The sequence below is a fragment of the Odontesthes bonariensis genome, chromosome 2 (assembly GCF_027942865.1).
Source record: "Odontesthes bonariensis isolate fOdoBon6 chromosome 2, fOdoBon6.hap1, whole genome shotgun sequence".
NCBI lineage: Eukaryota > Metazoa > Chordata > Actinopteri > Atheriniformes > Atherinopsidae > Odontesthes > Odontesthes bonariensis.
Genome location: NC_134507.1, coordinates 36,395,232 through 36,467,320, shown reverse-complemented (window position 1 = coordinate 36,467,320; position 72,089 = coordinate 36,395,232). Strand labels below are relative to the sequence as shown.

The window sequence follows — 72,089 nt, the reverse complement described above, 5'->3', positions numbered from 1 at the left end:
AAATATGTTCTGTTTGTTTGTTCTTTAGTTTTTTGTCATGGTGTATTGTCTGTATATTTTTATGATACCTGCCTGAGGACAACATATAAAATTTAGCAACTGTGCTAACTCCGGCATATTTACATAGATGCTTTGCTGATATGTTGATTAATGTGCAGTGTCCTAACCAAATAAATAAGAAATAAAATAAAAACCTCCTCCACACTGACCTGTGGCCCGGTGGACCCAGAGGATGAGCCGGCACTGTTCCTGGTGGAGGGCTTCAGCTCCTTCTTCAGCTCCTGCTTCAGCTCCTGCTTCAGCTCCTGCTTCAGCTCCTGGTTCTGCTCCTGGTTCTGCTCCTGGTTCTGCTCCTGGTTCAGCTCCTGGTTCAGCTCCTGGTTCTGTTCCTGCTTCAGCTCCTGCTTCACCTCCTGGTTCTGTTCCTGCTTCAGCTCCTGGTTCTGTTCCTGGTTCTGCTCCTGTTTCGGCTCCTGATTCTGCTGCTCCATTCTGGTCTGACTGATGGTCTCTGTCTGTAACAGTCAGCACATACGATAAGATCCAGCTGTGGCGTGCAGCGTGTTAAACCACACCCACTTTTCTTCTTCTCTTGATAACCTTTCTGCACAGTTTTTAACCATCCAGTCACATTCCATTAAACTCATTACTGTGCTTTTTATTGAAATCCCTGTGAACTTTAAAATGCTTCTTTAAAGACCCACTAAGGTCAAGGTTCAAAATATTTGTAGCTTTTTGATCAAATTCAGAAAAAAATGTAATAATATACTCTGTAAACTGACACCCACTGTGTGCAATATCCCATAAATCTCATCTGAGTCAGTGGAACACCATCAACTTAAAACATTTTACTACATTAAGACAATGATCCTGTTTGAGGAAAGGGTCCCAATATCATCCCAAAGACTGAGGTTCAGATTCTCTCCGTTTCTAAACCTGTTCTCATTTCCAGAACCTTTTTATCATGTGCTCAGTCCTTGTTGATTCGTGGATAAAAGAAAATATTGGATATGTAAAGGAAACTGAATAATGAAGCTTTCATGAGACACTTCTGAAGAGGACAGCCAGACTGTCTTTTAATGGGCTTCTGAGTGTAAATCTGAGAAATCAGACACTGATACTGAGGAGAACTGGATTTCTACTGCTCCTGTTATACTTTCCTGGATCACCCACAAGTCTTTATAATAATGCTATGACTCCTCTTCACACAACTTAAACTCTTCATGTAATTAAAGGATTTATATTGACCATAATTAAGTCCTATTTTAAGATCTAATCATGAAATATGGCATATTGTGTACGTTAAACACATCGCTGCACACTTCTATCAAAAAGCCAAATGATACTCAGATAAATCTGGAAAGAACCATTCTAAATTTGACATTGATCATCAAACTTTTTAAATCGCAAAAGATTTCAGCAAAACTACAGAAAGAAGTCAAGAAAACTGCTGCTTTAGTGGAAAATGTGACAGGATGGTCAAAAACTGCCCCAAAAGGTTAGAAAAGAGGAAGAAAAGAGCCCAGAAGTATGTTTCACACACAGCTAAAAGGATAAAGCTCCATCTTATTTGGCCATCTGGCCGGCTTATTGAAATCTTGCTGAGGTTGTGTGTCTGGGATCGTTTAAAGCAGGGGTCGGCAACCTGCGGCTCTTTAGCACCGCCCTAGTGGCTCCCTGGAGCTTTGGCAAAAATGTGAAAAAAATGGAAAAAGATATTTTTTTATTTTTTTTATTTTTTTCAATATGGTTTCTTAGGGGGTAAACATGACACAAATATTCTTATGCTGTAAAAATGTATGTAACTTTAAATATATTTAAAAAAAACGAATTTCAGAATGGCGCCAAATAGCAAAACTGCGTCAGCCGGAGAAACAGCACAGGCGAGTTGTAAACGGGTGTGTGAGTGAGTGAGTGATGAGCCATGGATTCAAAAGGCAAAAAGAGAAAGATTGCTGATGAGAACAGAGGGTTTAAGGAAGAATGGACTGAACTCTTTGCTTTCATTGCCAATGCTGAAGGATTGCCTGCATGTTTGATTTGCAATGAGAAGTTGTCAAATAAGAAGAAGAGCAACTTGGAACGACATTTCCAGCTAAATCATGCTAAATTTGCTGCCGATCACCCAGTTGGAACTGAGAGGAAAGGTGCAATTGCAGTACTGGTGGAGAAATTTGAGGGCCGAAAAAACAGTTTGAAGAAGTGGATTGCATCTACAAACTCTAGGCTACTACTGCTGCAAGTTATGTTGCAGCCCGGGAGATAATAAAGCGAGAAAAACCATTCACCGATGGCGAGTACATGAAGGACTCATTCATTAAAATATCAGAGTGCCTATTTTCGGACTTCAAAAACAAAACCGAGATCATTCAGAAAATTAAAGACATGCCTCTCTCCGCAAAAACAGTGAAGGAAAGCGTAATTAAAATGGCAAACAATATCACAGATCAGCAAATCAAGGACATCAATTCAACTCCAGCTTTCTCAATTGCCTGTGATGAGTCGTGTGACGTGACCGATATCGAACAGACAGCTCTGCTATGCAGGTACGTGAACTCTGATGGGCCGCAAGAAGAAATGATCGAATTGATACCACTAAAAGGCCAAACACGGGGGGAGGACATCTGTGAGGCTGTGCTGCAGTGTTTAAATGACAAAGGAATACACACTGGCCACCTGATTTCAGTCGCTACAGACGGTGCACCGAGAATGAGAGGGTCGCAAAAGGGGGTTGTGACTTTACTACAGAAAGCATTGGATCGGAATCTGCTTGCATTCCATTGCATATTGCACCAAGAGGCGCTGTGCGCGCAAACATTCCCACCGGAGTGTATGGAGGTGATGAACCTTGTCATCCAGATTGTGAACAAAATAATCGCAAAAGCATTAAACCACCGCCAGTTCCGTGAATTGCTAGATGAAGTTGACAGCGAATATGCGGATCTCTGCTGCACAACAAAGTCCGCTGGCTATCCAGGGGCGAAGTTTTGCGTCGCTTTGTTGCGTGTTTAGAACACGTGAAAACATTCCTGAAAAGCAAAGACATGAACTACCCTGGTTGGATCGAGTAATGGCACCAAGTGGCTTGAAAAACTGCACTACATGGTTGACATGACACATCACCTAAACACGCTCAATAAAAGTCTCCAGGAGCGGGGAAACACTGCGCTTCAAATGCTGGAAGCCGTTTTGTCATTCGAGCGCAAGCTGACAGTATTCGCCAGGGATGTAGAGCGAGGCACGCTCTCCCACTTCTCATCCCTGAGAGAGTTCAAAGACGCCCATCACGATCACACACTCAACAGTGATTATTTGCAAGGTGCAATCGTTGACATGCAAGCTGCATTTGGGAGAAGATTTAGTGAGTTCCGAAAGGAAAAAGTGACCCTGTCTTTCCCCGTCGCACCCCTGGAAATTGACCCTTCCTTGCTGAAAACATTCCCAGGAGTAAATCAAGCTGACCTCGAAATGGAAATGGCCGATATAGCTGACAAAGATTTGTGGGTTGCCAAATTCAAAAGTCTGACAGCAGAGCTTGAAGACGTCAGCCGCCAGAAAGCCCATGCTGCCCAAAGCCACAAATGGAGCGAAATGGAAAGCCTCCAAACACCAGAGAAACTTGTGTTTGAAACATGGAAGGCTCTTCCCGACACTTATAGTAACATGAAGAAATACGCATTTGCAGCATTATCCATGTTTGGATCAACATATATGTGCGAGCAGATCTTCTCAAACATGAACTATATCAAATCCAAATACCGCACCCGCCTCACAGATGACAGCTTGCAGTCCTGCGTCAAGATTAAAGTTACATCTTACATGCCCGATGTTGAGAAGCTGTCCAGTGATGTCCGAAAACAGAAGTCGCATTGAACAGGTGAGAACACAATCCCGTCAGGGCACATATTTAGGCCTAACAAAGGGGCTGTTTTTATGAATGGGTTTCTGATTTTGTCAGTAGGCCTATATGTATTTGGAATGACACAATTATTGTGTTTTGTCACTCAGGTCCGATGACGTAGCCTATTTGTGCTGAGGGGGGAAGAGAAGGATGCAGTTTGACAGTTGCACTGACTGCGTGGCATTTGCGAACTAAAGAAAAGAGGATAATGCACAGAAATCAAAGTTTATCCGTCTCATTTTGATTTTGTTAATTTCGACTGACTGTTGAATTTTTAAGCAAGCTGCCTTTTAATTGCAGGCTGCGCTACTCCTTTGCGATTGTAACCAATTTATTTAATGTATGACGCTGAGTAAGGGGGAGAATTAAAAGATTGTTTTATTTATTTTACTCATTTGCACTGACTCAGGCTACTTAACTTGGCACTTACCTTTTCAAAAGGCTGCCGTTTTATTTTTATAGTTGCAAACTGCATTTTAACGACAGGCTGCGTGTTTTTTGCGCTCTGTTGATTGTTATTGAACAGTGAGTTCTATTGTTATTGACGTTTGAAGAGAACATTTCATTTCCACAAGGTCCGAAAATAGCCTGAGGCTATGTACTTGTTTGTTCTGGAGACCTCAAAATAAAAAAAGATGGCACCAAAAATATGTATTTCTTCTTGTATATCTATTGCTGCGGGGGTGTTGCCGCATTGCATTGTGGGTGCTCTCTGTTCCCCGTTTGTGTGCTGTGTTTGGGGCTGTGGTGGAGTTTGTGTGTTTATGTTGTGTTCTGTACGCAGTGACGGTGTGGTACATGGTTTTTGTTTGTGTTCCATTTTGACTAAATTTGCACCATGACTATAAGTGGTGAGACGGAGGGTTAGACCCACTTGTTTGAGTAGTGTGATGTGAACGTAATTCACTGTTGTTTCCTGCGAATTGCCTGTCAAAATAAAAGTGCTGGTTGCACAATAAAGTCTGGACTGAGACTTATACTATCTACGCCTCTATAGTTGCTACACTATAATTTAATCAACACAACATAACACATTAATATTGTAATGGAAGCTAGGCTAAACTTGAAGCAGAAATAGGCCTATCGTACATCAGTAGTTACGTGGTGTGTAATTCTCTCCAGGATGCGCTGCAGGGAAAATAAACATTTAATCATGAAAGTTCATTTTGTTTTTGTAGCCTATTTAGTCATTTTAATAGTAGGCATACAGCTTATGTATTGACAGTCTATGTTGCCTTATAAGGCTTTTAGATTTTTGCGGCTCCAGACAGGTATGGTTTTTGTTTTTTTGGGCTAATATGGCTCTTTGAACATTTTGGGTTGCCTACCCCTGGTTTAAAGCTTTAATGGTTTGCAGAACATTAGCATTAGCATCAACAGGACGTGCTAACTGTGACTAGCAGCCAGGTTATCTGACCATTTTACTCTCTGCTGCATGTTCTGACTGCCCGTGTCCAGGAGCAGGAATCAAACCAATGACACAGAGCACTTTGAAGACATTTCTGCTAACGTCTGACCGCTAAATTCATTCTTTTTTGGCCTCACCTGCCTGCAGCTTTCTGTTGCTGTTACCAGATGTTCCGAGATGTACCGAGATGAGCCGAGGCTTCGCAGTGTGTGTGCGGTAACTTCGGATGTATTTTGTGAAGCGGCGCGTGTCGATGACTATGTGGTGACGTCAGAGGCCTTTCGAACCGGCCGTACCATGTGACTGGTTTCGGAAGGGTTTTTTTTCTCAATAAACTTTATTGTTCTATGTAAATGTACAAAAAGCATGGCATACAAAACATTGTACAGATATTTGTGGTGTTGACTGTAGAAATATCAACATAATAAATATGTTATTCTGTGTATGAGTGTTTTATGTCACAACAACCATCTTTTTTCTTTTTTCCCCGTTTGACACGGACGCTTCGGCGTTTGTTTTATCTTCGTGAAGCAGAGTGCTTCGGCAGGGCCGTAACCAGGATTTTTCAAATACCGAGGTCAAATATTGCGATAAATCTTATTTGACAAAAAAAACATCCTAATATGGTGACTTTTTAAAATACAGTTGGGAAATGTGAATAAACAGAGGTAAATCACAAGCCCATCAAGGAGGTGAATATGTAGGTGAACAAGTGTATTATAACAATGTGTTCACAAAAGTAGAGTATTTGAGTGAGTGAGTGAGTGAGTGAGACTCAGTTCTTCCCCTTTCTTCCTCTACTGACTCTCTCTCTTCAACTCCCTCATTCTCATCCTCTCCTGTGTCATCTGTTTTAAAATATCATCATCAGCATCACCATTAATATTATTGTTATTATTAATATTACATTATTATTATTATTATTACTATTGTCACCATCATCACCATGCATGTGCATGACCCACTAAAAGGTCAAATGAATGAGTTGGGTTATAGGTCTAACCGATGTGCAAAATTTTAGACACCATTTGCAATAAAATCCAAATGGTTCATTAGGAAAAATGCAATCATTTTACCTAAGTAACTGGTTGAATCCACCCACTAAATTAACATCGTAGAATGTGCCAAACAGACCACAAGATGTTGGCTGTATTTTAGATGTATAGTCTCAATTCAATCCATTCACTCAACACAGAGAAGACAGAGGTATCATGCTGGGTCTGACAACTAGCTAAATGCTGGTAAAACTTGGCTTCATAATGCACCATGAGCAGCACAACTAACCTCAAGATTGTGTCATATGAGAGTACACGGGGTATTTCATTCTGTTATTTTGCCCCGTGTGCATCATCAATTGTTTTAAGTAAAATGAATAATATAAGTTTCTGACCCAGTTTCTATTAGTCTGCTTTATTTACATGTAGGAAGCCATATAGCACTGAACAAAACTGTAGCTAGTGAGGCTGAATGACCACTAGCCACAGTTGGCACAAAACTGTCAAGCCCTGATTTAAAAAAAAAAAAAAAAAAAGTTAGCTTAACAGCCCAAGCCGTGTCACGACTCCCAACAATTCCATTACAGGTCGCTACTTTCTTTTTTTGGAAAATCGAATTGAGAGAGAGATTTGTGTGCAGTGTGTTTGTGCCGACTGGAAAACGAAATCCTAACCAAGGGGCTTTGTGACTGTTGCTTGAAATGCTGAGAACAACAATCTAGCATCCTCCTATTCCTAGCCGCGCTTTGAACGCATATGAACATTATGAACAGTCACTCATTCTCACTGGCGATTGGCGAAATGAACTCACCTCCTTTTCTCTTTCTTTTCCCCTGGCCAGTTGGCTTTCCAAAGCTGAGTTTAGTTTGTTTAGTAGATTTCTTCATCTTGCTTCCATTTCCCAGCTGACTTTCGCGTCGAAGCTGTGTAATATGATAAACATGTTTCCAATGTCTGGTGGCGGAAAAAAAAAAAAGAAAAAAAAGTCGGGTGGCGTTTTTCCGCTCAGTTTTAAAATATAACGGGATTATGTGGACTTTATTTTCAGAAAAACAAATGAGAATGCATGCTGATCGTTCCACCAATCAAAGTCAGAACGATTTTCATCTCTGAATAAAAAAAATAAATAAATAAAAAAATTTAAAAAAACACCGGGGAAAATACCGAGGTCGTGACCTCTGTGTCCTCAATGCTGGTTACGGCACTGTCGCCACTGACTCTGTCCAGCCATAGATGTGCCTCTTCCCATTCACGCCTGTACTTTTGCGTCGGGTGTAGTGGGCATTATTAAAAATGCGCAGGTTTTGTGCCGCGCTGGTGTGTGTCTCTAAGCAACTGTGAGTGACAGCACCGCGTGCAGAGAACCAGACTCACAGAAGAGCGCAGCTGGGGAGGCGGGGCTTTGTGTGGATGCGTGTGGGACAGACAAGTGTATTGGACATTTGTGAAAATACGGAACAAATCAACATTTTGTTGCCAAATAAAGGACGATTCCGTATTTCAAGGGACGGGTGGCAACCCTGAAGGTAGGCGTCCACTATTCCGGCACGTCAAGCCGTATCCAACGCATTCAATTCATTTTCAATGAAATCCGGCCGATCGTTGTCGCCGTGCTCGCAAAGCATGCTGGGATTCCGGCACGGCGAGCGGCGGACCTGCGGCACGTCAAAAAGTTGGGCTCGGCCAAACTTTATGCAAATTTGCCACGGCAGACGGAGTGCGTTATCCAATGGCAGTAGATCATGTGTTCTCCTGTGTCGCAGCAGCAGCAGCAGCAGCACAGCAGCTCTCCTCGCTCGCAGATCCGGATCCATGGTACAATATGAAATAATGTTCCATTGCTGACGATTTATACACATTCATTTCCCTCCAAAACTCAAATTTTTAGAGGGAGAAACTTCGGTTGGTTAAAATTACAAGTTATTTACTTTCCCCCGGAGCCATTTCACACGCCCCTCTGTACACACCCACTGTAGTAGCAACACGGCGACAACTAGGCATCCAATCCGGCGAGTTACGTTGACGTGCCGGAATAGTGGACGCCTACCCTTAGCCTGGCGACGCCATCCTACGTACTTCCGCCCAGAGATTTTGGCTCCGCACATAGTCTGGCCAAATCCTCCTACCTCGGTTCGCTCAGTGTTTTGCCAATCAGCAAACAGTTGCGAGTGGTGACGCAGAACTCACGCGCGGAGTCCATTGTAGTCCATATAATTGTAGTTCAACCGCAGCGGAAATAAACATGGCGACGGAAGAACGCTAGAAGCTATCCATGAAGTTGTCTCAACTCTGGAGAGCATTACACAATTAAAACGAGAGCAAGAGGAATGCCTCGTCAATTTTGTTAGTGGCAAGGATGTCGAAGCTCTCCTTCCAACTGGCTTTGGGAAAAGTTTGATTTATCAAATGGTACCGGTATAATGAAAGCGGATGTGGGAAGCGTGATTCGCGAGCTAGAGCCTCGCGAGAGTAAGCATGAACCTCGGCGCATAACCAACGTCATTTCTAAACATTATGATTGGTTAAGGGAACTCCGTTACTCCAATGAATTTAAGTTGCTGGGTAAGGTCCCGCCCTCCATGGAAACGGATTCCTCTTGGGTTTTCCCAGACTGTTTGACAGAGTCAACAGTCGGCTTTCGCCCAGGCTAGGCAACCCTACCCATGTGCCTAGTCAGGAGCTAGCTTGCTTGCTAACGTGAGTGAACATGTGTAACAGAGTAGATTTGTGCCTATTAAATGATGGCAAAAGAGGTGCAACACCGCAGCATCGATTGGCGTAGTGGTTGGTTTGGGTACTGCAAAGTGGAAAGAGGACTTTACTGTGGTAAGACGTCCTCTTATGGTCCAGGATAATTAATTATTTTATATTACGTTTCAGATGTTTATTCTTTATAATTTATTGTGTCATGTACTAACTGGGACCTTTCTTAAATTTTCTGAGAGTTTACTGAGAGTTATTAGACCATAAAAGTATGTTTAGAGTTGTTAATATTGCTAACTACCTTAAATATTTTCCCTCGTGTCAGGTGTTATTGATTGTCCCGAGACGCTAACTTTCCCACACCACTGCGGTGCTATATGCTGTGTTACAGGTAATACTTTGTGTACTGTTGTGTAAGTTTTTATGACGTTTTATTTTGTATATCAGCCCATGTGAGCAACCTTTTTATTTGTCCGGATAAATAGCTCACCTTTGTTCATTTAATCTTGAATTTAATGTAAGATGTTGAATGTGTTCCTAAAAGATATTTCATGTGACATAAAGATTGAGGGATTATTCATTTAGGATATATGGAGTAACAAATGCACTATACGATCACATTAGAATTGGTTTCTTTATTTTACTTATGTTTATTAGGCACAGTGGAAAGAGGACTTTACTGTGGTGTTATTGATTGTCCCGAGACGCTAACTTTCCCACACCACTGCGGTGCTATATGCTGTGTTACAGGAAAAGAGCTGTAATAAACACCCCATAATCCACCTGGTCGTCGTCTGTGATATGTAGAAGCAACGGCAGTGTGGAGCTGCATCTCACAGATAGCTGTGATCCGTAACACATGTACTATCACTGCCGCTTTGCTCATTGTAGCTAGTGCTGACGCTAGCTAATGTTTGGTGAACATGGCGCCAAAGCCCTTTGTTTTGAGTTTGATTAAAGCTAAACGAAGCTACAGTGCCCTAGCTCCCCAAATACAATGCTGTGTACACGTGCTAAGCAGTGTCTGTGCCTGCACGCTAAAACAAAGGGCAGGTCACTACTTTTGTATTGTGACGGTACCAAAGTGAGCTTAAAAGACACTTTATACTATATACTAAATGGTACTTGTGCATTGGTGCTATTCTACACATGTACACTGGAGCATGATCTGTACAATGACCAATTGTTGATTTGCTTTTCGTTTACAGACACAGACAACACAGGACACGGATCCCAGCTGAGCACAGATAAGACCTCTGAGCTCAGCTCTGATCCACCTTCGCCCGCCCGGAGACATTACCTGCACTCTGAGAGCAGAGTAAGTGTATGACATGAGACATGAACTCTCGTACAGCTGTTGGAGTTAAGAAGAGGTAAAAAACCTGCAGAGTTGAGCTGCCTGAAAACTAAATCTGCCTCCTGTTAGATCGATTCGTTCAATGGCAGCTCAATAACAAGCCGGAGGAATCTCAAGTTAAATAGAGTATTTATTGGTAGTCACACGTCAAAGCATATCAGCGCTGGGCTCAGTGGAACAGAGCTCCCACAGGAAATCCGTCAGACTGAGCCCCGATTTCCGGGTATCATTTGCATTTATAGCCTCATAGGTTGGACTCACACTCGACCGAGTACGATTGGACATGAGTAGGTTCACGAACATCAAAACATATGCATGCATTTCTAGTTTATGCACACAAACATTTTTAACAGATATTTTACTCCATAAGCATCTGTCACCAGGCTAGCACGGCACACACTACAGGACAGCTTTCTTACAATCTGCCGCACCACAAACCCTGTGATGTAAACCAGTGCGTTTTCCACCAGGCCACCAAAGCGGGCTGGGAGGTAGCTGTGGTCACATATCAGAGCAGATACGTTCACGAAAGGCGATTGAAGCTCTTCCGTCTCAGAGGCAGAGGACATCTCAATTGCCGACAGGGACAGGGACAGGGACAGGGACAGGGTCTCATCCTGAGGTGCCACGTTTCCTGAAGCGCTCGGAGAGACACCGCATCGGACCATGAGGCGGCGGAAGGTACCCTGCAATTGGCCTGCGGTGGGATTGTTGTTCCAGCCCCCTAAAAAATAAACACACACGACACTTAATACAGATATTTGCTTTTTTCAGACATCAAGGACTTTTTTGGAAAGGCAATTTAATCTAGAAACTTCTGAGATCCTTATCCTTATCCTCGTAAGAGGGATTTTTGTTTCCCAGAGTAAGTTTTGATAAAATAGAACCTGTAAGAGTTACAGTGTTAATTTTGTTTATAGCCTTTTTGTTTTCCCTCCTAGATGGAGTGGCTTTTGTTTATAAATCTTTCATAGTATATTTCCTCCGATTTTTAGGAGAGGCTCTTTGGTTTTTCCTCCTCAGTAGGAGTGACATTTAGTTTAAAGTAAAGTTTCATGGTCTTTTGTTTTCTCCTCCGCTAGTGGAGCGATTTTGAGTTTGATAATTTTTATAGATATACTTCTCCACTTTTGAAAAGTATATTCTTAGATTAATATTTCATAGCCCATTTAGCTTCCCTCACGAGGAACTGGTTGATCTGCTGCCCTCCAATAAAAGTCTTGGAATTAAACCTCCTGCATCTGCGTCCTCCATTCTCTGGGTGTGACAGAATAGGAGGGTTTCACTTGACGTCACTTCCGTATTTTCTAAGTGCGCGAACCTTAGTGGTGGGCAACCTGAGCTGGAGCCCATTGAAAATACTGTGTTTTGTCTGCCACTTTTTTGCCCAAAATGCCTCAGTTTTGTGGATGTAGCAATCGGTAGTGATGGCAAAACAAGGCTTTTTGAAGCATTGAATCATTTTGAACCATTGTGTCATAAAGTGGTTCACTACCCGAAGCTTCCTTCAATTCCCTTGGGTGACATCTACTGGTGTAGCGATTGTTGCACCAAAAGAAGCCCAGCAATAATAACACGTATGTATGTGTGTTGTACATATGGGTTTGTAGTACCTCATTAAAGATTGATTAATTTACCCATGAAATAATAATTTGCCCTCTCCGGGTCAGGAATGAGATCCTTCTCCAAGTGGAGGAGTTCAAGTAACTCGGGATCTTGTTCACGAGTGAGGGACGAATGCAGCAGGAGGTTGACGGGCGGATCAGTGCGCCATCAGACCAGTGCCGTAACCAGCATTGAGGACACAGAGGTCACGACCTCGGTATTTTCCCCGTTTTTTTTTAAATTTTTTTTATTTTTTATTTTTTTTATTCAGAGATGAAAATCGTTCTGACTTTGATTGGTGGAACGATCAGCATGCATTCTCATTTGTTTTTCTGAAAATAAAGTCCACATAATCCCTTTATCATCACGTTATATTTTAAAACTGAGCGGAAAAACGCCACCCGACTTTTTTTTCTTTTTTTTTTTTACGCCACCAGACATTGGAAACATGTTTATCATATTACACAGCTTCGACGCGAAAGTCAGCTGGGAAATGGAAGCAAGATGAGGAAATCTACTAAAACAACTAAACTCAGCTTTGGAAAGCCAACTGGCCAGGGGAAAAGAAAGAGAGAAGGAGGTGAGTTCATTTCGCCAATCGCCAGTGAGAATGAGTGACAGTTCATAATGTTCATATGCGTTCAAAGCGCGGCTAGGAATAGGAGGATGCTAGATCATTGTCCTCAGCATTTCAAGCAACAGTCACAAAGCCCCTTGGTTAGGATTTCGTTTTCCAGTCGGCACAAACACACTGCACACAAATCTCTCTCTCAATTCGATTTTCCAAAAAAAAAAGTAGCGACCTGTAATGGAATTGTTGGGAGTCGTGACACGGCTTGGGCTGTTAAGCTAACTTTTTTTTTTTTTTTTTTTTAAATCAGGGCTTGACAGTTTTGTGCCAACTGTGGCTAGTGGTCATTCAGCCTCACTAGCTACAGTTTTGTTCAGTGCTATATGGCTTCCTACATGTAAATAAAGCAGACTAATAGAAACTGGGTCAGAAACTTATATTATTCATTTTACTTAAAACAATTGATGATGCACACGGGGCAAAATAACAGAATGAAATACCCCGTGTACTCTCTCATATGACACAATCTTGAGGTTAGTTGTGCTGCTCATGGTGCATTATGAAGCCAAGTTTTACCAGCATTTAGCTAGTTGTCAGGCCCAGCATGATACCTCTGTCTTCTCTGTGTTGAGTGAATGGATTGAATTGAGACTATACATCTAAAATACAGCCAACATCTTGTGGTCTGTTTGGCACATTCTACGATGTTAATTTAGTGGGTGGATTCAACCAGTTACTTAGGTAAAATGATTGCATTTTCCCTAATGAACCATTTGGATTTTATTGCAAATGGTGTCTAAAATTTTGCACATCGGTTAGACCAATAACCCAACTCATTCATTTGACCTTTTAGTGGGTCATGCACATGCATGGTGATGATGGTGACAATAGTAATAATAATAATAATGTAATATTAATAATAACAATAATATTAATGGTGATGCTGATGATGATATTTTAAAACAGATGACACAGGAGAGGATGAGAATGAGGGAGTTGAAGAGAGAGAGTCAGTAGAGGAAGAAAGGGGAAGAACTGAGTCTCACTCACTCACTCACTCACATTCATTCTCACTAACTCACTCACTCACTCACTCACTCACTCAAATACTCTACTTTTGTGATCACATTGTTATAATAAACTTGTTCACCTACATATTCACCTCCTTGATGGGCTTGTGATTTACCTCTGTTTATTCACATTTCCAAACTGTATTTTAAAAAGTCACCATGTTAGGATGTTTTTTTGTCAAATAAGATTTATCGCAATATTTGACCTCAGTATTTGAAAAATCCTGGTTACGGCCCTGCATCAGACACGTCCCACTGGGAGGAGACCCCGGGGAAGACCCCGGACACGTTGGATCTCTGGCAGGGGAACGCCTCGGGGTCCCCCCAGAAGAGCTGGAGGAAGTGGCCGGGGACAGGGAAGCCGGGGTTTCTCTGTCTAAGCTGCTGCCCCCGCGACCCGACCCCCGGAGAAGCGGAAGATGATGGATGGATGGATGGAATAATTTAAAAACAATGTGAAATTTTTGGTTTGTCATTCATATTTTCTTTGGGAGTGTGCTTGGTGTAATAAAGAGGGTGCTTGTGTTACTTCAGGTGTTTTTATTAAAGAAAAGTGTGTTTGCACAGTAGAAGGACTCAAACGGTTTCTTTTTTTTTTTTAGTCAATTTCTCCAGCTTTGGAAAATACTCTGTCACAGGGAACAGAGGAGGCTGGTGTGCTGAGGAACTGTTTGGGTCGAAATATTCCCACACTTTAGAACGCTTCCTCGATGGTTGCTCCATGAGAGAATAATCCAAAACTCCGAATGTCAAAAAACGAGAGCTGTTCGTAACGTATTATACGTGTAGAACGGGGACATGAACCGGGGCTTCAGCCATCTTGAATACACTGAATCACAGCAAATGTTCAAAGCTCTGCTATCAACTCGAAGCAGTCAGCTGACTCGGTCTGAATGAAGCAGTGAAGTGGTTCAAACGTCATCAGTGACGTCACATGAAGCAAGCTCCGGCGCACTGCTTCACTATAACTACCCTGTCGAGTTTGAAGCGTGCTTCGGAGCTTCGGGGTTATCGACGGGGTTGGAGGTAACATCACTACCTGTTGGAAACATCACTACCTGTTGGAAACATCATTACAGACAAATACGCACATTGAGAAACGGCCCATTACCTGACACACGCTGCGAAGCCTCGGCTCATCTCGGCTCATCTCGGAACATCTGGTAGTTAGCAACAGAAAGCTGCATGCAGGTGAGTCCAGAAAAGAAAGAATTTAGCGGTCAGACGTTAGCAGAAATGTCTACAAAGTGCTCTGTGTCATTGGTTTGATTCCTGCTCCTGGACACGGGCAGTCAGAACATGCAGCAGAGAGTAAAATGGTCAGATAACCTGGCTGCTATTCACAGTTAGCCCGGCCTGCTAATGCTAACGCTAACCGTTAAAGCGTTAAAGATCCCAGAAACACAACCTTTCAATAAGCCGGCCAGATGGCCAAATAAAATGGAGCTTTATCCATTTAGTTGTGTGTGAAACATACTTCTGGGCCCTTTTCTTCCTCTTTTCTAACCTTTTGGGGCACTTTTTGACCATCCTGACACATTTTCCACTACAGCTGCAGTTTTCTTAACTTCTTTCTGTAGTTTTGCTGAAATCTTTTGTGATTTAAAAAGTTTGATGATCAATGTAAAATGTAGAATGGTTCTTTCCAGACTTATCTGAGTATCATTTGGCTTTTTGATAGAAGTGTGCAGCGATGTGTTTGATGTGTTTAACGTACACAATATGCCATATTTCATGATTAGATCTTAAAATAGGACTTACTTATGGTCAATATAAATACTTTAATTACATTAAGAGTTTAAGTTGTGTGAAGAGGAGTCATAGCATTATTATAAAGACTTGTGGGTGATCCAGGAAAGTGTCACAGGAGCAGTAGAAATACAGTTCTCCTCAGTATCAGTCAGTGTTCGAATTATCCACCAGGCTTGGGGGGGGTCGGACTTTTTGCGGATCAATTGATGACGTCACCCCCCCCCCCCCAAAAAAAAAAAAATCATGATAATATCATGATATGCAAACACAACAATACGTTATCATTTGCAAACTCCCTGCTAGAGCCTCAGATGAATCAAGTGACCACGTTCGCGGGAAGATCACATCAAAGCACTCGTCTCCGTAAACTCTGTGTTGCCAGATTGGGCTGTTTTGACCGTCTGCGGGTAAAAATGGGTATTGGGCGAGTTTTTCTGTATCTGTATATGGCTCTATGGCCATATAAATAAATAGAATTCAGTTTAGACTGGTTTAGTTTAGATTTAGTGCCTCCAGGCGGGGTTTGAGCATGTTTGGAAATCATCTGGCAACCCTGCAAAATCCGCGCTGCGCAGGTGAATTCAGCTCAAATCTGCACGCAGCACTGTCAAGTTCAACCACCTAGCCAAAGTTTGTCTCACACACGTTGCTGCAGCAGGACGTTGCTAACTTTCCAGTTAGCAACAAGCACAGCAGCAGAACCAACACATGCAGAATAATACATAAATATTAAACCTAGCAACGACCCAACTTCAAACAGCTATATGGCTTACCAAAAGCCCACTAGCAAACTAGCAACTAGCCTACATTATGTAGTGCCCATGAGACGCAATCAAGAAATGTCAATCAGCAAAGTGAACCCAATGATGCATACAGAATCAAGCTGTAAATTATCAGACTACAACTACCAAATTCAACATAGCTTGTAATGTCCGCTGTAAAGTGTGCGCTTTTCTTGAGATTGAAAAGTGCTATCAGACAGCCCCGTGGTGCTAGTAGTCATGGTATACTGCTAGCTGCTACATGAAATGGCTTCAAACAGAGTCAAAATTATGATTAATCCTATATTTGTCACGGCGGACATACGGTAAGGAATCCCATTTTTCCTACCTCTTTGTGGCCATGCTAGCCTTTTTGCCTCCTTGCTCGACACAGCTATCCTTGCTTCTTGCTTGGTGGAGTCACACTATCCATTTGCCTTCTTCTTACTTAGTTAAAGGATATTATTCCAATTGTGCTTTAAACACATGATAAGCCTTGTACTTTATTTTCTGACATCATGTATGTTGGTTGGTGTATTCTGGATTAGAGCAGTCCGCCTCTGTCTTTGAACTGAGACTACTTGTGCATGTTGACTCGATGGAATTCCTCTGATGTAGGCCTAGTCCTAGGCGAACTTTTTTCTCATGGGAGAAAGGGAAGGGCGGTCACCTGTCTTGAGTGTTTGTAAGTTCAGTGCTTTAAAGTTGAGATAATATTAGTCTGATTTGTTAGTTTCATTAAACAAATCACGGGAAACCTCCACCTTGACACCTTAAATCCACGCGCTCGCATCTCAAACATCTTTTTAACGGGCAACAAAACCCTGCATCTCAGTGCTGCCGATGTTTTGGACTCTGCGCGAGCTGCCTGCGAACATGCGAAACGCCCGCTGGTGTACAGTCCATTGAAGGGGTGTTCCAAAACGCATTTTATTTGGTTATTCATAGTACACATTGAAAAATACTAAGTAACAGGACATTTTCAACACCTGATTTTAATAATAGATCCATTTTTTCAGTACCCCCCAAAAGTGTAATTTAGTCCCATTTGGGGGGTATCAAGTCTCAATCGGGGGGGTCAGACCCCCCCGGTACCCCCCGTAATTCGAACACTGGTATCAGTGTCTGATTTCTCAGATTTACACTCAGAAGCCCATTAAAAGACAGTCTGACTGTCCTCTTCAGAAGTGTCTCATGAAAGCTTCATTATTCACTTTCCTTTACATATCCAATATTTTCTTTTATCCACAAATCAACAATATATTTTCAGAGAGTAGAGTAGGTCCCAAGGAGAAGAGAAAGCTAGTTGTTGAGCGGATTCGTAGACAGGAGGAAATGTTAAGGGGTGCAAAGGCAGTGGCTCAGGCTAAGCAGGGACGGTGGGTGAATTGGGAAGGTGTAGAAAAGAAAAAGCTTAGTTGGAAAGAACTGTAGAGTATGGAGGAAAGGAGTATTAGATTTTTGATAGGGGCAACATATGATGTATTGCCTACTCCCCAGAACCTAAAACTCTGGGTAAATGGAGACCCATTATGTTCGTTATGTTCAGGTACTGCAACTCTAAAGCATATTTTGTCAGGTTGTAAGGTTAGTCTGTCACAAGGCCGGTATACATGGCGACATGACCAAGTATTAAGAAGTTTAGCTGCAGGTATTGAAGATAAACGAAGGCAGGTAAACTTAGGAGGGTCCAAGGTACAGAGAATTGCAATTCAGTTTGTTCAAGAGGGGGAGAAAGTTAAAAAGACGATAAGGAGGCACGGCAGCTTGGAGGATGCTTGTGATTGGGAGATGCAGGTAGATTTAGGAAATAAGCTTGTTGTTCCCCAGAAAATAGCCTCTACAAACTTAAGGCCTGATATAGTCTTGTGGTCTAGGAGTAGAATGAGAGTCTATTTCATAGAGCTGACTGTTCCTTGGGAGGAATTGGTAGAGGAAGCATATGAAAGGAAAAAGCTTAGATATGTGGAGTTGGGGGCAGAAGCAGAGCAGCGAGGATGGAAGGTTAGAATCTGTCCAGTGGAAGTAGGATGTAGAGGATTTGTTGCAAAGTCTGTTGTCTCATTGTTGAGGGAGCTGGGTGTAACTGGACAGAGTGTGAGAAAAATAGTGCAGGAGGTTTCAGATAAAGCATTACAATCCAGCCAGTGGATTTGGATTAGAAGATGCAATAGCAGCTGGGGGCCCAGCAGGGGGAGCACTTAGGGTAAACAGACTTTTGAAAAAGCAAAGAAGAAGTTCAAGCTATTTAAGTGGAGGGTTTGGCACATGTGATCCTTTTGAAACCAGGCGGCCATTTTGGGTGAGTTGGCTTGGAGTGAGTTGTGTGGATTTGTTTTTGCTGGTATTTTAGTGATTATAGGTAGTGATGGCAAAACGAGGCTTCATGAACCAATGAGGCTTTCCAGCCCAAAGGTTCGCCAAAAGGTTCATTACCCGAAGCCTCATTGAAACGGTCTCTCTAGTGACACCTGCTGTGCAAAAGGAATATATGACAGACTAAATTAACCCTGAGTAAGAGCATCCTGCAATATAAAATAAACAATTGTTGTCACTGTGTCTCAATGAAAATAAACGTGTGAAAACTGCATATATGGAAGTATTATTGAGTGCTATGGTGTTGATCACTCAAATGAAATATATTAATGATGTACACTGACTACAGTGCTTATGGAACTGGGAGTATGAAAGTGCTTATGGGACCGGGAGTCAGGAATAAACTGCAACCGAGCAGCATGGGCAACAAGACAAATATAAGTTATTGTTTTTTATTTAAAAAAATGTGTGTCAATAACGTTGCGGTTTAATATGCCCAGAAGAAAAAACACACCTGCACCGCGGGCTTTAGAAGAAAAAAAACGCTACAGAGCGGAGTCAGGATGCAGCGGCTCAGTCAGAAGAGCAGTGAAATACACGTGAGTCACTATTTGTCCTACTGTACTTTGTATTTTTTTTTTTCATAATCATTTTTCATTTTCTCCCGTTCTAATCCAATGACTCGGGTCGCGGTGGGGCGGTGCTGATCTCCGCAATTTGAAGCCTTCAGTTCGTATTGATGATTCAAATTATTATTTTACAGTACAGTAGTTATTTGTAAAAAAAAAAAAAATAAAGGTTACTACTTCACGGATTTTGCCTATCACGGGTTCTTTGTGGAACTTAACCCCCGCGGAAAACGAGGGTTCATATCCTATATAACTATTCTAACACTATTCTAACCTAATTACGATATATTCAGCAGTATAATAATAATAATAATAATAATAGATGATATGACTGATATAATAACTGAACTTAACCACTAACTCTGATACAACCAACGCAAAACCCTCGAAGTGCCGCAAGGTTCAAACCCTTTTTATGCGATAGTGACGCTCAAAATGAATCAGTGACGTGTACACTGAATTCGAGGCCTCCTTTGTCATCAGTCACGTGATTTTTATGGAAACGATACAAGCCTCGAACCAACGCTTCATCTGGCTCGCCCCTTTTTGCTCGACACATGCTCCGAGGCCTCGCTTCAAACGCCACATCACTAATTATAGGACTATTTAGGTGAGTTTGTCTGCTGAATCTGCTAGTGTGTCTTATCCTTCCTCCACCTCTGGCACCCTCTATATTTTCACTACCCCTACCCGAACCAGGGTTTGAATCCCATTCCTGCTTTTCTTACCTCTTTTATTTCTTCCCCCTACCCGAACCAGGGTTTGCATCCCCACCCCGCTTTAACTGGTGTGCAGTTGGTGAGAGGCTGAGGTAGATTATGGTCGTTGTGGTGTGAGGGGCAGTGTTGGCTGGCATTAGGGGGGTGACTCTGGGACGCCAGTGGTCATTGTCTAGCCTCCTGGAGGTGTCGTGGGCCCAACTAGACGAAACACTGATGAAAGGAGGTTCCCACCTGATGACCCCAATGATATGTTGGTCAGCACTGCTCATTGATCTATATAATACGGAGTGTAGGGAATCATTCACTGAGTCTGGTCCTTTATTTTATTTTATTTTTTATTTTCTTTAGCACAAGTTTCTTGTGTTTATATTGAATCCATATATAAAGCGCACCGGGTTATAAGGCGCATTAAGCGAAACAAAACAGTGTCGTTGCTGTTACTTGGCAGTTCAGTGATGATTCGAAAACGAAACTTATAAAATCGTCTCGGCGCATGGACAAAACCAATTCTCGAGAAGTAGCACAAATCGACTGAACACCGGTCTTCGTGAAAGCTCGGACCACAGTTGAGACTGATACCTTAGCCCAGGCATCCACGATCCATTGGCAGATAGTCAATGGCGATTTTAGGTAGTGGCCAAGGGTGGCCAGGGCCACCACTGAAATGTCATTGGTCACCCCAATGGCCACCCTAGATCTGATAGGTAATTGATCAAGTTCGTCAACACAACAAACAAGAGAAACGCTGTCAGTCAATGGTGATGGCTGGCTGACGGATCAGTTTTACATTTTGAACTAACACAATAATGGTCGGACTGATGCTGCAGAGAGCTGATTTCTGATCAGTTTTTCGAGTGACCATGCAGGTCTGGGCGGCTTTGGTTTATTTTATCGTTCAACATCTGGCAACCCTGCTCAGTAGTCAACGCGAGATGAACACTGCCTGTCACCTGCAGCTCCCGCGAAACAGGATCAGAGAGCCCGCATCCATTAACTGGATTTATCGGATTCATACAATAAGGTATGGTAATATAATGATTTATGTCGTAATTTGCTCTGAGTGTGCAGGGGAACTTTATTCAGCAAACTTTATGTAAGAGGAACAGCTAAAAGACGAGAGGAGGGCACACGTTTTAGCTAAAACCGCAGCCTGCAAACCAGTTAGTCAGTTTCTTTTTTGTTGTTTCTAACAGGATAAATTGAATATGAAACCGTTCAGGACAGGAGCAGCACACGTTTCTCGAAAGTTGGGTACTTTCATGAGTAAGATACAGACAGCAGTAGTACTAATTTATCCTGCTGTATGTCGAAACCTAGCACATGAAGTGAACGTTTGAAGTAAGCCGGACTCTGAAGTTGTGGTGATTTTGACAGTGAGGAGCCTCTTGTCCGTGTCTTCAACCCATTTGAAGAAGTAACAACTAGAGTTTAAGTAAAGTTGGATTGATTCATTGAAGTGAAGTCCAGATCACGGTCACCAGCCCCCTGTAACCCACAGCGCAGGTCTACTTCAGAGTGTGACTTCACCCATCCATAGCTAAACATGCGGTACATATTTGACCACAAATGTATATCGTAATCCTGTTGTTCAAACGCAGCGAAAATAAATTGTCATTCACACAAAATCATGATACATTCATCAAAGTGTAATATGGTTTCGAAACGTTTATAATTCCTCATAGATAGAAGGCGCTGTACAAAATAAAAGTATTGTAACGACCCAGAATTAAGGTAAAAACACACGGACTGGCTTTTTTCCTCCTCTCCCTGTCAATCACTGGACCGCAGGTCATGTCACTCAGGTGTGGGCTGGTGATTGGGGGAGAGGAGTGGGCGTGGGCAGGTCTGGTGCTCTCCTGGGGTTGGTTGCGGAGCAGGACTGAGAGTCACCCGTGTTCTGTGATTGTACTGCTAGTGTAAAACTTAATAAAGAGCAGTTCGGCAACCGCCGGTCTCAGAGCCTCCGTGAAGTCACTACAGTATTGTTATTATTATTATTATTTTCAAGCCAGTTCGGGTCTCATTCATGAAACGGATTTGCACAAGAAAATCTCCAATAACCACAAGCTACGTTTTACCTCATGTCAGGGTTAGCCACAAGATAGCTTTTCAAGCCAGTTCGCAGACATCCCAAGTCTCCCGGAAGGTCCGGGAGTCTCCCTGATATTGATAGTTAATCACGGATGCCCGCGAGTCGGATAAAATATCCCGGATTTTAGACTAGTCGAGTCATCTCCGTGAAATGAGTTTTTGGAACTTGGGATGTCTGAGTTCGGTAACTAGATAGCTGGCGCTACCTAACTGAAAAACGTTGATAACTAGCTAGCCTCTGGCTAGCCTTTGACATATTGAGCTGAAACCAATTGAAGTTGTGGCATTTCATATCATTTTTGTTGTATGAACCGTTCTTAAAAAGTCTGCTAGTTGGCGTTGGCTAATATGCTAGTGGTGGCTAAGGCTAGCAGAATATCCGTTTTTTTGGAACCATACAGGAGTTTTTCAGCTCTTAAACTCAAAAATCAACTGCGTTCAACTACGTCAGAGAACAGACTCACAGGTTTAGCAATTCTCAGTTTGAGATTGAGTCTAAACGTGCAAAAAATTAGATTTGGATGAGTTTGTTAAGAGATTTGCTGCACAGCACAGCAATCGTCACATACAGCTTCTGTAAATTTGATACTGAATAGCAATCAGTTGATATACATATTTTGTTATTGTTAATGGGGGGAAACATTTCTGCTGCTACAATAATCCCAAGGGAAACACTGTTTTAATGTACTAAAAAGTGGAATGCTCATGTATGTAGACCAAATATTGAATTTATCACACTTGGGTGTTGAAAAAAACGGTTGTATATGGGCTCATATAAAGTACAAAGTACGATGGGCTTCCTAAAAAAATTGCCACCCTACAATATATGCCTGCCACCCCTCTACCACCCCATGAATAAATCTCTAGAATCGCCACTGCAGATAGTAGCGAAAGTCGCCCGGCGCTGTCTCCCTCCCTTGGTGAATGTGTGTTCGCCTTCTGTCACCCCCTGCTCCCACGCAGCTCGCAGTTTAACTTTGAACGTCCTGTTGACACTGATATTCATGTCCCGTGCTAACGCTGTTGCCTTCAGTCGAATAGAGACTGTAGAGACGCTTCTACCTGCTGCTCTCTGTTTAATAACCCACTGTTCACTTTTGTTATTATTATGGTGAATCACAATAGATATTACTCCGCTACGCTCATGACTACTGTAGCCGTAATGCTGCGGTGCGGCTTTGTAGTTTACCAAAGTCTTACAAAAACATTTTGACAGAGCGCCGTGTACCACACAAAATCGCTTCGGGGTCCGTAAGCTAACAAGAATAAATCCATATATAAAGCGCTCCGGGTTATAAGGCGCACTTTTGTTTTTTGAGAAAATTATAGGCTTTTAAGTGCGCCTTATGGTGCGGAAAATACAGTAGTAAAATGATTTAAGTTGATGGTGTTCCACTGACTCAGTTGCGATTTATGGGATATTGCACACAGTGGGTGGCGGTCTACAGAGTATATTATTACATTTTTTTCTGAATTTGATCAAAAAGCTACAAATATTTTGAACTGTGAACTTAATGGGTCTTTTAAGAAGCATTTTAAAGTTCACAGGGATTTAAATAAAAAACACAGTAATGAGTTTAAGGTGAGACACTACAGGTGAATAGGGTAATATTTTAAATATCACTATGAAACTTCCTCAGTTGATTACTTATACAAGTATGAAAAAAAAGGTATTACAAGTTTTAGAAATGTGTATGTTTAATTATGCAAATTAGGCATTATCTCATTAAATATGTGCACATTTGCATATATTTCCAGAAGATAGATCTGAACATATGATAAAGCCAGGTGCAAAGGGATTTCGGGATATCTTCTTTGATTTCCTAGGAAATCAAAATACACTGTCCATAGTCTAAAAAACATCGATTTTTGCCTTTTTGTTTTGTATTGTAATGTCATATAAATCAGGCCAGGAATTATTTATCAACAAATCGTTCTGTAAATATCTTCAGAATACTGCTACGTGTATCACTGGAAAATTTGGTGTTAATAGGTGCTCCATAGGCTGAGATATTGATACTGGAAAAATACAAAAAACTGATTTTGAGAAAACGGCATTTAAAGATTTAAATAGGGGGATTCAATGCATTTGTATTTGCTCAAAAACAGAATAAATGCTCAGGCCCTTAGTAATACTAATATTGAATAAAATAATCATAATAAATAATACATGCTCAAAACAATAAAAGATGGCATATCAATTCGTTGAGACGTGCGACATGTATGACTTATGACGGTGCCACTGCTGTGTCGCACAGGCATCGTCATTAACTCCGTCATTTTCTTTTATTGCATCTTGCAAAGCGCAATTGTTGCTTTCTCTTCTTTGAAAGTTGCGGTGTTACCGGACATTTTCAGAGATTCAGCGAAAGCTAAACACAGAAGTGTCAGAGTCGACCACGTGATGCGTCTGAGTAGGGGTGTCACGGTGTGAAATTTTCGGCTCACGGTCATTGTGACCAAAATTACCACGGTTTACGATATTATCTCGGTAATTATTATTATTTTTTTTTTAGTGTTAACATTATAAGGTGACCAGGTACCGATCCGAAAACCTCGAACAACAACGCTGTCTTACATTGCGCAATCATTTATAATACACGTGGTGTAATAAACACAGGTACAGTGCATTTGAAAGCTATGGCAATTAAACCCGCGGGAACATTTAGCGAACGTTCCATGAGCGAGTAAGCAAGAAGCCAGAACTGTATGAGAACCAAGCTGTTTAGCGCCTTAGAATGGCGTTTAGTAGTGCACTAGCTACCAACGAATAGAGCATGGCACCGCAGTAGGATGCATTTTAAAATGCTAGCAGTGGGCGTGCTTCGACACTGACGTTTAATATCAAGGTTTAACATTATAGACAATCGGGTATATCGTTGCATTTTCCCTTGACCCAAAGTCAGAAGTAACTTAATCATTAATGTGTTTCACTGCACTATTTTCACTGTCTCATGGCATATCAAAGTTTAGCTATTCAACTTAGCTTAGAATGGCGTTTAGCGCCCATCTAAGAATGGTGAACACACTGAAGCAGGTGCATTGCTAATGTAATGTAAACGATTATTATCACGATTTAACATTATTGACAGTCGGATATAATTGTTACATTTCCCCTTTACCCGAAGGCAAAAGTTATTTCGAGCATTTCAGCTAAAACTATGTGTTAATATAACAAATATACCTTGCACTGGCTGTGCAGCTGCGGGTGATGGTCTCGTAGGTGAGTGATCAAATTGGATGTGTTGCTCCCTTTCGCGGATACCTTCCGCCGGCATGTCCTACACACGGGGGCACCGTCCTCCACCAGTTGCCCCTCAGAGTTTTTGAAATATCCAAAGTAGGACCACACTTCCGATTTTGTGCGCTTAGAAGGTGGAAAAATGGTACCATCGCGGCTTCCTTCTTCTGCTGCCATGCTTAAAATGAGAGAGTGTGAGAAAAGAACCTCGGACTAGTGGCGCCCACGAACGTTCGAAAGTGTCACGTGTGCGGTGTAGAGCTCTAGTAACGCACCTAGATAACATTATGTTTTGAAATGCAAAGTATTTAGCGCAGTAACAGTGTAATACAGTGTAACCGTGGGAGTATTAGGGAAATGAAAGCTCTCCCGGTGTAACGGTGTGCGGTAAGGTAACCCATCGAGATAACACCGTGTTTTGAAGTTCAGAAGGTTATCTCACCGTCAAAATATTTTAGCGTGGTTACCGTGTACACCGGTAACCGTGACAGCCCTACGTCTGAGCAAATCACGTTAGCAGAAATAAGCAGCAGCCAATGAGCTTCTGTCATTAGCTATAAATCCGCCTTTAGACATCCATGATTGGTTACTGATAGAAAGGAAGTGCCGTTATTTGGGTGACATCATTTTGTAGGAGACTCAGAGCTTTACAGCGATACTGGTTATGACAGACTTCAGTAAATAGACAAAGCTCGGCATGGCGCGTTGGAATGCTAACTTTTTGGTAAATTTGGGCGAAACGTGCTAGTTAACAAAATGTAATAAAATAAACCTTTGAATTTATGTTTTCAACGTTTTCTTTATAGCAGGTCTAAAGAACACATATAATAATAATAATAATAAATTTTATTTATAACACACTTTACATTTACAATAAAATCTCGGAGTGCTACAGTGGGATAAAAGACAAATATTAGGTTCAAAAGCAGGGACAGTAAAATGCAAATAAAATACACAAATAAAAGTAGTGAGTCGTTTAAATGCAAAAACGAAATAAATACAGGACAGAGCATTCAAAGGGAGATCATTAAAACATTGGGTAAAAAGAAAGGTTTTCAGGCCTGTTTTAAAGTGTTCCACAGTCTGTGGAGCCCTCAGATGTGGAGGCAGAGCGTTCCACAGCCGAGGGGCAGCGCAGGTAAAGGCCCGGTCTCCCATGGTGCGGGAGCGGGTTCTGGGAGTGTGAAGAAGGTTGGTGTTGGAGGAACGGAGAGAGTGTGAAGGACAGTGAAGGTTGAGAAGGTCTTTTAAGTAAGATGGAGCATTACCATGCAGGCAGTGGAAGGTGAGCAGAGAGATTTTGTAAGTGTATGAAAAATCACTGTTTTTGCCTGGCGTGTCTCGCCTTAATGGAATGTGACTGGATGGTTAAAAACTGTGCAGAAAGGTTATCAAGAGAAGAAGAAAAGTGGGTGTGGTTTAACCCGCTGCACGCCACAGCTGGATCTTATCGTATGTGCTGACAGTTGCAGAGTCCATCAGTCGGACCAGAATGGAGCAGCTGAACCAGGAGCTGAACCAGGAGCTGAACCAGGAGCAGAACCAGGAGCAGAACCAGGAGCAGAACCAGGAGCAGAACCAGGAGCAGAACCAGGAGCAGAACCAGGAGCAGAACCAGGAGCTGAACCAGGAGCAGAACCAGGCGCTGAAGCAGGAGGAGAACCAGGAGCTGAACCAGGAGCAGAACCAGGCGCTGAAGCAGGAGGAGAACCAGGAGCTGAACCAGGAGCAGAACCAGGCGCTGAAGCAGGAGGAGAACCAGGAGGAGAACCAGGAGGAGAACCAGGAGGAGAACCAGGAGGAGAACCAGGAGGAGAACCAGGAGCTGAACCAGGAGCAGAACCCCTCCACCAGGAAACGAGCCCGCTCATCCTCTGGGTCCACCGGGCCACAGGTCAGTGTGGAGGAGGTTTTTATTTTATTTCTTATTTATTTGGTTAGGACACTGCACATTAATCAACATATCAGCAAAGCATCTATGTAAATATGAGTTAGCACAGTTGCTAAATTTCATCCGTTGTCGTCAGGCAAGTATCATAAAAACATACAGACAATACACCATGACAAAAAACTAAAGAACAAACAAACAGAAAATATTTTGAAAGATTCACATCAAAGTTAAGAGTCCGTACACAAAAGGGAAAAGACGAAGAGGTGACCCATGAGAGCAGCTCTGGCTGTTTTCAACCACTGTTTAAGGGTCTTTTTTAAAGGTGGTGGAATTGTCCCAGTTTCTAACACGAGTTGGCAGTGTGTTCCAGCACTGTTCCTCTGATGGACTCCACCATTTGGCCAAACTTAGTCCTGCATCATTGCACATCAGTCTCCTCTAGTGCTCTGGGGCCTCATGTACAAAGACTTGCGGCGCACATACTCAATGCACGTCACGGGGAATAATATTAGGACAATTACAAGAATGAAGTTACTCACCAAGAAGCCAACCATCACGCACAGTTCCGCCCTGTAAGTCTGTTCCCAACAATGCTGTTACTCAGAATGTATGAATCGTGCGTTGAACCAGGGCACCTCACCACAATGTTGGTTAATTGCATTTACGCATCACATATGATCTGTACATGATCGAATGGAAATGTTTCCTGTTAACATACAAATTCATCATGTGATGGCGCTTTTATAGCAATGTGTGCGCAGTCGATAGCTCCGATTACAAAATCGGCTCTCGCTTCAAATTGAGCTTTAATGTTGGCCTGTTGGGAATTTGACTGAGATGCGGATAATTCTGTCCCACACGACTGGCATGGCTCGGCTCAGGGTAGACTGGCACAGTCCCAATCGGGTGGCCAGCTCCCTCTGGAATGCCCCGGTTGCTTTAGGAACCCCAGTGTGCACATCACCTGTGGAATGCCCCGGTTGCTATAGGAACCCCAATGTGCACATCACCTGTGGAATGCCCCGGTTGCTATAGGAACCCCAGTGTGCACATCACCTGTGGAATGCCCCGGTTGCTATAGGAACCCCAGTGTGCACATCACCTCTGGAATGCCCCGGTTGGAACCCCAGTGTGCACATCACCTGTGGGCACAGGCAGCGCATGGCTCCTCACTGTGTTGCGCTCCAACGCCGGCCGCAGCTCTGCGCACAGTTCTAGGAGGATTTCCCTCAAAACGGCTAATGAGTCAGTCGCCATCATATGCCAGCTAATCCTCTCTGTCTCTGAACACACGCTCTCTTTGAATTGCACCATTTGCAAAGTCTTCTAATACTGCAGCAGTGATCTCAAAACGGTGTATAACTGAAAACAGTAGTGAGATCTTTAACCAGGTCTTCTCTTTAACACCTGCCCTGTCCGGGGCTTTAGTCAATGAGCTCCTCAGTAGCTTCAATACTAAAATGTTAAATGTTATGGATGCTATTGCTCCCATTAAGGTGAAGGTTATCTCTGGAAGGAAGAAGTCTCCATGGCGAAATTCCACACTAGTGAAAAATGGGAAAAGAGAGTGTCGGAAAGCTGAGCGCAGATGGAGAAAAACAAATCTCCAGGTTCATTATAACATCTATAAAGAGAAACTTCACTTTTATAATTTACAACTGAGGAATGCAAGAAAGTCCTACTTCTCTGACATCATAATGCTCATAATGCTCGGGCCTTATTTGCTACAATTGACAGGCTAACAAACCCTCCTGTGTTAGTGGCAACTGAACTTCATTCCACCATGGCCTGCAATGACTTTGCCAAATTCTTCACTGACAAAATCCAAAATATTAGACAAGCAGTTGGTACATCAGCAGCAGGTTCAGCATATGTACCGTCTCCACCGAAAACCCGTTTAAACACCATGACACAGTTCCAACCCATTAACAGCAAAGACCTGGAGGACATCTTACGTCAGCTGAACTCCTCCTCTTGCTGTTTAGACATCCTGCCAACAGCTTTTTTCAAAAGGGTCTCAAAGATTTTGCAGTCAGACCTGTTACTGATTGTGAACTTGTCTTTAATGTCGGGTGTGTTTCCAGAGCCACTAAAAACAGCTGTAATCAAACCTCTGCTGAAAAAGGACAATCTTGACAAGACACAAATGAACAACTACAGGCCTATCTCAAATCTCCCATTTTCAAGTAAGATCATTTAAAAAGCGGATTTTCAACAGCTTAATTACTTTTTTAAACAAAATAACTGCTATGACACCTTCCAGTCAGGTTTTAGACAGAACCACAGCACTGAGACTGCTCTGACCAAAGTGTTTAACGACATATGTCTGAATACAGACGGTGGAAAAATGTCAGTCTTAGTTTTACTAGATCTCAGTGCTGCATTTGATAAAGTTGACCACAAAATATTACTGAAACGACTGGAAAACTGGGCGGGTCTTTCCGGAACTGTACTAAACTGGTTCAAAACATACTTGGAGAACAGGAAGTACTTTGTGTCAATAAGTAACTTTACATCTGAGCAGACAAGAGTCACATGTGGAGTTCCCCAAGGTTCCATCCTGGGACCTCTTCTGTTTAACATCTACATGCTCCCACTGGCACAGATTATAAAAAAACAACAGAATAAACTACCATAGCTATGCAGATGACACGCAGATATATATTACAATGTCACCAGGAGACCTTTTCTCCAGCTAAACAAAACTGAGGTAATTGTCTTTGGAGCCAAAGAGAAACGATTACAGTGTAGTGATGGACTCAGACCTAAATTTGGAAAAACACATTAAGGCAGTAACAAAGTCAGCCTACTATCACCTTAAGAATATATCAAGGTTAAAGGATCTGATGTGTCAGCAGGACCTGGAGAAACTAGTCCATGCATTCATCTTTAGTAGGCTTGATTACTGTAACATCATCTTTACAGGTCTACCTAAAAAGTCTGTTAGATAACTGCAGCTTATTCAGAACTCTGCTGCTCGAGTCCTCACTAAGACCAAAAAAGTGGACCACATCAGTCCAGCTCTGAGGTCTTTACACCGGCTGCCTGTCCATCAGAGGATAGACTTTAAAGTTCTGATGCTGCTCTATAAAGCTCTGAATCGTCTAGGACCAAAATACATCAGTGACCTCCTGACCCAGTATGAACCTTCCAGACTAGAGACCGACCGATATGGGTTTTTCTAAAGCCAATACCGATATTTAGCGGTCAGAGTCAGCCGATGGCCGATGTGACCTGCCGTTTTTTTTTTTTTTTTTATGCTATCATATTATCCTTAATTGGCATGCAAATAAAACATACTAGTAAGGCACAACACTTGTAAACTTCAAACATGTATGCATCGCGAAAACAAATGGACATGGGATGACAATGTTTTAAAACGTTCACTTGTTATTTGTGCGTTCTCTTTTTGTTAATATTTCACTTAGATTGTCCGTTACTTCAGTTTAGATCGTAACATAGCAGTCCCCAGCAGGGCTCTAAATTAACTTTTTTTCTTTACACTTCCAGCCAAAATGGCTAGTGGATATTAATCTTTCTAGCCAAACACACACTCACTAATGGGTCGAAGTGGCTAGTAAGTTTTATTTTCTACCAGCCAAACTGAATTTTCACCAGCATTTGGCCGGTTGGCTGGTGTTAATTTAGAGCCAGCGTTGAGGGGGCTTGCATAGTCGGCGCATTCCCAACGCACTTGTAACCACAACGCTAAGCAACTTTCATTTCTTCTTCAACTCCAATGCAGTTGAAAACAAATGGACATGGGATGACAATGTTATAAAGCATTCACATGTTAGATTAGCGTCCTCTTTTTTGTTATATTTCCACTTAGATTATTGTTACTATACAGTATTTCCCGCAGGAAATTGCTTAGTCAAGGTGGTGAGTCGTCAGCCGGGACCAGGGGTTTTGCGCGGATAGCGTTCCGTCGGGTGTCTTTTAATGTCTGAGCCTGGCAAAGCATTATTACTTCGGTTTAAAAAAAAAAATGAAATCATTTTTGAAAATTTTTTTATAAGATTAAATCGGCTGGCCGATCGATCGGTCGGTTTCTATTCCAGACCCCTCAGGTCATCTGGATCCGGTCTTCTATCAGTTCCCAGAGTCAGAACCAGACATGGAGAAGCTGCATTCAGCTTCTATGCTCCACATGTCTGGAACAAACTCCCAGAAAGCCTCAGATCAGCTGAAACGCTCAGTGTATTTAAGTCCAGGTTGAAGACACACCTATTTTCATCTGCGTTTGAATAAAGCTCAAAACGTAATCACATTTTAACTACTGATTTTATATTGTTCTTATTTCTTTCTTTTTGTTTACAATTTAAATGATGCTTTTTATTTCTCTGATTTTATCTATTTGTATTTTTTCTTATGTTCTTATTTCTTTTTTATGCCTTCTTGTGATTTTATATAGCTGTGAAGCACTTTGAATTGCTTTGTTTATGAATCAGTGATGCGCGGGCTGACCCGAAGCCAGCGGGCGCCTGCAGGCATCCGCAGTCACCCGCAGTTGCGGGTCATAAAAAAATATTTTTAATGATATTCGGGTTGCAATCGGTCGGATCGTTTTGTCGTTTGAGATAAACATTAAAAAATAACGTGGTAAACGTTTGTAATTCAAACAGTAGACACAATGTTCTATTAAATAAATACACTTTATCGGCTGAATAACTTCCGCAGAGATGACGTACGTGGTCAGAAGTACAGTAGGTATGGAGACGGCAAGAGAGAAGGTCAAGTTGGGAGAGTGGAAGCTCCGCAAACACACACGCAAAAAAAGTAAGGTTTGGGACTCATTCGCCGAGATCATCAAAGATGTGATGTGAGAGCATATGTTATTCTTCCATGTGACGAAGTTGCCTATAGCAAATTGTTGTGGGAAGGCTACCTCTATTGCATTTTTTTAGATGGTGAGCGCTAATTTAACTTGAATGCTGAAGCGGGGAAAGTTTGTCAACATAAACTTACAAGCAATGCAATCTTACAATTTTACCACCTTAAAAATGAATGCAGGTAGGCTATATGAGGTCCGTTGTGCGTTGCCAATGACACTATGATGTTCATTAAGACCATTGGCCACTTTTTTTAAAAGCGGGACGGGAAGCGGGTCGGGTCAACATTTTTTCAAAAATATTTCTTGCGGTCTGAGTTAACGGGCGGGTTAGAGGACAAAGCGGTCGGTTGCGGGATGTTTTTTTTCGTCGTTCACATTCCGCGCGTCACTGGTATGAATTGTGCTCTATAAATAAAATTGCCTTGCCTTGCTAAAGCAGCCATTGTTTTTAATGGTATGCATTGCACCACTTTGCGCTGCTTTCATATTCACTCATGCAAATGGAGACACATGGGTGTATTAATTGTTTATCAGTATTAATTGTTCATCTATCTCAAATGTGCACATCACTGTCTGAGGACTAATTGTTTTCACATTTATTTATTATAACAGTTTCCCAACATCACCCAACATTAGGTGTCGCCAAAGAATCAACGGCTGCAGAAATGTGCGTACGCCAGCCCTGAAGCTGCCGTGAGGCACCGCACATTTCCACGGTCTTTTCGTTCTTGGTACATCTGATCGTTGACGTGAAAAGGTGCGTACGCCACTATTTTGTGCGTACGCACGCTTTGTACATGAGGCCCCTGGTGTTTACTCTAGAGGATTCTGTCTTTATGAAATCCTGTAATAGATAGATAGATAGATAGATAGATAAGTACTTTATTCATCCCAATTTGGGAAATTGTTGTGTTGCAGCAGCATACAGTAAAAGATATGTAAACAATTAAAGTAAAAACAAGCAAATAGAATAAAATAAAATAAAAATAGTGAATAAATATTAGCTATGTACAAATCTACAGTATGAAGAGTTTTTTTTTTGTTATTGTTTTTTAGGAGAGACTTCAGGCCTATTGAGCTTGAAGTTCTCTTCCAGCCAGAGGGGAGGTGTTGTATATGGTGATGGCTGCTGGTAGGAAGGATTTCCTGAATCGTTCCTTGTGACGGCGGAGCTGGATGAGCCTGTTGGAAAAGGAGCTCCGCTGTCCAACCAGCAGCTGGTGGAGAGGATGGGTGGGGTTATCCATGATGGATAACAGTTTGTTCAGTGTCCTCCTCTCCACCACCGATTCAAATCAGTCCAGTTTGCAGCCGATGACAGAACCAGCCTTCTTAATGAGTTTATTAAAGGGGAACTCCGGGGCATTTGAAGCGTGTTTCCATTGCTAGAGGTTGTCAAATAATGATAGTAGGACACAGAGAGGTGCAAATCTGCGCTCCCTGTGTGGAGATCGCGCTGTTCACTCAGCCTGTCATGCGAGGCTAATACGTGGTGGCTAAGGGGCAAGCGCTAACCTTTCCACGTAAAACAACAACTTGCACACTGTAGAAACGTCACACCACTTTATAACCCATCCGACAATAAAGTCACAAGCCTTACCATCAAAAGCATATGCATGGTTCTCACATTACTGGCATGGGGACGTTACAAAACAACTTTATAAACAGCATTTAACTCGCCGGCTGGTTGTAGGCTCGCGCATGTGAAAGCCCAAAAGAGTCGATGGAGAATAATCCCATATACAAAACTATTATCTTCTCTAGAAAAACTACGTTCAAGTATTTAAAACATTACAACAATATTACTGGGCATGTATTGTTGTAATGTTTTAAATACTTGAACGTAGTTTTTCTAGAGAATATAATTGTTTTGTATATGGGATTATCGTCCATCGACTCTTTTGGGCTTTCACATGCGCGAGCCTACAACCAGCCGGCGAGTTAAATGCTGTTTATAAAGTTGTTTTGTAACGTCCCCATGCCAGTAATGTGAGAACCATGCATATGGTTTTGATGGTAAGGCTTGTGACTTTATTGTCGGATGGGTTATAAAGTGGTGTGACGTTTCTGCAGTGTGCAAGTTGTTGTTTTACGTGGAAAGGTTAGCGCTTGCCCCTTAGCCACCACGTATTAGCCTCGCATGACAGGCTGTGCGGACAGAGCGATCTCCACACAGGGAGCGCAGATCTGGACCTCTCTGTGTCCTACTAGCAGTATTTGACAACCTCTAGCAATGGAAACACGCTTCAAATGCCCCGGAGTTCCCCTTTAAGCCTGCTGGTGTCACCGGCTCTGATGCTGTTCCCCCAGCAGACCACAGCGAAGAAGAGTGCTCTGGCAACAACAGACTGATAGAACATCTCCAACTAGGGCTGTCGCGGTGAGGAAATTCCCACCGCGGTGACTCAGAGCCTCTCAACAGCGCGGTATGCGGTGATATCGCATTTTTGTTCATTAGGCTACTTTCCACGACACGCAATGTTAGATGAAAATCGAGCGCATAATCCGTCTTTTTTTCCCAGCGATTCTGACATTTCACTTTGCTTTGCCTGTCATTTACTCGCTCACAGACCAACATAGCGGAGATCAAGCAGCGCATACCCCAGTTCTGTAACATTGTTGCCAGTGCCACATGGCAAATATCAACATTGTTGCAGACCTGCGCACGTTTCGTTTAGTAATGAGGGAGCAAAACGAAGCAGATCAGCGCAGCAGTTGAGCTCACGTGTCCGGGATACAGTTTTCTTTAAACAGACTGCCCGCCGTCCAACAAACCCAAGCTGAACTTTAACTGTTTCCGCGAAGTTGTTAGAGCTTATTTCTGGCACGACACATTTTTAAATTTTTTTTTTTTTTTTTTTTTTTTTTAAATAGGCCTACAGACCTAGGCCCTAAAACTTAAAAGTTAAGGAACATGACTGATATCAAGTTACTCACCGATGTTTCCTGGAAAGTAGGGCTGCCACGATGAGTCGACGTTGTCGACAAATTTCGATAATAGAAATAGTCGACAATGAATTCCATTGTCGACTATTGTCGCCAGACGTGTTTTTCAAACAGAGTGAGGCATCTCACTTAATTACAATCTCTTCCGAGAGTCGCACATGCACTCTCACATGCGTCTCTGTCGAGCGGTAATGTACACAGAAATGGCGGCGTCCAACACATTAGCTAATGCGTGCCAAAACTTCTAAAGTTCGGGAGCATTTTAGCCAGGATACGGCGACTAAAAAGATAACTTGCAAGGTTTGCAAAGCAGACCCTCGGTGATGCACGAACATTTAAAGAGAAAGCACGTTGGGCAGTTAAACGAAACGGAGTCTGACTCGCCTCGGTAAGTTGAAAATGGTGGAGAGAAAATGAGAGACATTTTCCCACACTGTCAAACCTAGCAAGATCTCTTCTGTGCATTCCTGCAACATCCACCCCGGCAGAGCGAATCTTCTCAGCAGCAGGAAATATCTGCTCCCAGAAGAGAGCAAGCCTCACACGAGAGCATGTGGATATGCTGACTTTTCTTAGGATGAACAAACTGAACGACATAGCCTGAGACTCATGTTGATTTTAAACCTGGTCTGTCCACCACGACAGGGTTTTTTTTTTTTTTTTTTTTTTTTAAAGTATTTTTTTGGGCTTTTTATGCCTTTAATGATAGGACAGTGTGAGAGAGACAGGAAGCAGGGGGCAGAGAGATGGGGAAGACATGCAGCAAAGGGCCGCTAGATGCGGGAATCGAACCGGGGCCCGCTGCATCGAGGACTAAGCCTCTGTACATGGGGCGGCTGCTTAACCCACTATGCCACTGACCGCCCCCCACCATGACAGGTTTGTGTCCAGGTTGTATCACACAGTCCATGTTTACTTGATTTTGGACAACTCTGAATGCTTTATTTTCAGCTGTGTTGTTAAAAGCGGAGAATTGTAAAGCGGACAATTGAGAATTGTAAAGTTCTTTTGCAACAGACTGTGCAGTTGACCACTGAATTTACTTCACAAAATGCACTTAAAGCTGCAGTCGGCAGGTTTTCAAAATTGCGAGTCTAAAGTCGGAAAATTCGAACTGATACAACTTTCAGGTCCCTCCCCCAACCTCTAACAAGCTCCGAATCGCCCCCCAAACCCCTCCCCCTCTGTGGACGAGGTTGTGCACGTGAGTTCACACCAGTGTGAGCGCACACAAGCTGGGGCAGACTCATGCTCAGCAGCGTGTGCACAAGCTGTGATTGACAGGTAGGATTCCTCCACCCTAACTTGATTGGTTAAAAACAGTTGGGAGTGCTCGGTTTTTGCAAGCATGATTACAGGCTTCAGAGGGAGCTACAGATTTCGTTATTTTTCCTAAACAGCCTATTTAATATTCTACTTCTAGAATCCCATGACAGTTCAAGCCAGTTCAATGACTAAAAAAAAGTTGCCGACTGCAGCTTTAATATTTGTTTTATTTACTGTTTTACTGCTGCTAACGAGCCTGTCCTTGGTTTACAGGAAAAAAAATGTTTACTTGATTGTAATTATTTATTTTTTATAAAATACATTTGCCTGTCCTTAAAAAATGGACAGAGGTTTATTTATTTATGGATTTATGTCTATACTGACCGAGCACTGTGCCTAATTGGTTTTAGATAGGACATTTTTATTTACTTTTTGTATGAATCAGCAGCAAAGTTGAATAAAAGATGCATTTTTCATTGAAGTACCCATCTTTCTTGTGTTTATTATCATTTGCCACATAATTAAAGCAACTTCATCCTAAATTTAAGAAAAAATTAGTAATTATCCGATTAATCGTTTCAATAGTCGGTGACTAGTCGACTATTAAAATAGTCGTTAGTTGCAGCCCTACTGGAAAGCATGGCCCTTGACCAATTTATGCAATGATGGTGCATGTGTGTTTTATTGAGGGAACACCCGGAGATAGATTACAAACACTCATTATCATTATTACTGTGCTGGCTTAAAAAAAGTATCAGTTCTGTCTAGTGGTGCAACAGATCATCATTGATCCGTGATCCGTTTGGATCAATTATTTTGGTTCGGCAAACACATGATCCGCAGATTGCTTTATGGAAAAAAAAAAAATTGTGCGCATGTTCAGTCCTCACACAGCTGTTACCATTCCTGCTAGTTTCTAGGGACAGAGCTACTTTCCACGCTCTTGGTAAAAGTCTACAACAGTTCCCTCTTCAATAAGCAAACAGTCCTATGGCTCGTTTATGATTTATTGTCCTCAGCGTAAAACATGTAGAACAGTGGGCATGGAAAATAAAAGTAGGCTAGACTTCGGTGCAGACTTTGCAGCGACATCACCCCGGTGTTTCACTGACAGGAGTGAAACCGAAAGCGGGTGAACAACCGCGGCATTTAGGCAGCCCCTTCCTTCACAATCTGACCGGGCTAAAGCGATCACAAACAGTATCGGTGTGTTTTTATGTTGCACTTTAAGTTGTTTTTCTTTGATTATGTTGAAAAGAAGATGTTAATTGCGCTCTTTAAGTTGATTTTATATATTTCAATTTAATAATTTAAAAGTGTTGATAAACAAAAAGACAAAACATGTTTTTTTTTTTTGTTTTTTTTTTGCTGATCCGAAAAATGATCCGATCCGTGACTCTGATCCGAGGAACGATCCGAACCGTGAGAGTTTTGATCCGTTGCACCCCTAGTTCTGTCAGTCGCTTTGTATGTACTGTGCATTCTTAAAAACTCTTTTAGTTTCTCGAGTTGTTCTGCGCGCGCAAGGGGGCGTGCGGTGGGCGGTGGTGGCGGTGGCCTGGACATGCAACGCGGAGGTCCTCTCAGCACGGCGGTGATTACATTTTGCGGTTATCGCGACAGCCCTATTTCCAACATCTTGCTGCACACATTGAAGGATCTCAGCTTCCTCAGAAAATAGAGTTCCCTTCTTGTAGACAGCATCGGTGTTGGTCCTCCAGTTTAGTCCGTTGTCCAGGTGCACTCCCAGGTACTTGTAGTCCTCCACCACTGCAACATCCTCTCCCAGAACGCACAGAGGTTTTGGAGCCGTCCTCCTCCTTCTGAAGTCAATGACCATCTCTCTGGTCTTTGCCACATTCAGAAGCAGGTGATTTCTGCCAGACCAATCCACAAAATCCTCTACCAGCGCTCTGTACTCCCCCTCCTGTCCATCCCTTATACATTTAAAGTCTGTGGTGTACAAGGTAAACAGGAAAGGAGACAGCACAGTCCCCTGAGGAGCTCCTGCACTGCCAACCACCACATCAGACAGAACACTGCCCAGCAGGACATACTGTGGTCTGTCTGTCAGGTAGTTAGCAATCCAGGAGATGATGGATGTGTCTACCCCCATGACCTGCAGTTTGTCACTCAGTAGACCCGGCCGGATTGTGTTGAATGCATTCGAAAAATCAAAGAATGTGATTCTCAAAGTGCAACCAGATCCATCCAGGTACGAGTGAGCACGCTGCAGCAGGTAAACAACAGCATCATCCACCCCCAGGTGAGGCTGGTAGGCAAACTGTAGAGGGTCAAGGGAAGAAGCCACCTGCGGTCTGAGATGCGTCATGACCAGTCTCTCCAGCACCTTCATCACATGAGATGTGAGAGCTACTGGTCGGTAATCATTGAGTCCAGAATAGTGTCATCTTCTTCGGGACAGGAACCACGCAGGACGTCTTCCACAGTGCTGGGATCCTCTCTAGGTACAGGCTCAGGTTAAACAGACAGCTGGCTGGCACAGGTCCTCAGAACTCTGGGGCTGATGCCATCAGGTCCTGCAGCCTTGCCTAGGTGGAGTCTTTCCAGCTGTCTCTTCACCTGGCCAGTACTCACATCAGGCGGGGGAGGGGGGTTGATGCCTCAGTGGGGTAAAAGCAGTCTGGAGGAGAGGTGTTGAAGTCCAATGCACTCAGCAGGGGGGGTTGAGAAGTGGAGGACAAAGGCGTTGAGAGCAGTCGGGGGTTGATGTCCGCAGGATGTGTGGTGGGGGGGCGAGGTGTGAAGTGGAGGAGACAGCTGAAGCTTGATTCTAACTCGGCGCAACCTCGCTTTGACCCATTCTTACTAGCTGGTTGCAAATGGCGCAAACGGTCACGTGACCCAAAATTCCGCCACGCCCCCCGTCACAAGCTAAAAAATCCTCGCGCGTCGCAAGGTCGTGCACACAACTTTTTTTCTGACTTCGCGCGAGCTCAACCGGAAACAGCTGACCAAGAGAAAGGAAACATGAACACTGCAGAGACCGCGGTGACCGAGAGGGTGCGCCTCTACAAACATCTGTACGACACGTCTATGAAGTTACACTGGGACAACACGGCAGTGTCGAATTCCTGGGGGGAATTTGGCAGGCATCTGGGGCAGTCGGTGGTGGATGTGAAGAAAACATGGAAATGCATCCGTGCACATTTTGTTTTTGCCGCAGCCGCTTAGCTCTGAGATACATATACAGTTCTACACCCAGAGTAAATTCATTCCATCAGATGTGCCAGCCTCTGCTGACGTGACACCACAGGTGGCATTGTGTATGCTTTTCTTCGTCCGGTTCTTCAGCTTGTTTCCTCAACAGTGACGCCCGCTGGTCTGGAGAGAACTGTAACGCATACTCGGCGCAAACTGCGCTTATAAGCTGAAGGAACTGTGAAGGGGCTGGCGCTTTCGATGACGTCATTAATGGTTCTCGAGCCAGAACAGTTGCGCGGTTGCGCCGAGTAAGAATCAGGCTTGAGGGTGGGGAGCTGAACCTGTTGAAGAAGGTGTTCAGCTCGTTAGCCCTCTCCAGGGTGCCCACAGTCTGTCTGCCTTTCACCTTCAAGCCGGTTATGTCTTTCATCCCCGACCACACATCTCTGGTGTTGTTCTGCTGGAGCTTGGCCTCCAGCTTCCTCCTGTAGAAGTCCTTGCACTGCCGCAGTTTGTCCCTCAGGTCGTGCTGGATGCTCCTCATCTGGGCCTTGTCTCCTGCCCTGAAGGCCTCCTTCTTCCTGGGCTTCTTTAAGTTTTCTAGGAAATAACAAGTTGCTGTCTCTGCTGAATGGAATTTCCTAAATCCAAACTGCATTGGATGAAGAGTGGCATGGCCATTATTTCAGTGTTCAATCGGTTCTGTGGTAACCTATTTCTCCGCTACTTTGGAAATTCCAGGTAAAATACTTATGGGTCGATAGATTTTGTCGGCCTTAAAGACGTCGATAGTACCGTTCCTTGTTTTATGGACACATTTCCAAGATGTGCAGCTGGGTCAGCAAGAGCCTGTTTATTGGTCTTTAAAAGGTCACTAGTAAGACCAAATGAATCTCTGGCCTTTTTAGAGATGAAATATGTGAGCATTTAAAGGGCTTCGCAAGTTCCTCAACTGAAAAATCTATTGATAACTCACAGTAATCTCCAGGTTGTTCAGTTAGCTCATAGTTTACATGGAGCTGTAGACCACTAAGATGGGGAGATAAATAATTATGGGCGCCAGCCGAAGGCATTAGACATATTTAATCTGTTGCCAGACTTTTTATTCTCCCGTTTCCGCCCTAAAGTTCGGCGTGCTACTAGTCTAGCAGCGATGGTCCGACCGGCCTGCGTGCTTATCGATCGGGAATGGTATGCTATTATGTTTGGCTCTCATTTGTCTAAAGGAATTCCGACAAAATGGGAAAAAGTCGGAAAATTGTGAATGGGGAAAATGCATTGAAAAGCACTTATGAAGTACTATGGCCTATTTTAGAGGCCTTATAACTCAGCCATAAAGCATAACACAGACCTCATTCAAAGTTTATATGTGACAGGAGACTCTCGGATTTAACTGAATCAAAGGGTTTGTATATATATTATACAGCTTTGACACAACGGCGGTTTAAGTTTTAGGAAGACTACATCTCAGCTGAGGTGTCTCTCCCACTATGTTTCTCACTCTGAATGTAATACTGCACCAATTCCTCAAACAAATGTCTCTCATGTCCAAAATATCTGCCCGATCTGGACAAATTTTACTTCAAAACGGCATTTTTATCACAAATTGCCTCTGAGCCCAGAGAGTCGGCCCTCCAGCTGATATTCCACCCATTATAAAGGCCTAAAATCAGAAAATTCAGGTGAAAATGATTTTAAAACTGCCATAAAAAACGAGCCACACATAGTAGCCGAACTAAAATTACACCGCTGGCTTATGCCGTCTCTTGGGGCGCTGACGGTTCAAGAATTATTCGGATATGACTTTTGCTTTTCGAACAGTGACCGTTTGGTCGAGATAGTCGACTGCAGTCAAAATTATAGTGCAATTTTAAGAAGCCATAGTGAGCGTACATGTCAGTGACAAAGACGAGCCGCACCTGCTCCTGTTACCGGGGCAACGCCTTGTTAGCCTGCACTGTTCTGACACTGCTTATGAGGGCAGAGCCAAGATGGCTGCCCTATTATAACAGCTTCATGTTATAAATCTGATCTGCATTTCTCCTTTAAACTGATAGTTAAGTTAAGTTTGAAATGACCCACAATGCAATGGGAAAATGCATTGAAAAGCGCTTAACGAGCCAAAAACTGTCCTATTTTGGAGGCATCATAACTTAGCCATACAATGTCACAGAGACCTCATTCAAAGTTTATGACTGTAGACTCAACTTTATATTTTACAACGATACAACGACTCAACGTTACTATTTTTTCTAGTGTAGTTTAATATTATTAATTTTGTTCCATATTAGCTTTTAATTGCCATTTGCCCCATTTATGGCCTCAATATAGAATCTGCTTTCACCTTACGGGTAATCCTTAAGACTTTATCTCGATTTTTCATTCATTTTATAATTTCATTGTTCAATTAAGGTAGATTATTTCTATGTTGCTTAGATTTACCCCTTTTTTTTAATAAGTGCGTTATAATATCATTGACTTTTTTTAATAAAGCATCTGAGCTAGCGTCAATGTCGTTATTTTCCAGAATATTAGACATTCTAGATTTTGGATTTCCTCATTCAGGAATTGTTGCTGGCTTTTGGGTATGAAGTAGAACTGGTGACCTCTGGTGGATGCCATTAAATGCTTCCTCTTAATTTTCCATGAGCACAAGTTGTGATCTGAAAGGCCTGATAATAGATTAAAAGTCTCAGAGATTCTTTCAGGATTATTAGTAAATATTAGATCAATTGTTGTATTTGATGTATTAGTTATTCTTGTCGGTCCTTTTATAATTTGTGTCAAATTGTACTCATACATCAGCTGTTTAATTTTTTCCCTGACTTGATGTCCCAGTTGATATTAAAATCAGCGAGTAGGATGATTTCCTTTTTCGAGTTGCAGTGATTTAAGATTGTCTGAAGATTATCATAAAATACAACTTCAAAAGGATCTAAGTCTTCTTCCTCTCTGTCATTGCAGAAAATTAGAGCCCAAGAGGGATCCAGATGGCACTGCTGTAAGGACTGTGGGAAAGTTATCAAACGATCTCGTCTGAGGTATCATCAGATAATTCATACTGGAGAGAAGCCTTACAGCTGTGGTCAGTGTGGGGCAGCTTTCACTCAGTTAGGTAATCTAAAGACACACCAACGCATTCACACAGGAGAGAAGCCTTTCAGCTGTGGTCAGTGCGGGGCAGCTTTCACTGCATTATCTAGTCTAAAGGCACACCAACGTATTCACACAGGAGAGAAGCCATACAGTTGTGGTCAGTGTGGGGCAGCTTTCACTGCATTATCTCATCTAAAGAGACACCAACGTATTCACACAGGAGAGAAGCCATACATCTGTGGTCAGTGTGGGGCAGCTTTCACTGCATTATTTAGGCTAAAGGCACACCAATGTAGTCACACAGGAGAGAAGCCTTACAGCTGTGGTCAGTGTGGGGCAGCTTTCACTCAATTAGGTAATCTAAAGACACACCAACGTATTCACACAGGAGAGAAGCCTTTCAGCTGTGGTCAGTGTGGGGCAGCTTTCACTCAATTAGGTAATCTAAAGGCACACCAACGTATTCACACAGGAGAGAAACCTTTCAGCTGTGGTCAGTGTGGGGCAGCTTTCACTCAATTATCTCATCTAAAGGCACACCAACGTATTCACAGAGGAGAGAGGCCATACAGCTGTGGTCAGTGTGGGGCAGCTTTCACTACATTATCTCATCTAAAGGCACACCAACGCATTCACACCGGAGAGAAGCCACACATCTGTGGTCAGTGTGGGGCAGCTTTCACTGAATTATCTACTCTAAAGAGACACCAACGTATTCACACAGGACAGAAACCTTTCATCTGTGGTCAGTGTGGGGCAACTTTCACTCAATTATCTCATCTAAAGAGACACCAACGTATTCACACTGCAGAGAAATGATTGGCTTAAATCAACAACAATTTTCACGGCAGATAAGCAAACATTCACCTGAGAGCATCAACAGGAACTACCAATCAGAAGCCTTGCATTTGTTCAGATTAAAAATCTTCTTTGTGGATTACCACCTTCTCTTGTCAGGACTTTAGTTCTGAATGTTCTGTGGGGAGCACATGTTTGAAGAACCATTGAAAGTGCTTTATAATTTGTTGGGATTGCTTTAACTGGGGACGGATCTCCTGACATTCAAGAGAAACATGGCATCAATTGTGAGTTGATGGACAGAACAAAATGCAGTCTGTTTGAAAGTAGAAACATGTTTATTCTGTTATACTGAACATATTTGTTTTGTTTAAAGTTAAGATCCACAAAGTAGCTTTGCACCAGCTGTGGGTATTTATGTAAACATCTGAAGAAGCAATATTTCATTCCAGTTTGATGTGAAGTCAAGCTTTACACTCGTCTGTATTTCATTGTTCTGCATTTCATTAAAGGTCAGATGTTAACTTTTCTCATTCTTTTCCTGTTCTTGCTACACAAATATTTTTGAAGACAATGTGTGTTTCGTTACGAGGGAAAGTTGACCCTTATCATCTTCCCCAAAGACCCAGAAATCTTTAACGCAGTCTGAAAAAGGTTTGGAGTTGTTCCCTGTACTTCCCAGACAGCTGTATGATGCTCACGACTGAAGCTGAAAGTTAAGGCTGTTCCAACACTAAAAGGGCACAAGGCTCAACTTCAAGCTGTGAAACTCTTTCAAATGTCTGTTGTGTTGGAATCAGATGTGTGAACGCATTTTAGTCCAAACGTCATGGCTGCACTGAGGGAAAAGGCAGCTAAGCAGGCTAACGGTACTTTGAATTGAACCGTTTAACAGGAGAAAACTGAGCTGATCTGTTTGTTGCTTCTACAACTGCTCAGTTACTCACACAATCAGGTACTGAGCAGATTTACCAAACAGACATTCTGCTGTAATCTCAGATGCTCTCAGTCGCGCTGCTCACATTGTTTTAGTCCACAACTCTTCTTCTTCTTCTTCTTCTGCCCCGACGGCTACACAACTTACCCAGAACACCTGGTGGCAGAGTGTGCACATGACACCCTTATACTTTATTGGATTGTATCTACAAACTCGAACGCTGATGATTTAAACCTGCCTCAGGCTGTTTTTGTTCCCTTTAGTTTTAAGCTGACTGTGTTTGGCGTACCCTGAGCATTTCAGTGGAAAATGTTCAGCACAGACTTGGAGTTGTATTGTGTTCTTGTGGTAACTACGTCCCCACAGCTATTATGTCCTTAAGAGTTTCTTAGAAAGCGCTTTGTGCCGCTCACAGTGGGAGAATCTCACCGACAAATCCCACTTTGGTCTAAAGATGTGATCAGCGGTGACTTTTGTGTGTTAGCGACTGGCGCTACGGTCCTGGCTGAACAGGAAGTAGCCTCCAGAAATGCAAGACAGTCGCTGTAGCGACTGAATGTTAGGCAGGACTGTCTTCCTGTATGCAGATGGTCATCAGTGAAGTCACCTCCCCCGAATGAACCCCGTCATGTTGTGTATATGTGGCAAAACATGGCGAGCCAGCCGGGGGGCTGTGAGCGTGACAGAGACAGTCCCTCAGTCAGAGACGAACCTCAGAAGTTATACCCAGTTTTTAACTGAGCTGACTCACAGTGGAAGTCACACGTTAGATCTGGTTCTCAGTGAGTGTTTTCTGTTGAGATCCAGCCGTGTCTGATCAGTGCTGCAGTTTCTTGTTTTGCATTATTCTCTCCTCTTACTCAGACTACACCTGAAACTAATCAAAATCAGGAAGCAGCATGAAGAATTGTCTCATCAGCCAATTCAAATAAGTAATAACAAGTGCTTGAAAAAGGCAAATGAATGAAGGGACGTAAAAATGAGGAAAATACCCTCAGTCCCCAGAAGTCTTTCTGGGGTTCCTGCTCCCAAAGCACACTGAACGCTGCTTCTGTGCTTCAGTGTTTTTCAGTAGTTTGTGTTCACTTTTTCCACCTCCGTAATGATCTGTAAAACTGAAGGTTGTTGAAGAACACAGTGCTGGATCCAAACAATAGTGTAATGTTCCAATCTGACCTCCTGGTGGCAGTGTCGTCTCACTGGTGGGGATTTCTCATTAGCCCCTTTCACACTGAGGAAGAACCCGCGTTTAATTCGTGAATTTAGCGTGTCCGCTGTTCCTTTCACACTGACGACCCGGGCTGGCGTGGCAACTCGACTCGCCATTCGACCCGCGTCGGACCCTAGTCTTTTTGCTGAGCCGAGTTTGATGTGAAAGCAATTGACGCGGGTCGGACGTGGGCGTGACATGAGGAGTTTAAAAGACAGAATGGACAGCTGATTCAGAGCAACAGCGACAGGTGAGGACAAGTTTTACTGTTTTACTTCAAGTTCGAGACGTTTTTGAAGATGGCCAACTGGGGAGACAAGGAGGTCCGTGAGCTCCTCAGCCTCCGAGCAGAGGATGTTATTTACTGCCACATGTCGGGGACGGTGAAAGATGGACCTCTGCTGGAAGGGCTGGCTGTTCGCGTTCTTCTACTTCAAATTGTCGCTGGATTTCTTTAACTTGGAGATTATAGTGCTCTTGTATTCTCCGCATATGTTCTTCGGCAGCATCCCACGTCGTGACCATCCACACCCCGTAAAATAACATCTCTGTGAACTGCATATACAATTGCAAAAACAAGTCCTCAAGGTGTATTTAACCATACCTCCGACGCATGGCTTGGGCCTACGTCATTGTACACGCCCAGCATTTTATGTGTTTCGTGTGACGCTCTGCCACTAGGCAACGCCCCCTGAACTCTGCTTCAGGTGACACGGGTCACCTAATACGCAAAGCGTTCACATTGCTCGACGCGGGTCGAAGTGGCAATTTGGACCCGCTAAGGTAACGGGTCTCAGTGTGAAAGGGGCTATAGATTCTTTTAAAAACAGGATTCAACGTCAGATATTCATAATCTGAAGGGGATGAACTCCTGTGCTTCTGCAGAATACCTGAGTTTCCTCCAGTGCGACCATGAAGTTGGTGTTTCTCACCATATATATTTATATTTACACTAACTTATAGATTTAATCTGCTGTAACTCATGGTTAAATGGAGGTTTTCCTCTTTCTTTAACTGCAGAATTCCACCGTAATATAATTCTAGTTAAAAAAAATTAAATAATAAACTCATATGTCAGCTTTAGTTGTTTAGAATTTTAGATTGATGGTACCCCTAACCCTAACCCTTTGACTCTTCAGTCAAAGGCTTCTTCAGTTTGGATGCAAAACGGACCGCTACAGGAAATCTTTCCTGCCCACAGCCGTCAGCATTTATAATAACTCCTTGATTTAATTGAGTTACATCAACATTTAATGTCCCTCTGGGATAAATAAAGTATTTTTGAATTTGAATTGAAATTGGATGGAAGCTTTTGGCTCCGGATGAAATGTTTTGGGTTCAGGTGGAACCGAACCGAGGGCCCATTGCACAAAAGTAAGATTTAGACATCCAGGATGAGTTACTTAGCCAGGTTCAAGGAATCCAAAACATCGGCGCCCAGGCTTAGTTGGTTGCACAAAGGCCAAGCCAGGATGAGCAGACACGGATTCATTAAGCCAGGTGAAAGCGATCCTGGATAAGTGCTGCACACGGCTTGCTTAAACAGACCCCACGATCGATCATAGATTCACTGATTCACCATGGCAACAAGGGCGGCGTATTTCTCCCCAGCGGAGCAATAATTATTAATGGAAGCATATGAAGAGGTGAAGGAGAAAATAAAACAAAGGAAATACTGCCACAGTTAAAAAACAAAGGGAGCAAGCGTGGCAAACCATTGCTGACCGCCTGAAAGCGTAAGTAGTGCACAAATACACACTCACCACTCCACTGAAACTATCACAATTGGGCTACAATCCAAATCAAATGTTAATTAACATATTTGAAAACATATTTGTAGGAGGAGTTTTATAGGATTGCAGGTAAGAAATTTTTTTTTTAAAATTACAGTTACAATTACAATGTTAACATTCAGAGTAAGATACTCATTGCATCGCATTACAGGATTCCCCAATGTCATTGGTGCAGTGGACTGCACACACATCAAAATAAGATCCCCCTCAGGTGGCCATGATAATAATGTACAGGTGAACATGACTTTTGATAAAGTTAATTAATGAACACTGTACATTGCCTGTGATGTGCATTAATTGGTTTAACATCTTATCATTTCAGATGGTCTGCAATCCTGACTATTTGTTCAGTAATGTTGTGGCAAAGTGGCCCGGCTCGGTCCACGACTCCCGAGTGTTTCGGAACTCAGAGATCTATCGGCGCCCATCATAAGGTGAGCCACAGAACCTCTATTGATAACCACTTTTAACTTCATGGCTGTGTTAAGACTGTCACTACTTATGAGGTTGTGATGGTAACATTTTGTATTCACAGGTGAATTCCTGGGTGTATTGCTGGGTGACAGAGGGTACGCCTGCCAGCCTTTTCTGCTCACTCCATTTGCAGACCCTCTGGAGCAGGGGTCTCCAACCTTTTTCCCTCTGAGAGCTACTTTCACAAAATAAAAATGGCCGAGAGCTACTTGTGTTTTGTAACATTTATTATCATCGCTCATTTTGAACAAACAAACTCAATAAGCCTTCTTTTCCTGAACATTTGCAATATGTAACTGTCCACATCTCACATTCTGTATTAAAACATCACAAAAATAAAGAACAAAAATTGCATTCACAATAAAAACCATTTAGTTTAGTTCAATATTGAGCAGTGAAGGTGTGTGTGTGTGTGTGTGTGTGTGTGTGTGTGTGTGTGTGTGTGTGTGTGTGTGTGTGTGTGTGTGTGTGTGTGTGTGTGTGTGTGTGTGTGTGTGTGTGTGTGTGTGTGTGTGAGAGAATATGTTCAGAAGTTCAGCTTTTTTAGCCAGTGAGATGACTGACACTGCAAGGAGTCAGCAAGAGAGGTGTATGCTGGAGTGTATCCACTTAAGTTCACTCTTATGGAGTCATTTAAATGTTCATCAGTCAGTCTCGTTCTGAGCTTTGATTTCAGGACATTCATGTCAGAAAAAGCTGACTCACAGAGGTATGTAGACCCAAACAAAGCAGACATTTTCAGAGCTGCTTGGTGAAGATTTTCATAATCATATGGCTCCACCAAGCTCCACAGGGCTCAAGTTTCTCAAAGTCACTGAATCTGTCAGCAAACTCCTGTCCAAGCCTTGATAAGAGTCACAATACTGGGACACATTTAAAACGTTGGCTGCACCTGTGTGACTGTCCAGCATCTTTGAGATAGAGGGGAAGGGCTGAAATCTTCTGCTTTTCACTTGCTGAATGTACAATGACCGTTTTGCACTGAACGACAACACTGATCATGTTGTCGCCATCGTAAACTCCTTCTCACTGGCCTAGCAGCCAGACCTGTACAGCTTTTATTGACGCTGGATAGCAGTGTGGGCGGGATAAACGGTTGCCTGTCAAGTTGCGTCTGCACTCAACGCCACGCAATAGGATGGCGCAACAACCAATCAGAGCGTCGTCCCACCAACAGAGCAAGCTGGTAAATTAAACTTTTACCGTACCCGGTGAGCAAAGCTCCGAAAACGTCCTTTTTTTTCAAGAAAAACTGAAGTGCAGTTATCTGTTCGTCTCGCAAAGAAAATTTTATATTTAAATCTTCTAGAGTTGCTGCCAAAGCCAACTCGAAAGCCTGTTGGCTGGGCGCAGCCACTGTTTACCTCTCTCTGGAACTACACACTGAAACGTAGCACCTCTGTTGTCACTAGGTAGCCCGGCCCCGACCCCGCTCCTCACGATTTGATTGGCCTGATTAAGTTTCGATTTTCAGCCTGGCAAAACGACCACAAGTGACGAGACTGCGCCCGGGAGCAAATTCAATTTGCGGTCGTTGGTCAGTGGTGATGTGAGAATCTCACATCACCACTCACTCATCAAGATTTGCCGAGACACCAATTAAGTTTTCAAATTAATGTATGATTCATTGGCCCTTTGGCGAGCTACTTGGAAAGGGGCGGCGAGCTACTGGAGCTCGCGAGCGACGTGTTGGAGACCCCTGCTCTGGAGGCACAACTGGCATACAACCATGCCCATGCCAGAACAAGGGCCCGGATCGAAATGACATTTGGCCTACTGAAGGCACGCTTTCAGTGTCTGACCCACCTGAGAGTCAGCCCAGACAGGGCATGTGATATCATTGTGGCCTGTGCTGTGCCTCACAATGTGGCCTGCCTGAGAAAGGAGAGGGCCCCCAGAGTGCCAGCTCTCATAGACTGGGACAATCCTGCCATCTTCCCGGATGACGACTGTGGTCGGCTGGTCAGAGACCAATATGTGTTAAATTAGTTTAATTAATATGCATGTTGATTTAATTTGGGCCTGCAATGGCAGAGGATTTTTTGTTAGGTTTTTGTGCTGTATAGGCAAGGCAATTTTATTTGTATAGTCCATTTTTACAGTTTGTCTCAAACTGCATGCTTTGATTCTGTGCTTTTTGTCATGTAGAGCACTGTGTGACTTCAGTTTTGAAAGGAGCTGATGGTTTACTTGCTTTGATTCATCCTTGTTCAATAAAGGAACATCATGGTACTCTCTAATGTGTATTTATATTTATATGGTGATGTACTTTATGTGTAGTGTGTGGGAAACTAAATTATCTGATGATTGCAATTAATGATCACAAATGTTTCAATAATGATAGTGGGTATAGTTAAATGTTTTAAAAATATGTTCTAGGCAGTGGAATAAATATTGGTTTCCATTTGTGGCGACCGCCGACTGAGATAAGGAATGAGATTAAATAGATCCTGGAACTTAGCCTGGTCTGGAGCAGGCTAGCTTCACAGAATAAATCTCCATGGTAATTTAGGTCTGAACATATCCCACTTCCATCCCACTTTTGTGCAACTGGATCACGGATAAGTTGATCCAGGATAGCCAACGTATCCTGGCTTAATCCCTTATCTTAGTTTTGTGCAACGGGCCCCTGAAGCACTGCTGTAAACAGTTATGGCACCATGTTGACGTACATTATAACACCATAAGGCACAGCTGGGATTTGAACCCAGGATCTCCTGTTTACTAGACAGGCACTTTGACCAACAGGCCACAGCGCCACATGGTTCATAAAACTGATGAAAGAATAAAGAGCAGAGGTCCATTTCACGTAGCAGGTTTAGTGAAAACTCTGAGTTGGTTAACCCTGAAATGAGTGAAACTCTGAGTTTTCTGTTTCACAAAGGGAGGTAACTCAACCCCGAGAAAGAGGGGTAACTCTAGCCTGTTTCACACAGAGGTAACTTAACCTCTCGGTCAGTTACCGTAGTAACAGACTCTCTGAACCTAACCTGGTCGGGACCAGGTTTTATTCAAGAAACCTCGAGTTTCTTTCTGTCTCCGCCCTCATTTAGCCACTGCGGTCACGCCATCTGCGCTTCGGAGAGGCACGCTCATAGCCTGATTAACATAGACTTTCAAATCTCTTCGAGATTCTGGTCTGACCAAGACCATAACGAATACGATTCGAAATGGCCTGGTCAACCCGCCTCCCTCGGGTTGCTACTGGTTGTGGCCAGAAAAGGCTGTGCCTAAGCTTAAGCCAATCACACGACTCTTTCCTCTGACGTATGATTTAGCTACCAGCGGGGCTAACTGGTAGATTAAACTCTTACCAAAGCCAGTAGGGAGCAAGCCAGGCGAAAACGTCTTTCCTGTCAAGAAATGATTCAAGGGCTGTTCTTTGCTCGATTTTTAACGAGAATCTCCCGTCGAACACTTTCATTACAGCATCTACAGCAGTGTCAAAAGCTTGACGCTGCTCCATGTTGATATTGAATGAAGAGCTTCCGTGTACAATCCATGGGTTGAGTGGCAGTTCAACCATGTCACTACCTTGAACACGCCTCTACCATGGGCCGTTGGCGCTGCTCAAAGTTGATTGCTTCCCGACAAAGTGGGTGGAGTTCCCATTTTTTCGGGAACTCGAATCCACCTGAATGAGCAGTTTGCCTGAGTAAGTGTAGCAGAGCCGAAGGTGTTGCGTCACTGCGAGGGCGGAGCCTGGGTAGCACGCTCGCGCTAGCTACACTTGAAAATCGAGTGCCCGTTTACATCGCGTCGTACGGTAAAGCGTGTGAGTGGATTTATGGTGCATTCAAGTGCACCCCGTAAACTCAGAAATCTATATCGAAGTTGATTTTTCATTTGTTGGAGTATACACCTGTCATTACTTGGTTGTTTTTTTTACTACATTCTTTTTAATGATTAAAACAAAATGATAGAACAAAATTATTGAAGCATATTCAGAATCAAACTTATTTCTGCATATTCAGATTTGAAAACTTCATTTAGAACCAAATCAAAATGTTCTCTCCACCAGATTCTTGTTCTACATGTCCCCAGCTACCTCTGTGGTGATTTTCAAGTTATTTCACTGCATCTTTGTTTAATAATCTGATGTTGAAATCATACCCAATGCATGATGTTTTAAAATATTAAAGATAATATATTAGATTAACAGCAGATTAAAATATTAATAAAAAATAAAAAAAAAACAATTGTTTTCTGCAAACTCCACCAGAATCTTCTTCTACATGTCCCCAGTATGTGTATGTGTGTGTGTGTGTGTGTGTGTGTGTGTGTGTGTGTGTGTGTGTGTGTGTGTGAGAGACCATATTCCTTATTGGACATCCAGCCCTACCTGCACCTGTCAGGGGGGTGTAGGGGAGGTGAAGGTAGGACACGGATGCGGACTTCAATATAGAATACTGGGTTTATTAACAAAAACAAAGTACAAACAAAAAGCAGGGCAGGGCGGGACGAGACGAGATGAGACGAGCAATGGCAAAACCAAAAACCAAGACATGACCCGAAACACAAAAAACTTAAAACATGAGTCCATGGGCGTGACAGCACCAGATCCAAATCAACTTGTCATCTCTACCTTGTCTGCACCTCTCATCAGTGCACTAACACCTCACAGTGAGCAGTTTAATTAATACACCCTATCATAGTGGCCACTTGCATGGAAGATTTTGTTGAGAATTTGAATAAAATGTCTTCTCAGATTCCCAAAGAAACTTAATATTGATAAATCTGATGTAACAATCAGATTTAACATATTTAGAAATGATTTAACAGAACTATATTGAAGATCACATAATGAGGACATTACAGTTAAGCCGTTACACAACTAAAACTATAATTTATTTTCCATCCTAATGCCTACACTGAACTGTCGATATAGTGTGGCTATAGGTTTAAGGGTATAGGTGATCTATCTAGCTGTGTACAACATAAAATTGTTATCAAGAAATAGTTTATTTGCTGTGTCATATGAATGCAAACTTTTTCTAAAAAGCTGGACAATTAAGTTTAACATGGAGATGTGAAACTTAAAAGGAAATAGGGAAATAAGTCAAAAAATGAAGGAGTGCAGATAAATAATGGAGAGATATGGTATATTTAACCCCATAAAACCACATCTCGATAAAATACATGGTATTACACAGGAACATCTGGGCAACAGCTGAAAAAAAAGGACAAATTGTTTGTTTTGTTTATTTAACAGTGTATTTTTTAATTCCAACATGAACAAAAGCTATGTCAGACGTAGCCGTGAACCTTGTGTTTGAAATCTCAATATTTAGGAATATGCAACAGTAAAGCAACATGAAAGCCAGGATAGGAGTATCTGGAGATGTGTTTTAGATTACATGCCGCATATATATTTGTCACATCCACTGTTGCTCTGAGCTCTGGAATTGCCAGTCCATGGTGCTAAAGCTCCACAACGTCACATCACTTCAAGTCAAGAATCAGGTCATGCCTGGGCCTCCTTCATACACAGTTTTGAGTTAGCTTGCTTATTTTTTAAACTGCTCACTGTGAGGTGTTGTGGTGATAATTTCAGTTTGGTTCTGTCTCTTCCCTGTTTGGCTGTAGTGCACTGATGAGAGGTGCAGACAGGGTAGAGATGACCAGTTGATTTGGGCTGGTGCAAGTAGGGCTGGATGTCCAATAAGGAATATGGTCACACACACACACATACACACACAAGGACATCAAGCAAGTAAAAGGCAAAAATGGTGAAATGAAACCACATTATGAAAAAGGAAAGAAGAAGAGTGATATAAAGAGATGGGGGGATGTGACCGATGATTTCAGCATCAAATTATTAAACAATGATGCAGTGAAATAACTTGAAAATCACCACAGAGGTAGCTGGGGACATGTAGAACAAGAATCTGGTGGAGAGAACATTTTGATTTGGTTCTAAATGAAGTTTTCAAATCTGAATATGCAGAAATGAGTTTGATTCTGAATATGCTTCAATAATTTTGTTCTATCATTTTGTTTTAATCATTAAAAAGAATGTAGTAAAAAAAACAACCAAGTAATGACAGGTGTATACTCCAACAAATGAAAAATCAACTTCGATATAGATTTCTGAGTTTATGGGGTGCACTTGAATGCACCATAAATCCACTCACACGCTTTACCGTACGACGCGATGTAAACGGGCACTCGATTTTCAAGTGTAGCTAGCGCGAGCGTGCCTCTCCGAAGCGCAGATGACGTGACCGCAGTACTTTGTCGTCCCCTGCTAGCTCCACAATCACTGTCAGCTCCTTTTTGAAGCCGCCGTCTTTCGCATCCTCCCCTGCATTCCTCACATCATTCAAGCTTGCATTCCTACTTTCTCCCTTCCGCATTCACTTCTCCATTCATTCTCATTTTCTCCTGCATTCATTCTTTCATTAAAGGGATAGTTCGGGATATTTGACATGAATCTGTATGGCATCACCATAACCAGTGTCGTGCATTCAAACTGACTTACCCCCGACAGTGTCCTGTGAGCCGAGTTCTTGTCCAGTGTTGGTCAAGGCGAAAGTAGTCCGGCTTGTTTGCTGGGGTCAAGAAATTAGCGCGTTTTTCTTCCCAAAACAGTACGTGTGCTAAAGAGTGATTTATTTCATCACAAAAACCGAAGCCGGCAAAAGTCACTCCTCGTTATCACTTGGGCCCTATACTGTCTCATTGTGTATCAGTGCGCACGTCATTCTGACCGCGAGCTGTGCGCACGAGTCTTTCTGTTCTTTGGCAGTGCTCAACACTTACTCTGCAGACAACTGGCCATCGGGTCCAGCTGGTCTGGGACGCCTCTTCCAGTTGATCTTGGGAACATGGAAAAAAGTTCTCAAGACGCCTGCATTCAGGAGTGCAGGGAAGTCCCCGTTATTTGTGATGCAGGCAGCAGCTGTCCCGCGGCCGCCGACATCCTCATCTATGGAAAGGTTTTGTATCTGGGGCATAACTAAATCCCACTCGTGGCAGCAGTAACATTCCACCTCTGTCTGCATTACTTCGCACTTCAAACAAGTGCACCAGGATTTGTCGGCCACCCTGGGTATCGCAGCTCCAGCAGTGGCTCCAGCTTCTGTTTCCATCACTTCTCTGTCCACCCTCTCTCTTTCTGCCCGATCTAAGTCCATTTGGCGAACTTCCTCCTCAGTATAAACGGGTTCATAAAGATACCCCCTTGGCTCTGAACGGAAGTCAATATGTTCCTCGTCGCTCTCGTTGTCAGACATCTTCCCGAGCAGTAAACAAAGTGAACTCGTGCGCACAGCTCGCGGTCAGAATGACGTGCGCACTGATACACAATGAGAGACAGTATAGGGCCCAAGTGATAACGAGGAGTGACTTTTGCCGGCTTCGGTTTTTGTGATGAAATAAATCACTCTTTAGCACACGTACTGTTTTGGGAAGAAAAACGCGCTAATTTCTTGACCCTACAAACAAGCCGGACTACTTTCGCCTTGACCAACACTGGACAAAAACTCGGCTCACAGGACACTGTCGGGGGTAAGTCAGTTTGAATGCACGACACTGGTTATGGTGATGCCATACAGATCCATGTCAAATATCCCGAACTATCCCTTTAATGGCGCTTTTCCACCAGCTCGCTTCGGCTCGGCGCGCTATTGCGAGTGAGTACAGTCTGCGAGAAAGGTGAGTGGTTAAGTTCGTTTTTTAAAAACATGTTTAGTGCCATATGTGTCTCCTTCTTTAAGAAAGTATTATGTCAATTGAATATAAATATAATTCATTACAAACGTTTTTTGGGGGAAAAATGTCTTTGCCTTGACACAAGACAAAGACATTTTCCTGGGCTAGCTTAAGCAGGTTCCCAATTATGCTGAAAAGAATTGTCCATTAAGACGAACATTTCTTTATTTGGATAATGTGTTTCATAAACGGGGAAGAAAAGGGGAAGAAAGAATTATATTTCACAAGCTACGAACGAGTTTTGACACCAGAGGGCGTCATGGTCATAAATGTTCTTCGACAGTTAACCGCTTTGAAGAAAATGGCCGCCCATAATAGTTGTCAATGCATTGCTCTTGTTGAAACTAATTATGTAGTGTAAATTACTAGAGGTGTTCGACGGCGCTGTGTTTATATATGTAAACACGTGTATTTTAAATGGTACTGGGTAATGGGAATGGTACGCTTTTGCTTTGGAAAATTAAATAAATTGATTTTCAATAAGGCTGCACGGTGGTGCGGTCGTGTGGGTTCTCTCCGGGTACTCCGGCTTCCCTGTCCAAAAACATGCATGTTAGGTTAATTACTGTGTCTCAAATTGTCCCGAGGAGTGAGTGTGAGCGTGTGTGTGGTTGTTCGTCTCGTTTGTCTCTCTCGCCCGATTACCGCTGGGATAGGCCCCAGCCCCCGACCCGACCGACGGATTAAGCGGGTGTAGAAAATGGATGGATGGATGGAGTTTACATAAATTGCCGATTCAGTACAAAACCAGTTCGGTATCATTTTTGGACAGCTAACTTCAGGCACTATGAAAATGAGTGCACAGGAAATTAACCTTAGACATAATGAACTGCTCAGTTAAGCAATGTATGATGGGAAACAGAGGCGGGACCTTCCGTAAACCACAACCATGCAATTTTAAGGAGGTATTCAGGTGCTCATGGGAAATGCACAACTCCTCACCAATAGAACTGTATATGCTATTGTAGTAATTTACTAAATAAATCAAACATATACAGGTAAGTGAGTGATGGTTCATTGTTCTGGTGATGAACACAATTGTAACATGTGACTAACATAATGGTAAAGCTAGGTACAAGGAAATTCCAAGGGAATGTTTGTACTTGTCATTTTTTAAACAGAAAATTGTATATATATACATATGTGGATGTGTGTTTATATATCTGTAAATATTGAACTCATTCCTTTGTCTGTGTTCCTCTTGTCTTTGCAGAATGGCACTAAAAGAGCTGCTGACCAAAAAGGCCCTGGGGCCACATTTTAAGCCCCCTACGCTGCGAGTGCAGGTACTGTGCAGCAGAGGACACGCGAGGGTGGTTGCTTGGGACTTCAGTGAGGTGTCAGCAACCCCCCCGCTGTACTAAGACGAACAAGTCACTACTCTGACACTTTTGGAGGAATTTTCCTCCAAAGTGGATGATGGGAAGGGGTACCTCATGAGAGGGTACACCCTGAAAGGGGTTTCTCCTCCTCGCACCATTTGGGTGAGCAGGTAGACCCAGTTTTTTAGGAGCCCCCCATTAGACATATCCCCAGAGCTCAAGAGCCAGGCCCAGGCTCTGCTTTTCCCTGAGTCCAAGGACACACAAGTTGGAGAAATCCAACAGGCAAAGGGCCTCATGACGGTTGTGGGGCAGGTCATGGAAGTAAGTTAGTTCTATGTAAAGATGAAACATCACATCATAATGCACAGAGATAAATCAACATAACAAAGTTAACAGCACCTGCTGTCAGCCAACTTTGCTAACCCTCTTGCAATTTAAGGAAGAAGAGTATTTGATAAGATAACAGTGAAAATCTGTCATTTTACCATAACCATCAACTTTTTAGAACACTTCTGTAATTATTCATCATTATTAAAATGATCTAATTGACTGACTACTGTGAGTATGTATGGTGTTATTAACACTTTCATCCATTTTGTTTTTTAGTTATCTGCAATAAAGAAGATCGTGATGGGGAGAGAGCCGGTCCCAATGAGGACCCTGCAGCTTCAGGAGGTAAGACGAGACATTGTGAAGAGGACAAGGATTGGGTGGGAGAAGCAGACTTCTGAACAACTGAACAAACTGATGGTGTCAGATCTGCTTTTTAATGCACTCAAGTTTAATATTTTCTACAGTCGGCCTGGAATTGTGGCATGTGCTAAAGTTCTTTTCATATATATCTAAAAATAAAACACCTATGTTTACTTAAGCCAGTTGTATTAGAATTACAGAGCAGTACTCTATGAGGACTATAACCACAACAATCTATTTTATGTACAGGGGGCTGCCAAGGTCGATGTGGCCCTCTGGAGGGAGGTGGCCATCGCTAAGGTGGAAGCTGGGGCCACCCTCAAGGTCACACGTTTAAAAAGGGGAAAGTCAGCGTATCAGGACCAGCTGAACAGCACAAATTATTCGGTGCTGGAGGTAAATTTTTAAATGATGAGAACATAAAACAATTATAACAATAAAGGCACCACAGTAAATAGTATATATTTTCTAATAAACATGAATAACATGAATAATGAGGCATCAAAGGTGTTTCGTTAACACTTTTGTCAACACCAAATACACATTACTAATTCTTTGGTGAAAATGCCATCTTTAAATGCACTACAGCCACCAAAACACTTCATAATTCACCCAAAACTGACTTGTGCTGCCATAATTCTGATAAAAAAAATAATGTAACCTGGCAAAACTATCCATCCATCCATTTTCTACACCCGTTTAATCCAACTCATGGTCATGGGGGGCTTGGCGCCTAATCCCAGTCATCATTGGGTGAGAGGCGGGGTACACTGTGGACAGGTCGCCAGTCCATCACAGGGCCACACAGAGACCCACCAGACGAACAACCACACACACTCACCCCTAGGGACGATTTTAGAGACACCAGTTAACCTGCCATGCATGTTTTTGGATGATGGGAGGAAGCCAGAGTCCCCGGAGAGAAGCCACACATACATACAACCATACAGAAAGAAACTGAACATGGAACCCTCTTGCTGTGAGGTGACAGTGCTAACCACCGTGCCACCCCAGAAAAACTAGTCGAGAACTAAATGTTTACAAAGCTAAAGACCACTAACGTGTATACATCACAGATGTAAACAGGGCTTGTATCCCCCATTTTGTTGATGTGACATATTATCATGTTGATGAGACTAATTTGTTGTCTCCCTCACAGATGCTTAGTGCCAGTCCAACCTCGGCCTTGGCCATTGAGGTGCTCGGGGTTCTGGAGGGGGAGACGGAGGGCGTAGTGGACCTCATCCTGGGAGACGACTCCCAGGTTAACATCAGTGCTGCCCTCTGGGAGCCCATGGAGGAGCTCCTCGCCGAGGGGAGGCTATATGTGGACCTCCAAATGAGGGGAGCAAATAAAAGCAGTGGAGGCTCCACTTAATTAAATGTATTTTAGTTTTCAATCAGTTCTTTTTTTTGTTCAAATTTAGAAACTTTAAATGTAAAAAAATCTATTTTTTTTGTTTATTTGTTTGTATTTTGTTTGTTTTTCATCATTAAATGTTTATTCAGTATTGGATTCAGCTATTTTTTTACTCACATAGTCACATACCTCTGCTAAAAGGTTCAAATGAGCCAGTAAAGCATCATAGAGAGAGCAAAGAGCAGTTCCACAGTGCATGGGGACATGGTGATACACATCAGTCACATGATTTAATTCAATGAAATATCAAATTGATGTATTTATTAAAACAATTGTACATGATACTTAAAGCTAGTGAAACATCTTCAGTTTAAAGATTTTTACAAACATTTGCGCCACACAGTCGTCACTTCTTGGACCTTTCCGAATGCCCTGTGAACATCTGGTTTTTATTCGCGTTCTCCCAGAAGGTGAGACGCTCCCCACCCCGGTCTGTCATCAATTTGATAAACTATGAAAGTTTAGCTGCTTACATAAATTACATAAGTTGTATTTAACTGCAACTGAATGAAAATAAAATGCAGTGTTAGTGTAAAAACATTCAATCCACAGAATGTTAGAATAGAGTACAACAGGTACAATGGATATGTAACAATGTTTAAACTGATAGGGGTTGTCAGAATATGATTCTTTCTAAATTATTTTTGAAGGTGAACAACTGTAACATGATTTCATTAAAAGAAACATCTAAATTTTGTATTTGGAATACTCGTCATGCCCCTGAACGTCTCTGAACATTAAACGGCTCACTCTTCTTCGTTTGCAAAGGTAAGTCTGACGCTGTCTAACTCTGTCTTTCCCAAATGAGGAATTTATGAATCTATGACTTTTAGGGAGAGGACTCAGTCCCCCCCCCCCCCCTAGATACTGTCACCTGGAAATACTGAATGAATGTGTGGACTGGTGATGATTATACTGTGTGCATTAATGTATGTTTTACTGACAGTTTTAGTCCAAACCTTCCATTCAGACTGAAATATCTCAAGTGTTTCCAGTTAAAGCGAGTGTCCCATGTCAGCAGAAAGTATTTCCTTATTTCTGTCAAATCCCCATTTTACTGTCCTGTTCCTGTGGGCAGTGTCACTCAGTGGGTCCACATGATGAGAGGAACTCCATTACAGCTATAGTTGGGTTCTGCTCCTTATTTGGGCGAGGGTAATTCTCCTTGGATATGTGGCGGTGAATGAATCGTATCAGAGGCACAAAGCGTGTCATACCCCGGTATGATAGGTGGCGCTGTACCCATTCCAGCTGTTGCTAACAGAGCCACTTCCTGTTGACCTCTGCACCACCACCAACAACAACAAACTCAGGCATTGGAGAAAGATGGAGAACGCAGAGCCAGATGAAGCTACGTCCCTCTACATTTGGTCTGTGATGAGCTGCTTGTTGCACAAACTCGATGCCCAACGGAGCATTCTCCATCGCGTTGTTTGTTTCTTTCTGACGGCGACAACAACAGGAATATCGTCTCCTTTGACTTCGTGACCCGACCCCGGGAAAACATCTGGAGCATGCGCAGAACGCAAAGTCTGATTCACCACGTGCTTCAGCGTCTACAAGCAGGTTTAGTGTGACTTTCAACCCAGTTATCTCGGGGTCTCAATCCGATCCGATCCAGTTCTTAGTCAGATTAAGGTGTCTACATGCACTTAAAGGCCTACAGGAAGGTGATTTTTTTGCACAAAACTGAAATAGCAGATCGATTCCTTATATACCATGGATTTTTTTTATGAATTTAAAATAATTTTAGGCCCCTGCATAGTCCTGATTAGGCCCAATAAACTATCACCACATTTGACTCGAATTTGGCAAACTGCCAGGTCTCCGCCAGGTGGAGAGTAGAAATCTCGGCAGAGCGATCATCAAGATGATCGCTGATTTCAGGGCAACCATCCCGAGGTGTGTCCGCTCTCCGCCAGGTGGATTCCCCCTGAGTGTCCGCACCGCAGGGAGCTGAACACGGCGGGATGGCTCCGGTTGATTTCACCAGAGAGGAGGCGGCGGACAGGGAGACACAGACACAAGACCGCGGGTCTCTCTGCTTCCTCTGTCCCCGGTGGTGTGAGCTGCTGCTGCTGAGGGCAACACACGCACCCACAGCACTTCGTACATCTACTCGCAATAAAAACTGCACTGAACCCAACGTTTTATTGCCTTCACCACTAGAGCCTGGCTCGGGCCGGATTTTTCTGTCCGAGCCCGGCCCTCAACCGACAGAAAAGTTCTCAAATCCGACCCGAGCCCGAGATTAATTAAAATATTTGTGTCCGAGCCCGCCGGAAGCCCGAGACCAGTGACCAACGCAAGACGGCGCACCCTAATCAGTGAATACACATTGGTGACAGCGCACCATTATCCACCATAATCCATTATAGCTTAAAGCGTTTGCACACAGTGGATTTCCCCCTCTCATTTTCCACGACTTTCAGTTCTCCAGAAGCTATTTTTCTTTTAATGTCCTCCATAGCGCTTCCAGCCAACTGAGCTCGGCTGCACTGATCGCACGTGTTTAATGTAAAGTTGTTTGAATGTTCGATATGCGTGCGTGCGCACCGAGCATGCACAGACCAGATGCACACAGATGCATGCTGCACGGCATGAGGCACGAGTAGCCTACCAACATTTTCATTTATGAATATTCAATTATTTATGTTTATCACAAAAACTGACGTTTGCAATGAACTGAAACCTGTCCTCTGGCTGTTTATAATTTTCACGATGTCTGCTTGCTTTCGTTTGATTGACGCAATGTGTGAGCTGTGAATGTGAGACATGTATCAGTGGGCCTCTGAACTTGTGAGGTTTATGTGGGGTATAGTTCATACTGCAGACTACATACACACATTGCACATCTCAGTTGAATATCAAGTGTTTTGTCACTTAAGCCTTTATGCCCACTACTTTACTTTACTAGATTAAGTGATGCACTTTGTCAAAGCTTTCAAATCAGTCTGTTTGAACTAAATCTGAAGCAAAAATGAAGTGTCAGAAATCCCTACCCTGATAGTTCAACAAAATGGCTGTGTGATGCAGGCTGAAAGCTACATTAGGATAAGTGATGCAAAATAAAACCCAATGTTAAGTAGGACTTTTAGGCGTTTAAGTGTACAACTCATGTAAAAGACTTCTATATATTCATCAGATATTTTTTTATTAATGTTTAACTTTCAGTTGTAAAAATAAGTTTAACTCATTTTAGATGCAAGTAAGCAATAAACTTAATCTCTTTTTTTTGGATGGGTCAGTAAAAGGACCAAGTATAAGACTACTGAACACTTGGCAGAGGCCAAGTACCTATATCCCTGCCAAATGCAGGACCTGATCCAACCACTGACAAGAAAGTACTGTAGTTTAGTTTCTTTCTCTTCATCAGCAGATTGTGCGGTACTCTGCCGCCACCTACTGTTGACGCGCTTAGTGCTGCAGTCTGTGGCACAAACTACATCTTAGTTGGGCTTCCTGGTGAAATAAACAAACAAAATTGACATATCTACGTTCTTTTGTGTGTCCCTATTATACTGTAAAATAATCTCTTAGGCTTTGATTATTTGAAAGCTGCAGTTCCTGTCAGGAGGTGTCACCATGAAGTCAAACCTGGAACCACCATCTGCTTGCAGTATCTTTCTTTTCTGATATTTTACCTGCGTACAAGTAAAGGTACTGCTGTAAAATTCCAGTTCATTCAAATTCAGCACATCACATTTATGGACACCTCGGACGAGCTGTGGAACATACAGAAACAGTACATATATGTATATACTTTGAAGAATATCAATTCCAAATATAATAGATAAAGAAGGAATGTCACCTACTTACAGAATTGTGAGCATATCAATCAATTCCACCTTTGCTAATAAAGACATGAGTTTAACTTCTTTCATGCGCCCAAGATACACACAACACTAACTGAAAGAATAAAGTTACATCCTCTCTGTTTTTTGTTTATAACCATCCAAAAAAGACCTAGTAGCGGTCAATTTCTAGTTCATGCTGGCGGCCACAGACTGCAGTGACAACAAAGTGAACAGTAGTTACATTCTAAACAGAAACGTGGACAAAGAAACACTTTTCCAGTTTGCTTCTGCATCTTAGTTACAGAAGCATGACCAAGATGCATGAGTTGCCGTCCTCTCATTTACTTCCACAGGCTGCTTGGTTACCACTGTCTGCTTATCTAATTTTGGTGACTGAAAAGTGGATGAAAAAGATTTTATGATTGAAACATGAAGAAGAAATAATGAGTAAACTGCTTAGGGGTAAATGTAGTCTCAATTTAGATGAGGACAGATATTTATGCCTGGATGAGGTACGATACTAGATGTATCGTTGAAATCATGTCAAGGGCTCATTAATCCAAAAAAAGTTGCAGTCATGGGAATGTGTTGGTGATGGACAAGAGGCTGAGTACTGTGAACTGGTCGTCCCATACATGGCATGGAAACAATTAGTTTCTCTTGAATGTCCGAGCCAGTGGCTCAAAGAAACTGAACTAACTAATAAAGAAGACTGACTTTGTGCTGGGTACTGCCCTGGAGCTGGTTGTGCACAGGAGAATGTTGCAAAAGCTGCTCAACATGAAGAACAACGCTACACGCTCTCTTCATAGTAATTAAAGAGTCACGTGTGTTCTGTCAGAGGCTTCTTCAGCTTTGCTGCAACATGGAACGATAGGGGCGGTGTTTCCTGCCAACAGCAATAATTCCATGCAATGAAACAACAACATTACAATTTCACTCTTGTGTTGATAAAATATCATTTCATTCTATTCTATTTCATTCTATTGCATTCCATTCCATTTCAATACAAAACTGGGTAGCCAGGAGGAAACTGCACAAAGGACTGATAGAAAGCTGGAAGTTTGAATACAACTGGGGATGATCAGGTACGTGGATGCAAGCATGCTGATTTCAGAACATGTAAAACGTGAGGGAAGCGGCACCTGGGGACAGGGGAAGGAGACAAGGACAATGAAGACCTCTTTTAGGTGGAAAATAGCAAGACAGAAGAAAAGAAAAAGAATAAAGGTTCATGACCAAATAGGTGAGATGATAAGCCACCTGTATCCTAACATGTTACGGTCAGAATGATCACAGATTGAATGACTTTTGTACAAGAAAAGCCACTTTCAGTCACCTTCAGACAGAAATACTAATACGACACGGCTATCCAAATAAAACCATCCTGCTGGTCGTTGTTTTATGAAGAGAAAAACAAAGTTTACGGGGACATACTTGGCTTTGTCTTTATAACAATAGAAGACTTTATAACAGTGAAGACCATAAAGATGCTCAAAGCTAAATTCAAGAAGTAACATTAAGGAAAACAGACTCATTTTCTCAGTTCTCTGATTTGAGTGATAATTGTTGTAATGACAAATAAAAGGCGAGAGGTCTTACTTAAGAGTGGACTTAAGAGTACAAATGCTAGTCATGATTGTATTTTAGTTCAATATTTTTAGTATTTCACTGAGCTGACAGAAGAGCTACTGTAAAGCAGATATCAGAAATGCACTGCTGATAAAGAGTTGTGTTGCATGAATTGTGACAATGACAAACCCAAGCGACAACCACACAGTAGTGCAGACTCAGTACTACTGAGTTTTCCCATCAAAAGAACTTCACTCAAATGCTTAGCCAACTTTACACCACATATGCCATACAATACGTGCCTTAACACAGTACTTAACAGAACAAAGAGTTTCGTGGGAAGTCTTTAAAAGCAGCTTCAGAGCGGCGTTCTGAGAGGTTATTCAATTTCAGCTTTCAGTACTATGGACAGCGCAAACAAACAGCGCTGTCCGTGGTTCTGCTGAAACCCTACGCCCTTTATCCGAATATCTAATAAATTACATGCAACATACGCAAACATCTTTACAATAACCGAGGATAACCGATAAGAGAATAACAGTACAGATAGACACAAAGTTGGAATGGGGCATTTTGTTAGTAACAAATGAGCTTTTTGATCCTGTCAGACAGCGTTTATGGAAGGTCTCGGATCCGTTTCTTTTTTCCCTTTTGTATTTTTCCCTCTAATTCCTCATCATAAATTCCCAAATTTCATCAACAATAGCTCAAGCTTTTGGCTGCTTGATTTTCTAAGACCAGAGATGATATTGAAAAGTTGCGTGCTCTGTGCCTTATAATCCACCTTCGAATTCGTTTTTTTTTTTCAATTGAGATCAGAGGCAGAACACGTGCGTAAGAGGGTGACGTCATTGGTAGGAACGCCCTTCTCAGAGGTGTCACTTTGATTTCTGTGTGTCCTGTTTCAGTTTGTTCTCGACCTTTTTTGGAGAAGATTTAAAGGGATACAAGGTAATTTAGCGGCAGTATAGCGATCTCTACTGGTCAACCTGAAATTCTACACTGTCGTAAAAATGCCCCCCCCCCCCCCCCCCCCCCCCCCCATAGTGCAATGAATGTATGAGACCTCTGACCTATTCGTGCAACCTGGCAGATAAACGACAGCGACCATGTCTTCTGAGGTACATTGTCCGTTTTCCCTATGATAATTTGGTTGTTTTGCATGTTTGTATTATACACATCCACTAACTAAACATCGGGGCGAATGCTGCCGTTGTGTTATTTAGTCAGTGCAGTTAGGTCATCTGATTCACAAGTGTAGACTGCCCACGTAAGATACTATAATCAGAGATTTTCTAAAGAGAGAACTCAAGATAATATGCTATAATACTGTTGACCTGCAGGTTGTCTGGTTATGTTGTTGTTGTTGTTGTTGTTTACCTGCAGGTTGTGTGGGTATGTTGTTGTTGTTGTTTACCTGCAGGTTGTTTAGGTATGTTGTTGTTGTTTACCTGCAGATTGTGTGGGTATGTTGTTGTTGTTGTTGTTGTTGTTTACCTGCAGGTTGTTTGGGTATGTTGTTGTTGTTTACCTGCAAATTGTGTGGGTATGTTGTTGTTGTTTACCTGCAGGTTGTTTAGGTATGTTGTTGTTGTTTACCTGCAGATTGTGTGGGTATGTTGTTGTTGTTGTTGTTGTTTACCTGCAGGTTGTTTGGGTATGTTGTTGTTGTTGTTTACCTGCAGATTGTGTGGGTATGTTGTTGTTTACCTGCAGGTTGTTTGGGTATGTTGTTGTTGTTTACCTGCAGGTTGTTTGGGTATGTTGTTGTTGTTTACCTGCAGATTGTTTGGGTATGTTGTTGTTGTTGTTTACCTGCAGGTTGTTTGGGTATGTTGTTGTTGTTTACCAGCAGATTGTGTGGGTATGTTGTTGTTGTTTACCTGCAGATTGTGTGGGTATGTTGTTGTTGTTGTTTACCTGCAGGTTGTTTGGGTATGTTGTTGTTGTTGTTGTTGTTGTTTACCTGCAGGTTGTTTAGGTATGTTGTTGTTGTTTACCTACAAGTCGCTTTGAGGTCCGTTTCACGAAGCAGGTTTACTGAAAACTCTGAGTAGATTAACCCTGAAATGAGGGAAACCCTGAGTTTTCTGTTTCACAAAGGGAGGTAACTCAACCCCGAGTAAGAGGGGTAACTCTAGCCTGTTTCACAAAGAGAAGTAACTTAAGCTCTCGGTCAGTTACCGTAGTAACAGACTCTCTGAACCTAACCTGGGGGGTATTCCTAGAAGCTGGCTTAGCGGAAAGCCTGGCTTATTTCGCTACTTCTGGCTAAATTAAGCGAGAGTTCGGTTCCATAAAGGTGACTTATTTGAACGCCCGCTGAGTAACCATAGTAACTTATGCTGCTGAACTAGCCTGGTCCCGGGCAGGCTAAAGTTGAAGCTTAGCTTAGCTGCAACTCAAAAAATGTCCGACCAGCTGAAACAGACTCCGGAAAGAAATGTTCACCTAGAATTCTGCGCTCCCGCAACTCATGTCTTGTCTAAAAAACGAAACAAAAACTGTGGTTATCTTATCACCACTTTCACTGTCTCGAAAAATCAATCAGTCGGTGCCAGTGAAACTAAAGAAACGCAACTATACACACGTATTGAGCATGACATTAAATGAGAGAGAACATGGTATTCATTAAAACTAATCAATACCTAACAAACATCCGATCTACACCCACGTAGGACCAGACTCAGAAAAATGGGGGACAGGTAATAATGTTAATGATACAAATTATTTGTACAGTCAAGGACTGTACAAACCAGATATTAGATAAAACGCAGGAATTAAAACATCTTACCATATTAAAAATATGACCTCTATCCTTTCAGGCTGCTGCTCAACATTTACAGTAGCCGATAATGTAAAACAACCCACTGGCTGAAGTATTTGCATTAAGTTCATCATCTCCCTCAGGCTTCCCTAATGTTATCGGTGCACTACACTGTGCCCATGTACGCATCCAAGGCAATTTGTAGAGCACAATTTGTACACAAGGCAATTCTATGTGCTTTACAGCTACATAAAATCACAGGAAGGCAATAAAATCATTCCAAAAAACAAAAAAAATCATTAATTAATTAATTTAAAAGTGAAGAGTGCAGATAAAATACTTTCAGGTGTCATTTGCACATCTAAATAGAACTGTTTTCACGCTGGATTTAAACATCGTCACATTGTCCAGGCCCCTGCTGGACCCGTGGAGGCTGACTATCTAAACCGAACATTTTTCCATATCCTAAATGTACAGGTACACTTGGGGATAATTGTCCATAGACTCTGAACTGGAATTCTCTTTTTGAAAAACACCACATCAACCCCTTTGAGTAATGCTGAGCAATGTTACATTTATGCCCTGTGGAACCTCATCATTGACTCCTATCCTCCGTGCAAACAGATGATCTGTGATGGAGGTCATTTCATTTCCAACATTGAGGCTAAATGGCCGGGAGCAGTTCATGATTCTAGGATCTTCCGAGCATCCTCACTGGCACAGAGGTTTGCACAAGGCGAAAGAATTTTACTTACCCGAAGGAGTGTACTTTTGAAGTAAGGTGTAGCATAGGCAGAATTTTGGTGATGTAATGAGAGGTCAGGTGGAGAGGTCATCTTAAGGAATTTAAAGTGCTCGTCATACTTTATTATAGATAGCCTTATAAGGCATATATTGCATCAAATTGCCAAGTCTTAACACATGTATATCCATCCAACATTTCTCTTATTCTGCAGGAGAGTTCAATGGTGTCCTGCTTGGGGACAGAGGCTATGCATGCTGGCCGTACCTCCTCACGCCATATCCTGATCCAGGAACAAGGGCATGCACATGCACATGCACATGCACATGCACATACACATGCACATGCTAAAACAAGGGCACGGATAGAAATGACCTTTGGCCAAATTAAATACAGGTTCATTGCTTAGACTTCATATTTTATACATTTTGTCTTGTGGACAACTTTTCAGGCTCAAGTCTTTCCTCCTTGATTCCCTGCAGGTTGTAGTGCCTGAAAGGACTCAGTTTCTCCTGACACAGTGAGGGACCTATACAGGGACCCATATTTCCTTTGATCCTTATTGTTGTGACCTTTGAGTTAGAACTTCTTTTCATAATTTAGCATTGACACAGTAGCAGTTTAAGTCAGAGCAAGTGTAAGAAGGCTAAATATACAGAGATGATTTATAACTTTCCACACGTTTAGGTCATGGCACCCCACTATAAATATAAATGTAAAAAACACATTTCTAACACTTTGCATGAACCGTACAATAATGACAAGTTTGAGTTCAAGTTGTGTTGAATTGTTTAATTATTATTTCATGTTTCTCAAGCTGTGGAGAGAAAACAGAATTAAATACAGTTCACAACGCGGAATTCTCCTTTATCTGAATTTATACTAACAAGCAAGACCTTGAAACGGGACACGAAAATCTTATTTCACTCCTTGGCGATAGTTATCTTTTCATGTGATGACTGTATCTGCCACACAGAAGTTCCTCGTTAGTATAATGGACAGTAACTCTGCCTGACACGTGGAAGATCGGGGATCGATTCCCTAACGGGGAGAGCTCTGTCTTTTATCAGCTGCCTGCCACCAAGTGATGATTGTTTTGATACTCTCACCCATCTTCGGCCTAAATATCAATAGCCCCCTTCAATTAGCCTAACATGAGGCCAGGTTGCTTCGGTCAAAAGCCCTTTCCCATTTACTGTGGTGTTGAGTGCAAACCAAAACCTTATAATCAATAATGTGCCTTTTGCTAATGATTCTGTCCTGCCCAAAGCACTGTAGAAGGTTGTGACAACACAGCTAGTTGAGCTGTGGTCAGAAGATTCTCATGCAACAAGTCCCTTGGCTGTTGTTTTACAGGGCTCCTGAGGCAAACAAATAGTCGGCATAGCATTTGGAAGCGAGAACTCTTTGGAGGTAAAGCGGCCGTAATAATCTTTAAACTAGATGATGCAGTGCCAAAATAGCAATACGGCATGGTATTGCTAAGCAAGGAGTAAACTTGGGTTGCCTTGCCAGTGAAAATAGTTCTCCAGGAGAAGTCTGCAATGTCAGAAGTGGGATTTGAACCCACGCCTCCAGGGGAGGCACACATCATTGTACAAGTGCAAAATCTTTCTGACCCTTATTTGATCCCATACTGCAGGAGCATGAAACAGCTGTGCTTTGTAAGGGAAAGAGAAGCCAGAGAAGCAGCGAGGAAGCTGCTAAAAGATGTCAAAGCGTGTCGTTGTAGCGCGCGTGCAGTGTGTTGTGTGTGTGGAAGAGCAGAAAGAGTGTAAAAAGACTGAGTCCTGCTGTATTACTCAGGCTGCACTACAGCATCTACTCACATGCACGATCCCACTACTGAGCGGCAAGGGGGCTTTGCCCTGCTCCGTTTCCCACCTGGGCCGTTGCACCCCTCCTTAGACAACCTGGTGTTCCCGGGCTACCCCAGGCGCACCATATCCATACCCAACTTAGTGCGGACACCCGATGGACATAGTCCTCTGCAGCTCAGAACTCCTGAGTTCAAGCGATCCACCAGCCTCAGCCTCCCGGTAGCTTGGATTACAGGCGCGCCCCCCCGCTCCCGGCGACAGCTGCTCTCATTCAAGCAGGTTTTGGGCTTTTTGATCCTGACGTCATCAGCGAGCTAATTTGCTGTCGAAGAACGAAATAAAGCATCTTTTAAACGTTAAAGGCTGATCAGTGATGAAACATTTTGACAAAATATGACTGACTGATCAAGTTTGACGTTTGATATCAATGAAACATTTTTCTTTGGTGCTCCGTAAAACTTCAATTTCTGATCAGCTTCAGAGGAGTTTCTCATTTCTGCTTCTTTAACACTGACAGATCAGCTCACCAAACATTTAAAAAGGAATGCCTCTAAATGTCCTCTATCAGGTGTCCCCTTTTTCTACAGTTTTATTTCAGATGTAGACACATTAGCCTGTTCTCAGTCATGTAGAAAAGCAGTTCTCTTCTCATGGGAATCATCTTCTATCACATTGAAACACGCTGTTTAAATACACAGATAGGAGCATTTTCAGTGCCAAATATTCAAAGTTTGCTTTGTTAAAGGAGACATATTTTACCTCTTTAAACAAGTTAGAATTGGTCTATGGGCTATACAAAACATGTCCATGAAGTTCTTTGCACAAAATCACTCTCACATAAAGAGATTTCACCAGCTCTATTCTTGCAAGTTTCAGTCTCTCCCAAATTGAGCCGTTTAAAGGGCTCTGTCACTTTTATGCAAATAAGCTGTGAATTAAGGGTTCATTTGTTTTCAGTGCAGAGCTTCTGCAGTCTCCAGCCTGACTCACCTGTGGTGCGTTTCTGGAGACCCAGGTGTCCAGCAGCAGCTCCAGTCTCTGCCGCTGATACCTCCCGGTGGTTTTCACAGCCACGAACAGGTCAGCCTGTGTGAGCTGCTCACCGCTCTCCTCTCCCGGGCCAGCCGCCTGAAATAAGTTGAGAAAACATCCGCGCCCCCTGCAGCCGGCAGCTCCTTCTGGTGTCCGCCAGTGAGCAGAGCATCCCGGCCACCAGCCGACAGGTGACCGCGGCGACAGCAGCGCGAGGTCCCGCTGAGCTGAAGGCGAGCCTCGGTCCCCCGGCAGGCTTCCACATGTTCACTGCGTGGATGGGTTCACCACTTCGCTCATGGACAGAAAAGAAGTGTTTTCTCAACAGCGGGACCTCGCGCTGCTGTCGCCTTAAGATGTTATTATTTACATCAACATGGTGTCATAACTGTTTACAGCAGTGCTTCAGGAGTGCTGGACTTCCAAAACAGTCTGTACTTGGAGGCACTTCATCTCATGGCTTTAAATATTCTTGAGGTACAGAAGATTAAACTGAGACTTAATCCGATGTTTTCACATATAGAGATAATGTGAATAACATCATGCCCTGTTTTATGCAGAGATCACATGAATTTCAGAAATAAATCACAAAAACCACGTGGATCCAGTTCCTGCTCTTTATTCTTTCATCAGTGTTATGAACCATGTGGTGCTGTGGCTTAGTTGGTCAAAGTGCCTGTCTTGTAAACAGGAGATCGTGGGTTCAAATCCCAGCAGTGCCTGTGGTCCTTCAGAGCGTGCTATGACTTAGCATATAAAACAGCTTATTATCAGGGTTCTACTAAATGCTTCTCACTGGTCCACTTAATAAAAGTGCATATAAATAGCCCACAGCTTTTAAAGTGTCATTTATGCCTATTTTATGCTTTCGGAGTGTAATTTTACTCCGTTCACATAACAAGTCAATTGGTTAGGGTACAGTACGGTGGAGGTTCTCCTCCTGTCACACTACATAACATCAAAATGAACGTACAAACCGTGAAATAGTCAGAGTTAGAGTAAAAGCTGAGGGCAGGACGTCATTTCCTCAAAATATGAAGTGTAAAATAATACACAAAAGCATAAAAAACCTTGTAAAAACAGGGTCAATGACTTGGCGTGTAATGAGTACACCGCTTCATGAGATCAGGCTGTAACTGGTGAAAGTGCCTTCCTCATGAACACCAGGATCTGAGTTGAAAACCCAACAATATCTGCAAAATATGATGAAGTGTTGAACCAATTGGAGGCACTTCTACTCATGGCTTTAACTATTCTTGAGGTACAGAATCACAAAAACCACTTCCTGAGGTGGATGCAGTTCCTCCTCTTTATTCTTTCATCAGTTTTTGGAACCATGTGGTGCTGTGGCTTAGTTGGTCAAAGTGCCTGTCTTGTAAACAGGAGATCCTGGGTTCAAATCCCAGCAGTGCCTTAAGGTGTTACTATTTACATCAACATGGTGCCATAACTGTTTACGGCAGTGCTTCAGGAGTGCTGGGGCCTCATGTACAAAGGGTGCGTTCGCACCTTTTCACGTCAACGATCAGATGTATCAAGAACGAAAAGACCGTGGAAATGTGCGGTGCCTCACGGCAGCTTCAGGGCTGGCATACGCACGTTTCTGCAGCTGATGATTCTTTGGCGACACCTAAGGTGATGTTGGGAAACTGTTATAATAAATAAATGTGAAAACA

At 42.7% G+C, this 72,089-nt stretch overlaps 2 non-coding genes across 2 annotated transcripts; both read left to right on the top strand.

The window, feature by feature from the left end:
* Positions 1-71,061: 71,061 nt before the first annotated feature.
* Positions 71,062-71,135, top strand: trnat-ugu (transfer RNA threonine (anticodon UGU)). Its single transcript has one exon. It is a non-coding gene; the product is annotated as a tRNA-Thr (tRNA).
* Positions 71,136-71,753: 618 nt separating this feature from the next.
* On the top strand, positions 71,754-71,827 carry trnat-ugu (transfer RNA threonine (anticodon UGU)). Its single transcript has one exon. It is a non-coding gene; the product is annotated as a tRNA-Thr (tRNA).
* Positions 71,828-72,089: the final 262 nt, after the last annotated feature.